At 41.3% G+C, this 72,089-nt stretch overlaps 3 protein-coding genes across 3 annotated transcripts; 1 reads left to right on the top strand and 2 right to left on the bottom strand.

The window, feature by feature from the left end:
* Positions 1–22,949: 22,949 nt before the first annotated feature.
* Positions 22,950–23,894, bottom strand: LOC129151516 (olfactory receptor 9A4-like). The gene has a single exon (XM_054726634.1). The coding sequence runs from the start codon at positions 23,892–23,894 to the stop codon at positions 22,950–22,952; it is 945 nt and encodes a 314-aa protein (XP_054582609.1).
* Positions 23,895–35,789: 11,895 nt separating this feature from the next.
* On the top strand, positions 35,790–36,719 carry LOC103297275 (olfactory receptor 6V1-like). The gene has a single exon (XM_008153966.2). It carries the CDS (start codon positions 35,790–35,792, stop codon positions 36,717–36,719), a length of 930 nt encoding a protein of 309 aa, XP_008152188.2.
* A 10,602-nt stretch (positions 36,720–47,321) lies between these two features.
* On the bottom strand, positions 47,322–48,269 carry LOC103297304 (olfactory receptor 6V1-like). The gene has a single exon (XM_008153993.3). The coding sequence runs from the start codon at positions 48,267–48,269 to the stop codon at positions 47,322–47,324; it is 948 nt and encodes a 315-aa protein (XP_008152215.1).
* Between the last annotated feature and the right edge of the window lie 23,820 nt (positions 48,270–72,089).

Below are 72,089 nucleotides of genomic sequence, written 5' to 3'. Positions count from 1 at the left end.
CTCCTTGTAGAACTCTGATATCAAAGGAGATGTGGCATTGCTCCACATGGTCTTGCTTTCCTGCTCCAAAAGAGAAGGGAGACAGTTTAGGATAAGAAACTAATTCCTCGTGATAATTAGGTGAGTTGCTACTACTACTATGCTCTGCGTATACAGACCCAAATATTGCCTCTTCAAATTTCGTTGTCAAGAATGGGTGAAGGCAGCTTCTTCTGTATTAGGGCGGGGGGGGGGGAGGAGAAACACCTTCCTTATCTTTTTTCTCCACTGGAAGTGCCTTCTCCAGGGGACAGAGGCTACGAAATTGTAAACTGCTTAGATTTGAAACTGAATCTATCATTCCCTAAAGGTGCAGGGATCGTCCTATCTCTTCTTACGTTAATTGTATCAAATAATATAATGACATTCAACGTGAAGTGCAGGACAGGAAACATTGAACCCAACCCTCACCCACACTGGCACTACAGATACCCATCTTGCAACCAGCAGAAAAGACACAGGGGTCCACGAAACCATCTCTGCTTTTCCCCAGATCTTATAACCTCTATATTACAGAGCAGCAAGATATCCATATGGGAACTCTGGAGCTTGGGATAACTTCCCAGAGCTGATTCATTTTCTCTCATTCCATTTTCTTTCCAAAGTCTTGGAAGAAAGGAAATATGGCACTTGGCACTGACAAAAATAGACCTCTACCCCTCACTTCACCCTTCCCATTACTCAGATGCCATCTCCTTAGAGGACTCTTTACTATTCCCCTAACCCCAGATAGGAAGGACTTGATCAAGCTTAGACTCTGGTTTTCTTCACAGCACTTACTCCCTGATATTATTTTATGATCCAATATTTATTTAATTCATATGAAAAAATGCTGGAGCAAAGATCATGCCCTGCTGAGCTTCTATTCATGTAGGGTTTAAAGTCTATACAATACACAAAATAGGTATGTAAAAATTATATATACGGTTTTAGTTTATTAATCCTGTCATCAAAAATAAAGCAAGGAAGAAAAGAGGGTCAGGAAACCTATTTTTATTTATTCACTGTTCATCGATGACATTAGAATTAATTCCATTGGGGCAAAGATATATATATATATATATTCATGAGCCCAATCAGTAATGCTGAAATTTTTTGTTGATGATGAGAATATGGACATATGATATATGACTAAATAGGTTCTGGTCTTGCCCGGGCTAGTAAGTTCACATTCCCTCAATGCCTCTCTTCTTAGTCTCCCTTCCTGCCTCACATTAAGATTTTTCTTTCCTCCCTTCCCTTCCTGATGCAACCTCCCCAATATCACTGTGGCTCTTTTTCTGATGAGCAAACATGCCTCAAGGAAAGAACTGTTGGAAGAGCTCAGCGGCCTGCTTTTCCACAATCTCTGCATAACTAACAGGAGATGAAAAAAGATGACAGAGAAGGATCCTGAGAGATGCCAGGGAACTGTGTCTATCCCTAACATCAGGTCAGAGAGGACCTGAGTCTGCTCTTTGCTGTGCACAGCAGACTTGGAAATGAACTTGTCTGTCCAGCTGCTCTCCTAGCTCACTCCTCAGGTTCTAAGTGTCCCTGTGTTAGACAGCAACCAGACCCAGAACATCCCACCTTACTCTTTCCTCCATAGAGGAGAAACCTGATGACACTCACCTCTATGGAAGGGCTCCACCACCATTTCTAATGCTCTCCGGGGCTCGGCCAAAGATAACTCCTATCTGGCTATTGATGAGCCATGCATAGGCGCCAGAGGAACTTGCTGTTGTCTTCAATCATGATGAAAAAGGAAGCTGGCCTCAGATAAGAGCTTAGGAAAAACCCCCAAAATAATAGTGCTGTGGGAAGCTGAGGGTCTTTCTCTCTCTCCCCCTAATTCCTTCTACTCATTTTCTTCCCAAGGGACACAGTCACTGAGATATGTGTTCTTAATAAGCCCAGGCTCATGGTGTCCCTAAGCAATCAGTCTGGAGGGAGAAGCACAAACTTTTAGTTATGCCCATTTTGACCAATTAAGTTTCAGAACTTTTTAAACTTTTTGTTTCATGGGAAAACATAAAATCTCACCAACCAGAGGCTTCTCAATACCAAGGCTGCCTTCTCCAAGGCCCCAAAGTCTAAGTTTCCAAATGTCTCAAAAAACTCTAATCAGATCCTTTCTTCTGGCCCTCATCCAGTGCTCTCCGGGACACTCTTAGCTGTTCAGAGCCAAAATCAGCCCCCATGTCCCAGTAGGAGACACCACAACTGACCTCTAAAATGCACGTCAATATCCGCAAAAGCCTGCACACTGGTCTCAGTCAAAGCATTGACTTCATAAAAAATCCCCTGCAAAGCCTGATTTCTCCACCACTTACTTTACAGAGGCTCCTGTTCCTAACCCTGTGTGCCCCTTAGAATACTGTGGGGGGTACTACCCCTAAATTCTAATCCCTTTTCTGGTATGTTCTCTTGTTTCGACATATGTGCATGTGCATGCACTCCAGCAAGATTTGTCCAGCCATTGATTTCTATAGAGTGTCCCTGATTACCACCAGCTGGGCACTTCAAAGCAAGGAACGCATGAGGACAGCCCAATGTAGAGCTATTATTTACAACCTGGAACAAGTGAAAAATGGAAATTGGAATTCTGCTTGATTCTGGAGGGAGACAGAAAAGGTACAAACATGTATCTGGATTTTGGATTTCATTTCAAGTATACCTGTTACAGTAAATCTGACATTATCAGTTGGTGCAGAAGAGCATAAGTTAGGAATAATCAAACTTCCTTACAATTTCTCAAATTATCCAAGTCCACCCAGATTGCCACATAATCTTACAGGAATTTCCTAAGCCTTTATTTGCATATTCTTTTTAAGAAATTCTGTGAAAATTAGTTTTACACACTTTTCCCTTTCCCTTGATACATATTGTCCCACTTCTTATTTTGTCTAATATTCCATTATATGGATCTCCTATTCTTTATTGGTTAGCCCTCTCTTGCTCATTTTTTGTTTTTTCCATTTTGATTATGAAAAATTATGCTATAAATATGCTCAGACATTTTTAAGCCCATACACATTTATATTTCTAAAATAAACCCCCAGAGTTAGAATTTCTAGTTCCAAGGGTAAACATATTGTAGTCATTGTTTTTGATTGGCATAATTTTATACTCCAAAGACTTTTGTTGATTTGGAAACCACTAGGACTGTCTGATAGGAGCACTTTTGGTTGCCTGATCTACTACCAGTCAAAGATATGATCAAATTTTTATTTTTATTTGAAATTAAAAAGAACTAAAGATATCTTAAAAGAGTCATAAAGTGAAAACCTGATGAAAGGGGAAATCTTTTGAAAGATTAAAATTACCAAAACAGTCTGGGGAAAAAAAGAACTGAAATCCTATATATCTTAAATAAGTTGTTTCATAATTAATAACCTTGCTACACAGAAAACTGCTAGTTAAGATAGTTTTACTGGTTTATTCTATTAAATATTTAAGAAAGAACTAATACCAATCCTACATAAAAATCTTTTAGAAAATTGAGGAGAAGGGAACACTGCCCAATTCACTTTATAAGGCCAGAATTATCTTGACACAAAAGGCATCATGAGAAAATATATTTATAAACTTATAAACATAGATGCAAAAATTTTTAATAATGTATTAGAAAATAAAATTCACCAATACATAAAGAGAATAACATGCCAAAACAAGTGATTTTATCCCAGAAATGCGAAGTCAATTCAACACTAGCAGATTAACCAGTACAGTACACTATGTTAACAGAATTAAAGAGCAAAACCACATGATCACTTCTATAACAAAAGAAAAAGCACTTGACAAAAATCTATACTCACGCACCCCCCCCCACCCACCCATAAAAAGAAAATCAATACCCATTACCAACAAGAGAGCCCACTGCATGGGAGAACACATTTGCCAATGTTACACCCAATAAGGGTTTAATCTCCAAAATTTATAAGGAACTCATACAACTTAACAAAAGGAACAATCTAATAAAAAAATGGGCAAAGGACCAAAATAGACACTTTTCCAAAGTGGACATACAGAAGGCCAAGAGACATATGAAAATGTGCTCAAAGTCACCAATCATCAGAGAGATGCAAATCAAAATAACAATGAGGTACCATCTCACACCTATCAGAAAGACTGTCATCAACAAGTCAACAAACAACATGTGCTAGCCAGGATGTGGAGAAAAAGGAACCCTTGTGCACTGCTGAAGGGAATGCAGACGGGTATAGCCACTGAAAAATAGTATGGAGTTTCCTCAAAAAATTAAAAATGGAACTCCCATTTGACCCGGTTATCCCACTTCTAGGACTATATTCCAAGAAATTAGAAACACCAATCAGACAGGATATATGCACCCCTATGTTCATAGCAGCACAATTTACAATAGCTAAGATTTAGAAACACCCCAAGTGCCCATCAGCAGATGAGTGAGTTAAAAAATGGTTATATGTCTACACAATGGGATACTATGCTGCTGTAAAAAGGAAATAGCTCTTACCATTCACAACAGCATAAATGGACATGGAAAGCATTATGCTCAGCAAAATAAGCCAGGTGGAGAAAGAAACATCACATGATCACACTCATTTGTGGAATATAATGAACATCATAAACTGATGAACAAAAACAGATCCAGAGACAGAGAAGCATCGATCAGAAGCTCAAACCTCAGAGGGAAGGTAGGGAAGGTTGCAGGTAAAGGGGAGAGATTAAACAAAGGACTTGTATGCTTGCATATAAGCATTACCAATGGACACAGCCACCAAGGGCGGGGGCGGGTGTAAAGAGGGGATAAGGAACATATGTAATACCTTAATCAATAAAGACAGAAAGAAAGAAAAAAGAAGTACAGATTCATAGCTACAAAACAGTCATGGAAATATAAAATACAGCATAGGAAATGTAGTCAATAATATTGCAGTAACTATGTATGGTGTCAGGTGGGTACTGGAAACATTGGAGGAAACACTATGTAAAGTATCTGATTATCTAACCACTACACTGTACACCTGAAACTAGTACAAAATAATCTTGAATGTAAACTGTAATTGAAAAATAAAGTTTTAAAAAAATAGATCCAGAGACATAGAAGCATCAAACAGACCATCAAACCTAATAGGGAAGGCAGGGGAGGGTGAGAGGGGTGAAGGTAAGAGATCAACCAAAGGACTTGTATCCATGCATATAAGCATAACCAATGGACACAGACACTGGGTTGGGGGAGCAGCCAGGGAGAGGTCAATGGGGGGGGGGGGGGGCGGAGGTTAAGGGAGGGAGACATATGTAATACTTTAAACAATAGAGAATTTAAATGTTAAAAAAGACAACAAATCTTCTAATTTACTGGAAATGTCAAGCTTTTTAAAAGTTTACTATGTGGATATAAACAAGGTAGACATTTTGGGCTCATGTGGTGGATACAGGGTGTCTAGTTTTTGAAACATGCTCCCTTAGTGGTCCCATGGTGTCATTATGTGCTCAGTGTCACCACAGGCTAACCCCTTCCTAATGGAGATGCCCCTTTCACTGACTTTCTGAAACACTAGTTTCTTTCTTGCTGAGATGCTTTTCACCCAAAAGAGAGGTTCACATTAGGTCGAAATCTTATCCCCTCCAATTATACACGAGAGCAATGACTCTGGTGTTTGCTGTTGCACCAATTGATTTATTTTCTCTAATTATTCTCTGCTCATCACCTCAAAGAGTTAATATTTGTAGAATAAATGAAAGAATGACAAAGAAATTAAAAATTAATTTATATACATTAGCTTTGTATGTGTTTGCATGTATGTAAATATACAGTATGTGTATTTTTTCACAGTTTACAAACCACTTTGATATATGTTTTCCATTTGTTTTTATTCTAACAGTAATTCAATTTAATAAAGACTCACTGATCACCCACCATGAGCAATGCACTCCTCCTCAGTACTGCCCAATAAAGATTAAAAAACAAATGTTTCCAGGCTGGTGTGGCTCAGTCATTGAGCTTCGATCTATGAACCAGGAGGTCACAGTTGGAATTCCTGTCAGGGTACATGCAGGCTCAATTCCCAGGAGTGGGCATTCAGGGGCCAGCTGATCAATGATTCTCTCTAATCATTGATGTTTCTATTTCTCTCTCCCTCTCTCTTCCTCTCTGAAATGAATAAAACTTATTAAAGAAGAAAAAACATATATAAAAGACATGGATTTTACCTGAGGTTTCTCCATCCATGTGAGAGTGGAGAGTGGAAATAGTATAGTTACTTGTAACATCCTATCTAATAATAGAGTAACATGTAAATTACCATCACTCCGCTACGCCCACGATTGGGCGGCGGGAGGCTGGGGGGCGGGACTCGGGGTGGCCTATCTGGCCATTGAGAGGCACGGATCCGCTGCCACTGAAGGGGGCTACCCTGCTGTTGAGAGGCGCAGGGGGCGGAACTCCCGCCTCCTGTGCCTCTCAAGGGCCAGATCCGCGGCCGCTGAGGGGGCCTGCCGCGGACACCCAGCTGTGCCTCTCAACGGCAGGGTAGCCAGGTGTCCACGGCAGCCCCCCTCAGCGGCCGTTGAGAGGCGCAGGGGGCGGGAGTCCCGCCCCCTGCGCCTCTCAACAGCAGGGTAGCCCCCCTCAGCGGCCGCGGACCATCAAAAGTGGGGGACCATCAAAAGTCAGCTCCGGCACCAGGCCTTTCAGAAGCCTCCGCCAAGCCGGAGGCTTCTGAAAGGCCTGGTGCACCAGCGGACAGGCACCCAGCTCCACCGCGAAAAGCAAAGCGTGTAGGGGACCCTACACGTGCATGATTCAATCATGCACTGGGCCTCTAGTATTGTGATAAGGGGTTTCCTACTTATAAGTGCTGTGAGAGCCCAGAAGGGAAATAATGATTCTTGGGCTGCAGCCCAGCAGTGTTTATGAACCATGAATGAATAAGATTGAGGAGAAATAGATATGAAAAAAGCGTTGGTCAAAGCAGTGGCCAAACTAACAGTAGAATCTGGTTCTCCAATCTGATCACCTTTCCGTGCTTGGACATTCTTCTTCCTCTACACCAACATTCTATTCACTAAACATTGGAACCTCCAGGATCTGATGCCACTACACTCCTGTAGTCCCTTAATCGGTGTGCATCCATCAAGTTCCCTTTCGGTTTATAGACTCATAATGGCAATAGTTCAGGTAACCCCATAACAGTGATTGTATGTTTCATATCCTCACTTGAAAGAAACACATCCTGTTTCTAAAAGCAAGTATAGATTCAGTGTCACTTTTAAAGATTTGCATTTTGTCACAATAGTATCCACAAACATATGAAGGTTGGGGAATAACACGTATACATGAGAGAAATATTTTTATTTGGTCTATATATAATGTTAATTGCATATTTATATTCAAACTTTCTTTACTATAGTACAATTTTTACCAAGAGATAGGAACAATTGATCTTATTGTTAGTTTACTTAAGGTGATTTGATATTAGGTGATTGGACAAAAGGCAACAATCTTCCCCAGAAGTAGCTTACATGGGAACATAATTGCAGGGGCACAGGACGAGATTGTTTGTAACACCCAGCACTAATTTAAATATTGGTAGAATCAGTGGTGGCATTTCATGACTCCCCACCTTCACACCCACTCTCCATTTGTCTGGCATTCCAGCCCCAGAGATCAGTGTTCTAGGAAGCAACCATTAGAAAGATGAGGTTTTGAATGGCTAACACAAGAACCCGATTGTCACACATGTAAATCCTGGTGGGAATCCAAAAAGTAGATTTATTACTTCCAGCTGGGAGGACTAACGAATATGAAACTAAGGGTATGAAGGTTTTGATGGGGGAAGACAAAGGAATCAAATCATTTTTCAAAACAAAGTCAGGCCTGGGTCCAGTAGTAACCTAGCATTACAGAAATTTGATGAAGTATAAAACCCTCAAAGGCCAAGGTAGAAAAGCTCACTGTTACTGGTAGAGGGCCAGCAAAGGAAATTCTGTAATTATAAAAGATGGTTTAAATGCATACTTCTCCTGCCTCCTCTTAACTTACTTAAAAAACATCTGTATAAAACAATAACTATATAATTGCATTGTTAAGTGGATAACACATAGAGCTGAAACATATTTGTCAATAATAGATAGGTAAGAACAAAGCTATTTTGGAGTAAGAAAATCACACCAAACAGAAACTTGAATCTGAGAAATAAATAAGAGAAACAGAAAGAGTAAATAAATTTAATACAAAAAGTGTCATAATTGTGTGTGTGTGTGTGTGTATGTGTGTTCTCCTTTGTATGGTGTAATAATTGTAACTATTATTGCATTTGTAGCTATATAAATGTAATATGTATAATAATAGCGAAAAGTGAGAAAGACTCAGAACTATATAGGAGCAATGTCCATTATAAATCTGAAGTCAACATCAAAATAAAAAGCTTTTTTACAGCAAAAGAAACCATCAACAAAACAACAAGAAAGCCCACTGCATGGGAAAACATATTTGCAAATGCTATCACTGATAAAGGTTTAATCTCCAACATCTACAGGCAGCTTATGCAACTCAATAAGAGGAAGATAAATGATCCAATAAAAAAATGGGCAACAGACCTAAACAGAATATTTTCAAAAGAAGACAGAAGGAAGGCCAAGAGACACATGAAAACATGTTCAAAGTCACTTATTATCCGAGAGATGCAAATCAAAACAACAATGAGGTACCATCTCACACCTGTCAGAATGGCTATCATCAACAAATCAACAAACAACAAGTGTTGGCGAGGATGCGGAGAAAAAGGAACCCTCGTGCACTGCTGGTGGGAATGCAGACTGGTGCAGCCACTGTGGAGAACAGTATGGAGTTTCCTCAAAAAACTGAAAATGGAACTCCCATTTGACCCAGTAATCCCACTCCTGGGAATATATCCGAAGAAACTAGAAAAACCAATCAGAAAGGATATATGCACCCCTATGTTCATAGCAGCACAATTTACAATAGCTAAGATTTGGAAACAGCCTAGGTGCCCGTCAGCAGATGAGTGGATCGGAAAATTGTGGTACATCTACACAATGGAATACTATGCTGCCATAAAAAAGAAGGAATTCTCATCATTTGCAGCAACCTGGATGGAATTGGAGAACATTATGCTAAGTGAAATAAGCCAGTCAATGAAAGAAAAATACCACATGATCTCACTCATTTAGGGATAGTAAAGAACATTATAAAGTGGTGAACAAAAAGATAGATACAGAGATAGTAAAGCATCAAACAGACTTTCAAAGTACAGGGGGAAAGTTTGGGAAAGGTGGGGGAGTTATGAAATCAAACGAAGGACTTGTATGCATGCATATAAGCATAAACAATGGACGCAAAACTCTGGGGGGGAGGGCATGTGTGGGTGTGGGGTGGGGGGGGGTAATAGTAAGATATGTACACATATAATACCTCAATAAAAATATTTAAAAAAAAAAAAAAAAATAAATCTGAAGTCAATTCTAAATGAAGATGTAAGCCCTAGAGCATCCACTAAAAAAATAACATTAAAAAGTGAAAAAAAATCAATGAAGAATATAAAATGTTATACTAGAAAATGTTCACTTCATGAAAAAGTAATATAACTATAATTAATATGTTAAATGATGTAGCAGAAAAGGTAGGTAACATGCATAAATAAAAGAGGAATTTCGGCTGAGAGATTAGCACTATTAAAATGAATCAAATAAAAATATTATACCTAGGTATTTGATTATTTTGGTTGCAATTGCAAAAGGAATTGTTTTCTCTACTTCTTTTTCTGATGTTTTGTTGTTGGTATATAAGAAGGCAATGGATTTTTGCACATTGATTTTGTATCCTTGACTGTATTTGTTTATCATTTCCAGTAGTTTTTTGGTAGTCTTCAGGGTTTCCTATATATAGCAACATGTCATCCCCCAAAAGTAACAGTTTGACTTCTTCCTGCTGGTGGGAATGTAGACTGGCACAACCGCTATAGAAAGAAATCTGGCAATTCCTCAAAAAATTAAAAATAGAGCTACCATAAGACACAACTGAAGGGGAATATAAGACAATGGGGAGGGGGGGGGCGTGGCTAGCAATCTGAATCTGTGCCAGTAACCAGTATTCTTTTTTTTTTTTTTTTTTTAATTTCTTTATTGATTAAGGTATCACATATTTGTCCTCAACCCCCCCCCCCCGTTCCCTTCCCAATCCCCCCCACACACAAGCCCCCCTCCCCCTGTTGTCCGTGATCATTGGTTAGGCTCATATGCAAGCACACAAGTCCTTTGGTTGATCTATCTCCCTTGTCCCCACCCTCCCCTACTTTCCCTCTGAGGTCTGACAGTCTGATGGATGCTGTTCTTGTTCTTCAGTCTATGTTGTTCATCTTTTCCCCTAGATGAGTGAGCTCATGTGATACTAGGAATACACTTATAGGAACTGAAAATGAGACAAGCAATAATGGTTATGCTGAGAGGCAAATGAATCAGTCTGTAGTGAGTTTCTTTCTGGGCCAACAGTTCTTTTGAGTCCCGGTTTCTATGTCCAACAGTTGTTAATGTGTTCATAACAGCAATGATATTTCAGTTCTGGATGGTGGACAAATGGTGGTATTGCAGGTCTGACACTCTCTGGTTTGGTCCTGGGCAATCTGCAGTGACGCATATCTGCTGACTGCTAGTATGGCAAGGCATCGTCAGCGTCTTCCATCTCTGGACTGTTTCTCTTCTGACTTCATGGCTGGAGCACTCCTGTCAATTCCTCTCTATTGCAGGAATCCACATGTCTCGGAGTTGTTTTCTGAAAACATACAAACATATTCTCGACCAAAAGTTAATAAAGGAATATTTTCTATGACTTTGATTTGCGATCCTTTTTCATTTTTTTGCCCAAATGATTTTCCTTTGGCTTGTTTTGACACCATGTATGTTTTACCTGGGTGACTTGCTGTTAGCATTACAAATGAAAGTTAATTTTCTAAAGTAAAAATTTTCTAGATGTAATTTATTTGCAGTATATTTTTCCTTACATGATATTCTTCTACTATCCCCCCTTTTTTGGTTTAAATATTGGGAGGCTTTTGGAAATTTTATGCTGTAATCTTGATAGCTTTTAAATTTTACTTTTTTGCACTAAAATGTGACTGCTTTAGGTTCATTATATGTTATGCAATTTTACCATGAGATGAACTACCAATAAAAATTTTAGTTAACACTTTAGTAACAGCTTTTTTGTCCAGTGCAATTGATTTTTCTAGAGTATTTGCTTATTTTGGTTGGCCAATTTAAATTAGTCTGAAAACTTGACTACTATTTTACTGTCAAATTTAATATTCTAACAACCATCTTGTTTTACCCTGTAATTATTAGTGGAGAGGATTATTTGCCTTCTTGAGTAGGCCCTGAGCATTCCTGGTGCTAGGCTGGATTTAGATATCCTAGACCCCAGTTCCCCGGATCATGGGTGCAAGACATCTCCATCAAGTCTTGTTGCGGTGAGAGGGCATCTGCTGTCGGCCAAGTCTCTGTTACCTGGGTCCCGATTTGAGCTGGGCATGTGAAGCTGAGCAGCCATGGGGGCAGGAGATCTCCTTCAGCAGGGGTGAGGGTTCAGGCCCCTGCAAACTTGGGGGGGTGAAGGTCTGTGCCCCACCTCTGTTGACCCCCAAGTTCTCTCCTGATGGCCCCTGTGCGACTGTGCCTGTCTTAGGTTGTTCCTTCCCTGAGGAATCTTACCCGTCTCTGGCTAACCAGCCATCCTCCGGGGCCAAGCAGGGTGATGTGAGGTTTAGTTCTGTCTCCTTGGTCGCCTATGCCCCCATGGCCTCCGCGCCCAGCACCTGTCTTGGGATCCCCTCGCCTGCTGGCAGGGTCCCAGCACTGATCACATATCTTGTGGAACCCAGGTTTCTTCTCCAGGGAGGCCCAGCTCACCCCACTGGGCGAGAGACACATCCATGGTACCAGCCATCATGAGGTTTCACCCTTGGCATGAACAGAAGCTCAGGCAATAGCTGTGGACAACTGGATTGTGAGAAGCAGGTCCCTCTTGGCTAAAAGGGCAAGAGGGGCCAATTTAGAATGCTCAGGTGCCTTCCCAGGGGGCCCTCTACATAGTGGAAGGGATTAAACCCTTTCATGTCCTTTTAAACTTGCTGCCAGACATTCAAAGAATTAGTTTGTAAGTTTGTTTGGGGTAATTATATAATATGCTGTTGTAATTCTAAAATATCTAGAGATGTGTTACGTTTGTCTCCAAGCACCAAACAGATGATTCCCCCCACCCCATGGGTGTGAGGAATTATTATATGTAATGGGGGTGATCCAAGTCTGGGAAAATTTTTAATGACAGTGTAGAATAATATCATGTAAGGATATTCTTTGTTCCAGTCCATGGCAATACCCTTTCAAACTGGCTGTCTATTTCTTTTTGTATAGACAAGGTCTTGGTTACATTTTCTGCACTTCTACCACGGGCAAGTAGTGATGGTAGTGACACCCTTTCTTTGGTGTCCACACAAGCCAGAAACCTCTCTTTAATTTTACACACAAAGGGGCATTGTTTTGATTTTGTGTCATACAAAAGGGAAGCTGGGTGGAGACCCCTGTGTATTTATACTTTCTTGCCCCCTCCCCCCCCCCCCCCATGGACCTCCTGGATAACCAAGATGTTTGGTATTATTGGTGACTACGTTAGTCAGGGGATCAGCCTATATGAGTGATCTTACCCATGAAGAGTCAGGAGCATAAGTCCAAAATACTTACCCTCTTGTCCCGGGTAAAATTACCTTACATCTGATGATTGCTAGCATGGCTGGAAAGGCGTTCTCGTGCATTCTTGGGTTTCTGGTTACCTCACAATTTCTTCCCTGAGGTTTGACATTCTGATTGATGTTTCTCTGTTTCTGGATCTATTTTCCCCCCATCAGTTTATGTTGTTCATTATATTCCACAAATGAGTGAGATCATGTGATATTTATCTTTCTCTGCCTGGCTTATTTCACTAAGCATTATGTTCTCCATCTCCATCCATATTGTTGTAAATGGCAAGAGATCCTTCTTTTTTACCGCAGCATAGTACTCCATTGTGTAGATGTACCACAGTTTTTTAATCCATTCATCTGCTGATGGGCATTTAGGCTGTTTCCATATCTTAGCTATGGTGAATTGTGCTGCTATGAACATACGGGTGCATATATCCTTTCTAATTGATGTTTCCAGTTTCTTAGGATATATTCCTAGAAGAGGGATCACTGGGTCAAATGGGAGTTCTATTTTTAGTTTTTTAAGGAAACTCCATACTGTTCTCCACAGTGGCTGTACCAGTCTGCATTCCCACCAGCAGTGCACGAGGGTTCCTTTTTCGCCACATCCTCTCCAGCACTTGTCATTTGTTGACTTGTTGATAAAGGCCATTCTGACAGGTGTGAGATGGTACCGCATTGTTGTTTTGATTTGCATCTCTCTGATGATTAGTGATTTAGAGCAGGTTTTCATATGTCTCTTGGCCTTCCTTCTGTCTTCTTTCGAAAAGTTTCTATTTAGATCAGTTGCCCATTTTTTGATTGGGTTGTTTATCTTCTTTTTGTTAAGCTGCATGAGTTCCCTGTAAATGTTGGAGATTAAACCCTTATCGTTGACATCATTGGCAAATATGTTCTCCCATGCAGTGGGTTTTCTTGTTGTTTTATTGATGGTTTCTGTTGCTGTGCAAAAGCTTTTTATTTTGATGTAATCCCATTTGTTTATTTTTTCTTTAGCTTCCATTGCCCTAGGAGCAGTATCAGCGAAGAAGTTCTTTTGGCATATGTCAGAGATTTTTCTGCCTGTAGATTCCTCTAGTATTTTTATGGTTTCCTGTCTTATGTTTAAGTCCTTGATCCATTTTGAGTTTATTTTTGTGTATGGTGTAAGTTGGTGGTCTAGTTTCATTTTTTTGCATGTATCTGTCCAATTTTCCCAACACCATTTATTGAAGAGACTGTCTTGACTCCATTGTATGTTCATGCCTCCTTTATCAAATATTAATTGAGCATAGCGATTTGGATCGATTTCTGGGTTCTCTATTCTATTCCATTGGTCTATATGTCTGTTCTTGTGCCAATACCAGGCAGTTTTGAGAACAGTGGCTTTGTAATATAGCTTGAAATCTGGTATTGAGATCCCTCCTACTTTATTCTTCTTTCTCAGGATTGCTGTAGCTATTCGGGGTCTTTTTTTATTCCAGATGAATTTTTGAAAAGATCGTTCTAGGTCTGTGAAGTATGCCATTGGAATTTTAATGGGAAGTGCATTGAAAGTATAGATTGCTTTGGGAAGTATGGACATTTTGATGATGTTGATTCTACCAATCCATGAACATGGTATGTTCCTCCATCTGTTTATGTCTTCCTCTATCTGTTTTTTCAGTGTTGTATAGTTTTCCATGTATAGGTCTTTTACCTCCTTAGTTAAGTTTATTCCTAGGTATCTTAATTTTTTTGGTGCGATGGTAAATGGGATTGCTTTTTTAGTCTCTCTTTCTGTAAGATCATTATTGGTGTATATAAATGCCATAGATTTCTTAGCGTTTATTTTGTATCCTGCTACTCTGCCAAATTCATTTATTAAGTCTAATAATTTTTTGATGGAGTCTTTAGGGTTTTCTATGTACAGTATCATGTCATCTGCAAATAAGGACAGTTTTACTTCTTCTTTTCCAATTTGGATGCCTTTTATTTCTTCTTCTTGTCTGATTGCAATGGCTAGTATTTCCAACACTATGTTGAATAGGAGTGGTGAGAGTGGGCATCCCTGTCTTGTTCCTGTTCTTAGGGGAAATGGTTTTAGTTTTTGCCCATTGAGTATGATGTTGGCTGTGGGTTTGTCATATATGGCTTTTATTATGTTGAGGTATGATCCTTCTATTCCCATCTTGCTGAGAGTTTTTATCAAGAAAGGGTGTTGGATTTTGTCAAATGCTTTTTCTGCATCAATTGATATGACTATATGGTTTTTATCTCTCAATTTGTTTATGTGATGTATGACGTTTATTGATTTGCGAATATTGTACCATCCTTGCATCCCAGGGATAAATCCTACTTGGTCATGGTGTATGAGCTTTCTGATGTACTGCTGGATTCGATTTGCTAGAATTTTGTTGAGGATTTTGGCATCTATGTTCATGAGGGATATTGGCCTGTAATTCTCTTTCATTGTGTTATCTTTATCTGGTTTTGGTATTAGGGTGATGCTGGCTTCATAGAAGGAGCTTGGGAGTGTCCCTTCTTCTTGAATTTTCTGGAATAGTCTGAGGAGGATAGGTTTTAGCTCTTCCTTGAAAGTTTTGTAAAACTCCCCTGTGAACCCGTCTGGCCCTGGACTTTTGTTTGCTGGAAGTTTTTTGATGACTGCTTCAATTTCTTCCATAGTTATCAACCTATTGAGATTTTTAGTCTCTTCCTGAGTAAGTTTTGGAAGGTTGTGTTTTTCTAGGAATGTGTCCATTTCCTCCAGGTTGTCTAGTTTGTTGGAATAGAGTTGTTCATAGTATTTTTTGACAATCCTTTGAATTTCTTTGGGGTCTGTTGTTATTTCACCTCTTTCATTTCTGATTTTGTTTATTTGGGTCCTCTCTCTTTGCTTCTTGGTGAGCCTGGCTAGAGGTTCATCAATCTTGTTTATCCTTTCAAAGAACCAGCTCTTGGTTTTGTTGATCTTGTGTATTGTTTTTTTGGTCTCTATGTCATTCATTTCTGCTCTGATCTTTATTATTTCCTTTCTTCTGCTCACTGTGGGCTTTTCTTGTTGCTCCCTTTCTAATTCTTTGAGTTGTTGAGTTAGATGATCTATTAGCATTTTTTCTTGTTTTTTGAGATAGGCCTGTAGAGCTATACACTTCCCTCTCAGGACTGCTTTCATTGTGTCCCATAGGATTTGCAATGTTGTGTTTTCATTGTCATTCATTTCCAGGATGTTTTTAATTTCTTCTTTGATCTCATTGATAACCCAATCATTGTTTAGTAGCATGCTATTCAGTTTCCAAGTGTTTGAATTTTTATGAATGTTTTTATTGTAGTTTATTTCTAATATTATGCCATTATGGTCTGAGAAAATGCTTGATATGATTTCAATCTTTTTGAATTTGGGGAGACTTTGCTTGTTACCCAAAATGTGGTCTATTTTTGAGAATGTCCCATGTGCACTTGAGAAGAACGTATATTCCATGGCTTTGGGGTGAAATACTCTGAAGATGTCAATTAAGTCCATCTGATCTAGTGTGTCATTTAGAATTGCTGTTCCTTTGCTAATTTTTTGTCCAGAGGATTTATCCATTGATGTCAGTGGTGTATTAAAGTCCCCTACTATGATTGTATTGATGTCGATCTCTCCCTTGATATCTTCCAGGAGATTTTTTATGTATTTGGGCGCTCCTGCATTAGGTGCATAAATGTTTACCAGAGTTATATCTTCTTGCTGGATTGCTCCCTTTAGTATTATGTAGTGGCCTTCCTTATCTCTTATTATGGCCTTTACTTTGAGGTCTATTTTATCTGATACAAGTATCGCAACCCCAGCTTTTTTCTCATTTCCATTTGCCTGAAAAATGTTTTTCCATCCCTTCACTCTCAGTCTGTGTGAATCTTTTGCTCTAAGGTGGGTCTCTTGTAGACAGCAAATATATGGGTCATGTTTTCTTATCCATTCAGCTACCCTATGTCTTTTGATTGGTGCATTTAATCCATTTACATTTAATGTTATTATTGATAAGTACCTGTTTGTTGACATATTTTTCCTTAGTGTTTATGTTTCTTCTTGCCTTTCTCTATCTTCTTTTTACAGCAGCCCCTTTAGCATTTCTTTCATTGCCGGCTTGGTAGTGATGAACTCTCTTAGCCCTTTTTTGTCTGTGAAGCTTCTGATTCCACCTTCAATTTTGAACGATAGCCTTGCTGGATATAGTATTCTTGGATTCAGTCCCTTGTTTTGCATCACTTTGTATATTTCAGTCCATTCCTTTCTGGCCTGGTGTGTTTCTGTTGAGAAATCAGTTGATATTCTGATAGGAGATCCCTTGTAGGTAACTTTCTGTCTCTCTCTTGCAGCCTTTAAGATTCTTGCTTTGTCGTTGGTGTTCGTCAATTTAATTATGATGTGTCTTGATGTCGGTCTTTTGGGGTTCAACTTGTTTGGGACTCTGAATGCTTCTTGGACTTGGATAGTTTTTTTCTTGTCAATATCAGGGAAATTTTCTGTCATTATTTCTTCCAACAGGTTTTCTAGTCCTTGCTTCTCTTCCTCTCCTTCTTTTATCCCCATTATTCGAATATTGTTTCGTTTTTTGTCGTCCCAAAGCTCCCTTAGGCTCTCCTCTTGCTTTTTAAGTCTCCTTTCCAGTTGCTGCTGAGTTTGTGTGTTTTTTCCTACCTTGTCCTCTAATTCGCTGATGCGGTCCTCAGCCTCTTCTACTCTACTCTTTAAGCCTTCCATTGTGTTCTTTATTGCAGCTATGTCGTTCTTCATCTCCTCTTGGTTTCTTTTCATGTTGGTGACGTTTTCATTCAGCTCCTTATAGTTCTCATTGAGTTGTGTGTATTTGTCATCCATCCGTTTAAACATCCTTATAACGAATACTCTGAATTCTTTTTCTGTTAAGCTGCTAGCCTCAAGTTCATTTAACTCCCTTTCTGGTGATTCTTCCTGTTCCTTCCTTTGAGAATTTCCTTTCTGTCTCCCCATGTTTTCCTGTAATGTTTTGATTGTAGTTCCAATTGCTTTGCTACCCAGGATCTTTTGGTGATGGTGCTACTGGTATAATCTCTCAGTTTTCCTGGGCTTGGTAATCAAATGTAGTTCCCTACTTGAACTATTTGGGTTCTCTTGATGTAGGCCTGCGAGTTTGAGAGGCACAACTGCAGTGTCTAGAGGTCAGCAGTCGTGGAGGGTAGTATTCAAATTTTTCTGTCTTGCACCCTAAATTGAAGTTACACTTGCCCAGTGGGGACTCACAGTGGCTCCAAGGAACCGTCTGTTGGGGTGATGTGGCTCGGGGGGGCCTGCACTCTGGAAAGGCGTGACTGTGTTGCCCAGAGTTCTGTAGTTGTGGGGTGGGCAGACTCAGCTTTTAATGCTGTACCTGTGGTGGATAGGTGCTTACTCCCAGTGGCAGCTCAGAGGAGCACCCTCGGTAAGTTTGCCAGCGAGGCACACTGAAGCACTCTGAGGAGCTCTGGTAGTATAACTGCTTAATAGATACTAAAGGTTTTTCTTTTGGGCGGTACCTATGGCCTCAGGGAGTATTCAAATCCTATAGTGTTAATCAGAGTGGTATCTGGGTGTGGCTATAATGGTTGCCTGGAGACTGGAGGGAGGGGTTATCTCTTAGGAGAAAATGGCAACCGGGGATCCGATGTGACTCAGCCCCAGACACGCTTCCACCTCTGCCCACTCTCCCCAGGTTCCACCACTCCTCCCCTTCTCCTGCACCTCAGCACGGGTAGGTGTCTGTATCTGAAAGGTCCTACGAACTAGGTTCAGTGGAGAAAGACGCAGGCCCCGGCGCGAAGCGGGACCGTGTCTTTGCAATCTCCTCTCTTGCCGGCACTGCGCGGTCGGGCAGTTAGCTCTTCAGGGCTGCCTCTGAGCTCAGATCTCAAATCAGACTCCAAGGTCCAAAATCTACTACCTCCCGCAGACCCGTGGACCCTTTTTCTCAAGTTCAGACACTTTGCCTGTCCTCAGGGACGCGGCTTGGCGCCGTGTAGTTTTCCCCTGACCTTCTGGGTTTAGAGATCCGGCAGATTCTAATGCCCAGAACCTTGTTTTACCTTTTTCCAGGAGATCTCTGCCCTTCCCAGCTGCAAACTGTCTCACCAGCCACTTCTCCTTCACCAATTCGGGCTGGATTCCTCTCGTTTCAGCTGCTCCCTCTATTTCCTCCTGCGGGTGCGGGGCCGCGCAGACTGCTCACTCCCTTCCCGCCGCCATGTTCCCTCCGAAAGTCCCTGATGCACATTCTTGTTAGCTTATAATTAAGTCACTGCCTCTTCCTTAGGCAATAATCTGTTTTCCTAAATACTCCCAGTTTATATGAGCCATAAACCAAGAATGTAACAGCTCAGCAAGAGGGGAGGTCACTGGCACCACCCAGGCCAGACCTTTAGACATAATCTTACTTCCCCATTCTAACTGAAACTAAGGGGATAAAAGAAAAGCTTTCTCCATATTCATCACTCAGACTTTGGAAAACTGACTGCCCTGAGTCACTATACTAGTATATCTGCAAATAAAAGGTTTTTCCTGAATCTTCTGAGTACTTGTTGTGTGTTTTCTGGTCGCCCAGTAAATTCTGCAACACAGCAATCCCACTCCTGTATATATACCCAAAAATCTCAAAATCATTTATACGCAAAAGTATAAGCACCCTTACATTCATTGCAGCATTACTCACAGTGGCCAAGAGTTGGAAACAGCCAAAGTGCCCTATGATAGAGGACTGGATAAATAGGACGTGGTATATATACACAATGGAGTACTACACGGCCATAAGAAAGGAAGAGATAGTGTCATTTACAACAACATGGATGGACCTTGAGAACATTATGCAAAGTGAAATAAGTCAAACAGAAAAGAACTATGTAATTTACCTCATATGTGGGATATAAAATTGAAACTTATGAACACAAACAGCAGTGTGGTGGTTGCCAGAGGGAGGGGAGCTGGGGAAGAAAAGGGTCCTAATATGAGGCGACAGGAGAAGATTTGACATTGGGTGGAGAGCACATGTTCCTATATACAGATTTTGTAAATTAGTAATCCATACATGTAACCTATATGTTCATGTTGACTAATGTCACCTTAATAAAATCAAATTAAATTAAAAATATTATAAATAGGAAAACATTGAATGAGAGATGAAGAATTCTTTCATGGGATCATCAGTAGAACCAACACAGCTGGAGAAAGAGTCAACAAACTTAAAAATTGGCATAGTATATGCACAGTTTATGTTTATTAACTTTGCGACAATCGAGTTATTTGGGCCACAATATTTTATATTCCCTTCAGAAATGAATAAAAGCTCCTGTTGTCCTGCATTCATGTCAACACCCAGTATTCCCAGACTTGTACTTTTTCCAATCTGATGAGTGCTATATGGTTGATGGCTGAGTAGCCTTTGGCAAATTACTTAACTTCTCTGAACCTCTATTTTCTTATCTTCGAAATTAACCACTTACCTCACAGGTTATTTCCAGGATTAAATAAAAATATAGAGAAATGTTAAGAAACTTAGTATACAGTCAATAATTGTCCCCTTCTATCTATATGTTCCTAAAGCATTGAGCAAAGTTTCTTACATGCACTAGGTAGCTATTTAATACATAAAAATCAATCAAATAACATAAAAATTATATTCAGTATCTACTGAAAGAAATGCTGATGTTCATGGAACAAAATAACAGAGAGGTTAAGGTCAAACTTTGGAGTCAAAGGATCTTGAGTCAAATTGTGTTTCTGTTAAGTTTTGACAATTATTATCAATATTAATAAGACATTGGGCTATCTTAATTACGCACAAAAAATAAATATACAAGGTGGTTTACAGAAGGCATAGGAGTTTTAATGACATACCACTCTATTCTTATTCTTTATCTTCTGATAACAAACATCAGTATAAAGGAGAAAATATAACATTTTAATTGTAATGAAATAGAATAATATTTATACCTCATTAAGTATGAATATAGAGAAATCCTTCTTAGAATAAAAAAGAAAAAGTAAATGTCCTGTCAAAGATATGTGTCAGGTACTATCTGGGTAAGCATTTTACTTTTATCAAGTAATTTTTACGGAGAGAGAATTTAAAAACTTTCCTGTTTAGAAGCAGTATTGTCTCCAGTTTTGTACTTGTTATTATTATGACCATATAACAAAGTGAATGTTAACGAAGGCCAATGTTTAAATTACGTAAAAATTGCAATACATTCAATCTGGCATCCCTCAAATTATATAAGACTTGTTTTGCAGTATGCTAATTGCATGTGAATAAGGAGTTCAAATAAAAGCCTACAATTAGTATTTGTTTTTAGATATCTGATTATGACTGTGTTCAGTTGTGAGGAACAGAGAGAAAAAATAAATAAATAGAAAAAGAACCTATGGGCTTCAAGGTGTGTATACAGTAGAGGGGGTATGTGTGAGGATATTATTCCATTTTTGTATAGGAGACCCCTGCAGCTAGAGAAATGAGAGCCCTCGGAGCACAGACCTATCTGTCTCCCAGCACCCACTGTGAAGATGAAGTGGACATTCTGGTTGAGTATAAGCTTGGATTGCAGGGCAGGGGCAGAATGACAGTGTTATTAACTAAATGTCTGTGTTCCCTTAAAAGTTCATATGTTGAAGCTGTGAACTCAGTGCAGCTGTATTTGGAGATGGAAGCTCTAAGAAAGTAATTAAGGTGAAATGAGGTCATAAGGGTGGGGTCCTGATTGGATAAGTTTAGTGTCCCTTTAAGAACAGCTTCCAGAGATGGCTCTCTCTCTCCTAACATCCACACACCAAGGAAAGGCCAAGTGAGAACACAGAGAGAAAGTGGTCACCTACAGGCAAATGGACAGAGCCTGCATGAGAAACTGAATTGGCCAGAACCTTGATCTTGAACTTCTCAGACTTCAAAACTGTGATAAATACATTTCTGTTGTTTAATGCATCCAGTCAATGGGGTTTTGTTGTGGCAGGCATATACAAATAGTAATCTTCCTTCATTCAGAATCAAAGACCAAATAGAAAACCCTGGGCTATGACACAACAGATAGCTATCTGGTGTCCCATTAATAGTCCCCTGGCCCAAAATCCTCTTCTCTCCTACTCTAAACTCAGCTACAGGAATTTTCTACTCTCCGTAGGTTCATCTGAGAAAATATGACCAGGGCATTCAGAGAGGCAGTTTGGAACATTGCATCACTGGAGTTACAGGAGAGGAATGGAAATGTTGACAAAGGAGGAGAGGAGAAATCAGAACACATTGTCAGTAGGAGGTCAGAGCCTTGGCTCATGGTGCAATGGGGGAAAGGAAAAAAAGAAACGTGAAGATTGGAAGACAAAGGGAGAGAGGAAGAAGAAACAGAAGAGTTAGTGGATAAACAAAGGGCCAGAAAGGCAGAGAGAAGAGGCATGTGTGACATGATGAAGAAACAAAGAAACTATACTGTACATGAGGGCAGTGTGACTCTCTCTTTTTGTGCCTATCCCCATACATGCCACAAAGAGGAAAGGTTTGAGCAATAGGAATTTTCCCTGAAGTTTAGCAAAAGGCACTTTCCCTCATTGTTATACCCCAAATATTTCCATCTTCTTTGTAGCACAATGGTTTTCAGAATGAGAAGCATTGGAATCTCCATGTCACTACTCTCCACTGCTTCTGTAAAAGAATGTATGCACACTATATTTACTTTGCAGTAGCAGTGGGGCCAGGATAATAAAAAAAACTCAACCAGAAAAGGAGAGAACCATGGAATATTCAAAATGCATATGTTCATCTTCTCAACAAATTGCATAAAATTATAGGACAAGCAACTAGCACATTTGATGAATAATCAAAGTGAGCACCTCTCACCTCACCTCCCCCATCACTTCCTAACTTCCCTCAGAAATTTATTTTCAGAAATGAATTATAAGAAAATGAATTGGGCTAATCGAACTCTTCACAAAATTACATATTTGCTTTCTCTAGTTCCTCCCATACCACAAGAAGTTCATCAGTAGAAATGAGAAGAAACTGAAGTTATGACATTCTAGTGGGCACAGCATGGGTTTTATTCTTACCTGCCTTATCTGCGTCCATAGCATGATCAGGAGTGGTAGAAACTTTTGACTTTTGTAATAATGGTAATGATGGTAGTATAGTTACGGTTTCCTAACTTAGTAAATAATCTCCAGTAGTTATCATAACCCCACCTAAAACTGACTACGAGTTAATACTTGAAAAGTTGATAGGAGCGTTTCACACTATCTCTAATGGCCTCTTTGACTTTGTCATTCCGGAGAGTGAAGATGAAAGGGTTCAGGAAAGGAGTTACTACAGAAACGAGCAGGTAAACTATCTTATTGTACTGAGCTGCCTGCGTTTGATTGGGTTTCACATAGAGGAACAAGCAGCTGCCATATCCAAGCACAACAATGGTGAAGTGGGAGGCACATGTAGAGAAGGCTTTCCTCCTGCCAGAGGCAGTGGGGATCTTGAGGATGGTGGAGATGATGTAAGTGTAGGAGACAATTACTGGTGCCAGAGAACCAATGATAATGAAAATGGCCATTAAGAAAAGAATAAACTCTGTGAAAAGGCTGTCATCACAGGATAGTTTGAGAAGTTGCCCTCGGTCACAATAAAAATGGTCCAACACATTTGATTTGCAGAAGGTCAGCTGAAACGTGGCATAGACTGGCCAGATTTCAGAAAGGAACCCAAACATCCACGACATAATTACCACCCAGATGCAGGTGTTGTTGTTCATAATGATGCTGTACCTCAAAGGGTTACAGACAGCCACATAACGGTCCACAGCCATCACTCCCATTAATGCAAACTCTGTGGTCCCCACAGCAAGGTTCAAGAAGAGCTGGGCAACACATCCAGCCAGAGATATTGTCTGCATCCCAGGGAGCAGCAACCCCCGAAGCATGACTGGAATGATAGTGGATGTGATCAGGATCTCTGAGGCAGAGAGGTGGCCAAGGAAGAAATACATGGGGGACTGTAGACGTTTATCAACACAGACAATCACAATGATGACCGTGTTTCCCATTAATGTCACTGAGTAGAAGAGGAAGAAGGTAGCAAAGAGGATATGGTGTAGTTCCTTGGAGCCAGGGAAGCCAAGGAGACAAAACTCAGTGGCACTTGAGTGATTGCTCATCATTTAGTCCTTGTTTCTGCTCCTTGTGAAACTCCGATATCAAAAGAAAGGTGGCACTACTCCACATGCTCCTTCTCTCCTGTTCTCAAAAGAGAAGGGAGACAGTTTAGGGTAAGAAATTAGTTTCTCCTCATAATTAGGTGAGTTGCTACTACTGTTATGCTCTGCATAAAGACAAACCCAAATATTGCCTCTTCAAATCTCACTGTCAGGAATGGGTCAAGGCAGCTTCTTCTGTATTAGTGTGGGGGAAAAAACACCTTCCTTATCTTTTTTCCCCACTGGAAGTTCCTTCTCCAGGGGACAGAGACTAAAGGTGCTAGGATTGTCCTATACTTCTTACGTTAATTGTATCAAATGATATAATGGCCTTCCAGGTGATGTGCAGGACAGGGAACATTGAACCCCTGCCCCTATCCACACTGGTACTACAGAGTCCCCATCTTGTGACCAGCAGAAAAGAGACATAATTCCAAGAAAACATCTCTGCTTTTCCCCAGATCTTATAACCTCTGTATTACAGAGCAGCAAGATCTCCAAATGGGAACTCTGGAGCTTGGGATAACTTCCCAGAGCTGATTCATTTTTCTCTCATTCCATTTTCTTTCCAAAGTCTTGGAAGAAAGGAAATATGGCACTTGACACTGACAGAAATAGATCTCTACCCTTACTTCACACTTCCCATTACTCAGATGCCATCTCCTTAATGGGCTCTTTCCTATTCCCCTAACCCTAGATAGGAAGGTCTTAATCAAGCTTAGACTCTAGTTTTCTTCAAAGCACTTACTCCCTGATATTATTTTATGATTCAATGTTTATTTCATTCCTTAATTCATATGAAAAAATGCTGGAAAAAACAAAGATCCTGTCCTGCTGAGGTTCTATTCATGTAGGGTTTCAAGTCTACATGATACACAAAACAAGTATGTAAAAATTATATATAAGGTTTTAGTTTATTAATCATGCCATAAAAATAAAGCAAGGAGGAAAAGAGGATCAGAAAACCCATTTTTATTTATTCACTATTCATCTATAACATTACAATATAATTCCATTAGGGCAAAGACATGAGCCCAATCAGTAATGCTGAAATTTTTTGTTGATGATGAGAATGTGGACATATGATATATGACAAAGTAGGTTCTGGTCCTGTCCAGGGCTCGCAAGTTCATATCCCCTCGATGCCTCTCTTCTTGGTCTCCCTTCCTGCCTCATATTGTAATTATCCCTTCCGGATGCAACCTCCCCAATATCGCTGTGGCTCTTTTTCTGATGAGCAAACATGCTTCAGGAACAGAACTGTCAGAAGAGCTCAGTGGCCTGCTTTTCCACAATCTCTGCAGGAGATGAAGAAAGAAGACAGAGAAGGATCCTGAGAGATGCCAGGGATCTGTGTCTATCCCAAGCATCAGGTCAGAGAGGACCTGAGTCTGCTCTTTGCTGTGCACAGCAGACTTGGAAATGAACTTGTCTGTCCAGCTGTTCTCCTAGCCTACTCCTCAGGCTCTAAGTGTCCCTGTGATAGACAGCAACCAGACCCAGAACATCCCACCTTACACTTTCCTCCATAGAGGAGAAACCTGATGACACTCACCTCTATGGAAGGGCTCCACCACCATTTCTAATGCTCTCCAGGGCTCGGCCAAAGATAACTCCTATCTGGCTACTGATGAGCCATGCACAGGGGCCACAGCAACTTGCTGCTATCTTCACTCATGATGAAATAGGAAACTCTCCTCAGATAGGAGCTTAGGAAAAAGACCCAAAATAACAGTGCTGTGGGAAGCTGAGGGTCTCTCTCTCTCCCCCCGTATTTTCTCCTACTCACTTCCTTCCCAAGGGGACACAGTCACTAAGATACCTATTCTTAACAAGCCCAGGTTCATGGTGTCCCTAAGCAATCAGTCTGGAGGGAGAAGTACAAACTTTTAGTTATGCCCATTTTGACCAATTAAGTTTCAGAACTTTTTAAACTTTTTGTTTCGTGGGAAAACATAAAATCTCACCAACCAGAGGCTTCTCAATACCAAGGCTGCCTTCTCCAAGGCCCCAAAGTCTAAGTTTCCAAATGTCTCAAAAAACTCTAATCAGATCCTCTCTTCTGGCCCTCATCCTGTGCTCTCTGGGACATTCTTAGCTGTTCAGAGCCAAAATCAGCCCCCATGTCCCAGTAGGAGACACCACAACTGACCTCTAAAACTTACACAGATATCCACAAAAGCCTGCACACTGGTCTCAGTCTAAGTCTTGACTTCATAAAAAATCCCCTGCAAAGCCTGATATCTCCTCCACTCATTTTACAGAGGCTCCTGTTCCTAACCCTGTGTGACCTCCAGAACACTGAGGGGGGTGTTATCCCTAAATTCTACTCCCCTCTCTGGTATTGTCTCAGGTTTCCATATATGTGCATCTGCATGCACTCCAGCAAGATTCGTCCAGCCATTGATTTCTATAATGTGTCGCTGATTACCACCAGCTCGGCACTTCAAAGTGGGGAATGCATAAGAACAGCCCAATGTAGGCATCTATATTTACCACTTGGAACAACTGACAAAAATGCAAATTGGAAGTCTGCTTGATTCTGGAGGGAGGCAAAAAAAGCGAGAGTTATAAATCATGTATCTGGATGTTGGTATTTCAAGTATATCTGTTAAATCTTAGAATATCAATTGGTTCAGAAGAGTATAAATTAGGAATAATCTTTCTTACAATTTCTCAAATTACCCAGGTCCAACCAGATTATCACACAATCTTAGAGGAATTTCCTAAGCCTTTATCTGCATATTGTTTTCAAGAAAATGCTGTGAATATCAGTTTTACATACTTTTCTCTCTCACTTAACAATTATAAAGGTGTTCCCATCTGAATACATATTGGCCCATTCTTTTTTGTGTGTAATATTCCATTATTTGGATTTCCCATTCTTTATTAGTTGTTGTTTCCTTTTTTATTATGAAAAATGATGCTATAAATATGCTTATACATTTATCATTCCAAATACATCTATATTTCTGGGATAAATCCCTAGAGCTAGAATTTCTACATCAAAAGGTAGATATATTGTTGTCATTGCTTTGGATTGGCACCATTTTATACTCCAAAGACTTTGGATTCATTCAGAAACCACCAAGACTGTGTGACAGGAGCACTCCTGATTTCCTGATCTACTACCAACCAGGGATATGATCAAATTTTCATTTTTATTTAAAATTAAAAAGAACATATCTTTAAAAAGTAATAAATTGAAAACCCAATGAAATGTGAAATCTTTTGAAAGATTAAAATTACCAAAACTGTCTGGAAAAAAAGAAAGAACTGAAATTCTATCTATGTTAAATAAATCAACTCCTAATTAATAACATTGCCACACAGAAAACTACTGGCTAATATAGTTTTACTGGTATATTTTATCAAATATTTAAGGAAGAATAATAGCAATCCTTCATAAAATCTTCTAGAAAACAGAGGAGAAGGAACACTGCCAATTCACCTTATAAGGCCAGAATTATCTTGATATGAAAGGCATCATGAAAAAATAAACATACATACCCATATTCCTTATGAACATAGATGCAAAATTCTTTGATAAAGTATTAGAAAATCAAATCCACCACTACATAAAGAGAATAATATGCAATAACAAGTGATAATTTCATTCCAGAAATGCAGTCAGTTCTAACACTAACAGATTAATCAGTACAGTTCACCATGTTAACAGAATTAAAGAGAAAAACCATATAATCATTTTAATAAGAAAAGGCACTTGACAAAAATCAACATCCATTGATTAAATAACCTGATCAAACCAGTAACTAAAGTGATCTTCCTCAAACTGATGAATAGCATTGACCAAACATCCTCATGTTAACATAAAACCTAACGAATAAAGTCCCAATCTTTTCCTTAAGATAGGGAACAAGGCAAGGATATCTGTTCTCACCACTTCTAGCCAGGACTATAGTGGAAATCCTAGCTATTGCAAAAAGGAAAGAAAATTAAATTAAAAGCATATAGTCAGGAAATAAAGAAATGAAATTATTCATTTGGAGATACATAATCCTATATGTAGAATATTCTAAGAAGTCCACCAAAAAAGCCTACTAGAACTAAAAAGTGATTATCGCGGTCCCTGGATAAAGGTTCAATATACAAAAGTCTATTGTATTATTATACACCAGCAAGGAACATTTGAAACAAAAAAAATATTTAATTTACAATAACACTCACAAACATGAAAAAATTAAGGGATCTGTTTAACAAACTATGTGTAAGACCTATATAATCTATACATATAAAAGGCTAAGTGTCTGTCCATCCATCCAACTGGTAGCTATGATGTGCACTGACCACCAGGGGACAGATGCTTAATGCAGAAGCTGCCATGATGTGTACTGGCCATTTTAAAATAAACAGCACTATGGACCTAGCGCCAACAAACCAACATTCAGCTTCCCCCAAGTGGGACACAGGCCCCGCCACCACCCTGGAGCGACACTTCACCAAATTGCAGCCAATGTTGCCAAGACCACCTGGTACAAAATGCAGCCCACAGCCCAGCCCAGCCCAAAAACAGTGGCTATGGGCACCGGGTAATGACATCACGTAGCAATGCCCAGCTTCCTCTTCCTAGCGACTAGCCTCCTTGGAGTTTCTTCAGCCCAGGAAGCTGACTTGCTTTATAGCCAGGTGCAAACATTTTACAGTTCAATCAAATGTCTGTGAAGCATTTTCCCGTGCATCATCTCATTTGATCCTCACAGAAGCCCTGGAGTAGGTAGATAGGAGACTTGGTAGAATCCTATTTCTTTTCATTAGCACGATGTGAATAGCGGTATTAAAATATTATTTCTTCTAATTAATTTACTTTCAATGTGCACAAATCCGTGCACTGGAACACTAGTTAAAACTATAAAACATTGCTGAGAGAATATAAAGACCTATAGATGAAGCACATTCTATTTTCGTGAATCAGAAGACACAATTTTGTTAGAATGTCAGTTCTCTCTCAACTATCCTACCTAATAAAAAGGTAATATGCAAATAACCATCATTCCACTACGCCCATGATTGGGCAGCGGGAGGCTGGGGGGCGGGACTCGGGGTGGCATATCCGGCCATTGAGAGGCACGGGGGGCACGACTCTCGCCCCCCCCGCAACTCTCAACGGCCGTATTGGCGGCCACTGAGGGGGGCTGCCTCTGACACCCTGGACACCCGGCTCCCCTGCCATCGGAGGCGGGGGGCCGATTGTCCGCTCCAGCTCCAGGCCAAAAGCCTCTGTCGGAGGCTTTTGGCCTGGTGCACTCGCGTGCACTCGGATTCCCTGCCGTGCTCCCCTTCATCAGCGCCTCAAGCCCCAGCAGCAGCGGCAGCAGCTGGGGATGAGCTGGTGATCCCAACAGCCTGGCAGCTCAGTGGTGGCGGCGGAGGCAGCATTGGGCCTGGGGACTGGCGAACAGGCAGAAGATGGCCCTGATCACAGGAGGCTAGGCCTAGGGACCCTACCTGCACGATTTAATCATGCGCTGGGCCTCTAGTAGATTCAATAAAAAGCCCAGGAAGCTTTTTGTTAACATTGAAAAGCGAACTCTAAGATTTCTGTGCAAATGTGAAAATGTAAAATAGCCCAAATCCGTGGTCAGCAAACTGCGGCGTGCGAGCCACATGCGGCTCTTTGGCCCTTGAGTGTGGCTCTTCCACAAAATACCACGGCCTGGGCAAGTCTATTTTGAAGAAGTGGCATTAGAAGAAGTTTAAGTTTAAAAAATTTGGCTCTCAAAAGAGATTTCAATCGTTGTACTGTTGATATTTGGCTCTGTTGACTAATGAGTTTGCCGACCACTGGCCCAAATAATTTTCAAAAAGAAGAACAAAGCTGGGGAACTCACAATACCTTACTTAGAAACTTACTATAGTAATTTTTGTAAATGTCTAAGCACTATGTTGTACATCTGAACCTAATATAATTATGTCAATTGTAACTTAAAAATTAATAAAATAAATCAGGAAAAATTGGACTTACTATAATGATACAGTAATAAAGACTATATTTTTGACATATCATGTAGCTCTATGGATCTCTAGACCAGTAAAATAGAAAATTTAAACAGAGACCAAAACATATATCTAAAATTGATTTTAGAGAAACCAAGATGGCAGCATAGGTAAACACCTAATCTGCAGCCTCGCACAACAATTTCAAAAATACAACTAAAAGTCAAAACGGACATCATCCAGAACCACAAGAAAGCTAGCTGACTGAAACGCCCACAACTAGAAGGAAAGAGAAAACCACAAGGAAAATCAGAGGAGCCGTAAAAGCCTGAGGTACGGAGACACGGGCGGAGACACGGGCGCGTGCGTGCGGGCAGGACGGAGCCGGAGAAGACAGGGCCACTGCTTTAGAGGCTTTTGCTAACCTTCACAGACAAACTCAGTTTCCCTGCTAGGTGCTCTCCAAACACCGTGTAGTAGATGCTGTGTGCATTGCCAAGACCCCCTTCAGGATCCAGGTTTTCTTTCCCCCGACTCACAGCTGAAGTTATCCCCAGAAATTGCTCTCAGACAAAGAGAAATTCCACTCTCCACCCAGAGACTGTAGCCCTTCCCCTGAGGCAGCCCATACCCAGTGGCCTGTAGATGCAAATGTCCAGCCCCCGTGTTTTCATTAGGGACACGAGTCAGGACAACCTGTCAGGGCCATCGTAGCTCCAGAGTTCCAGAAGCCCCTGGCACAACCCAACCTCCACCTCTGCCCAGAATCTTCTCCTCACTCCTCCAAGGAATTGTCCCAAGGATCACTCTCAGACCCAAGATAACCTCATCGTTCCTTTCTCCAGACTACCCACTGCTTGTAATTAGGTGTATGTGTGTATTTGTGCATGTCTGTGCTTATATGTGCATTGTATACACATTTTCATTTCATGTGGTGACATCAGTTTTCATCAAATATGCTCCATCAGGGAAGAGACCATGTCCAATGCTATATTTTCAGCATAGCTTCTGAAAAAATCACTGTTGTTCAAAAATATATATTCTTGTTAAATTTCCTGTTCTTTAATTTTAATAAGGTTGACATCTTCATATTTTTAAAATTTCTTTATATTTCTTTTCAGAGAACTTATTGGTTTGCAAGAGACTTGTCCCTCAAAACAGCATACATACGTTAACAGCTGATAGCTCAATTTTGAAAATGAAATGTATTTTAATAAATCAATGCCTTTATAATTATTCAAATTGTCTTCTACATTTTGGGGGAACACCCTACATATAAATCAAGCAAGACTTTACTTCATGTTTTTTATTTTTATATCTTTCTATACATAAATATTTCTTTCTTACATAAATTTTACAGTCTTAGCATCTTGGGACCTGCATTTTCCTGAGAAGAGCCTATGTTCATATTCCAACATCATTGCAAAAGAAAAAAATTCTACTTGTTACTTTTTACACTTAAGTCCATTTGAACCATATAAAATTTATTTTTTGAAAGCATATGTTGTAAATCTAGGGTTATGCTATTTCAGATATTTTGTGAATGCAAAAAAATATCTCTGGAATAAAGGCAAAGGAGAGATGAAGGAAGGGAGAATGAGACAGAGATTGAGAGAAAGAGGAGCAGGAGGCAGAAAAAGAGAGAAGAACCAGCTTAGAGAAATGTCAGGGTAAAAATGCCTTTACTCCCTTGGCTGGAGCAGGGAGAGTGCCATATCTGGGGGTGGGAGAACAAGAGATTAGAAAGACTAGTGATATTAACAAGGGCCAGAGAATGTCAGAGATGGAAAGAAAATGTCCTCCACAACTTATTTACATATAATGAGCCAGACACCCAGACAGCATGGCTGGCAAAGGTCGCACAGTAATTTACTAGGGCTCCTTGACTCCTAACACAGTGTTCTGATCAGAAAAACAGAAAGAGCTGCTTTCAGCAGGGAAACATGCACAGGCTAGAGAGTTGGCTGGAGGGACCTGTGAGGATCCTACCAACTCAGATTCTAAGACTCAAAAATATATACTTTTAAAGATCACTCTGTCATGAAGTTCTCATAATCAAAGACAAAAGTTTGGAGCTGAATAAAGTGCATTCTGGCACAAAGTATGTGCTCAATAACTACCTATCAATGAATGTGGATTGTTCTTATCAATACCAATAATTCAGTGCTCCTCTGTGAGCTTAAGTGAGTGGCTCATGACAATCCCAGTGTCTAGGGTGGTTGAGTGGGTGCCAAGGGGAGTCAGCCCCGTGGTGGGTTAGCAGGGGGAACTTCACAGCTGAGGACCCTGAAGCATCAGGTTCTCATCCAACCTGTAGTATTAGGATAGGTGAGCCAAGAGGCCAGCGGGCAGGCAGAATAATGGTGCCCCAAAGCTGTCAATGCCTGGCCCCTAAGAATTTGTAATATTACTTGGAAATAAAGACTTTGCAGATCTGATCAAGGACCTTGAAATGGGGAGATTATTCTTAATGATCCAGGTGGCTGCATTGAGATCCATAGAAGTGAAAACCTTTCCCAGCTAAGGTGAGTGTCAGAGGAAGATTCCATGATCAGAGAAGAGTCAGAGACATGCAGTGTTGCTGGCTTTGGAGATGGTAGAAGGGAACCATGATCCAAAGAACATGGGCAACCTCTAGCCCCTGGACAAAGCAAGGAACCCGCTGAATGGAGCACAGCCCTGGTGACACCATGATTTTAGCCCACTCAGGCCTGGGTCAAACTCCGGCCTGTAGGGTGTGTAAGATAATAAATGGGTAGTGTTTAAACCACCACAATTGAGATCCACAGAAGCAATAGCATTTTGTAGCATTTACTTTGCTACAGAAGCAATAGAACATGAATGCAGTCATGAAAGCCCACACCCAGCCACACACTTGTCTCAATTCTCAAGATGTCCTGCCTCCAACTCTGCTTTGAAAAGCCCTCCTTCTGCCAGCTTGAGCTCCCTAGTAGTAATATGCTGCTTTCAACCATTATCCCCCTTTTCTTCCTGAATGACCTAAAATCTGCTTTGTGATCAATGGCTCCATCACAAAAACCCAGCTAAAGTTTCAAGACCTACAGAGAGATTGCCTGGCCAACCCTGACCAACCCTTGTGGGTTTTGAACCCAGAACCCATTTGCACTGTCTTCACTGGAAACATTTTACTTGATATCACTTTGTCATTATTTATGTCTGTGGGTGTGGGTGGGGCTATGTGGGCGGCATCCATAAAGACTGAGCTCTGAGAAAAAGAACTATGACTCAGAGCTGACTGGGGAGCCCAGTCCTTTGCCATCTTGCCTTCACCTTCATCCCCAAGGTGTGCATCTTATCAAAGGAGTCAGGGACAAACCCTTATGTTTGGCCATTTCCCAAGATGTGTCTCTCAGGGGGCCCTACCTCTGAAAGGAAGATGTCTCCTCCTAAGTTAACTGTTTCAATTCCCTGACTTCTAGAGCTGACACTAGAGAATTCAGACAGAAAGCTGCTATGGCCCAGGGTCTATATTCCCTGCTTCCCAGATTTCAAAATCTTGGATCTGGGAGGGAGACAAAAATCTATGAGTGGAAACTCTGGATCTAACCCTGGCCATGCACCTCGGCTGCCATAATCTTAGTCCAGCTCGGAAATTCCTTTGTGTCTTTCTCATCTCATTTTACTTCGGAAATTCTAAGAGGAAGGAAAGGGCCAGGATACAGGCACTGCCATGGGACCAATCCTAAGCCATCAGCTGCTTAAGTGTATCTAGGTCTCTATCCTTTACTTCATTCAGATATTTTTCTCAAATGTTACTTCCTCAGAACAAACTTCTCATTAATCTAAGCAGTAACACCAGTGTCTCATAATCCCCTGAGGACCCCTTGGTTTCCCATCATGCCCATGGAGATCACTCTGCTGGAGTCTAAGTTCCCATCCAGCATAAGGTCAGCTCTAAACCTCATCAAGAAACCAAGGGCCTGGAGACAGTGAATAGAACCAAGAACTGTCATGCTTGGGAGAGAAGGGACAGAAACAGCATCTTTACTCTCTGGTCTCCAAAAGGATTCTTTTCTCACATTCTAGCCCCTGGACTTGGTGACACAGGGTAAGCCTTTATTTAAGATGTCAGCATAAGGATTGGAGATGTCACCCACCCAGAAGTGCCAACTGTTCCAGCTGTGCAGAAGCCTCAGTACATCCCTGACAGCTGCAACACCCTGCCAACAGCAATGGAGCACATATTTCATGTTGTTCACGTCACAGAGTGGACCCATTAGGCAAGAATCTTCATACATGATTTCTTAATGCGAGTGGCTCTAGAAGGAGACACTGCTTAGCGACTAAGGTAAGTGACTTAGAGTTGCATATGGGACAAGCTCTGTAGCACAGACATAAGGGTGGGCTTGAATTTCATCAGGGCTGGGTATATATTTTAGACCTAGTGTTAAGGTTTGTCAGTGAGATGGGTACAAAACTTATGGAGGGACAAATTCTCTTCTTTAAATTGGAATGCCATTGCTGGTGCTCAGGACACAGCCTCAGGTGCAGCCTCAGGTGCAGCCTTTATGGGCCAGAGAGAAGGCTACAGTATACCTATACACAGTACTGATTTTTTTTTTTTTTGGACAATTGGCAGTTTTAAAAAGTATACTTTCAGTGACCTAAAATTCCAATGAACATCATAAAGCCGTGGAAATATTTACACACACACACACTTCACATACATGTTGGCCCCAAAGAAGGTGAAGAGATGACGGACCACGGCAATATGAGTTCACTGGCAGCTGTAACAAGAACAATGAGAACAATGACAAGAGCTGCTTGTTGAGCCCCTAGCATGTGCTGTCACTGTACCGAGTAGTTTACTCATTTAATCTTTGCAGCAGCCCTGGAAGCTAGTACTATTATTAGCTTCATTTTATAGCTGAGTAAATAAAGGTCCAGACAGGGAAGTAACAGAGGGGAGCAGACTGATATTCTCAACAAGCAAGTGTGACACAAGAATTCAAGCAAAGTCCAAGGCCATGCCTCCACCAACCACCATGCCAGAGTGAGGGGAGTCAGGGAGGCACAGGGAAGACTGCAGCAGCAAAGCAGCACCACTGGGCAGAATGCTGATGACCTTCCAGTTGCTGGCAGAGCAGTTGCCTGGTCCTGAGGCTTATCTCTGTGACCCCCTGTGTCCTTTCTGCTCTCTATCTTTGCAAATAATACTAGAAGATCTCCCTAAAGAAATTTATTGACTCAAAACTGTGACTTTCCATTAATTGCATGATCCTAGTTGGAGCAATTTGCATGAGTGACAGTCCTCAACAGAGAGACAGCCCAGAAAGACTTGAAGGGACCTTTTTAAAAGGGGTTGGTGCACAGCTTCTGGGTCATGACACAGACCCCTACAGTACACACACTCTAAACACACTAATTCTCTTTCTTTCCTTGTTCCTTCTTCCCTGTTTTTTTCTTTTTCTGGTTTTTCCCTCTCACATATTTGCTCTTTCTATTTTTTCTCATTTGCCTTCTTCCTAAATGTCCATGACTGTTGCTGTGTTGTCTTCCTTTATTAATCTGCTCCTCTGTGTTTTTCTTTCACCTTATCTATGCTTTCCTATACTTTTACTTCTATGACTCCCTAAATCCCCTGATTCTCATACTCCCATGTTATCTTTATCTTTCTCTCTCTGCCCTTCTGTTTATCACTGACCACCTACTTGCCTATTTCACCCTGTTCTCTTTATCTTTGTTTCGGAGTCAATGATTCTCTCTCTCTCTCTCTCTCTCTCTCTCTCTCTCTCTCTCTCTCTCTCATCTATCTATCTATCTATCATCTATTTATCTATCTATCTATCTATCTATCTATCTATCTATCTATCTATCTATTGCTATGTCTGCTTCTCCATCTGTTCCTTGTTTCCTTTCCATGCAGGACCCAGCCCCTGGATCATGGCAAATCTGAGCCACCCTTCTGAATTTGTCCTCTTGAGCTTCTCGTGTTTCGGTGACCTGCAGGTTCTGCTGTATGGGCCCTTCCTCGTGCTTTATCTTCTTGCCTTCATGGGAAACACCATCATCATAGTCTCTGTCATAGCTGACACCCACCTATGGACTCCCATGTACTTCTTCCTGGGCAATTTTTCCCTGCTGGAGATCTTGGTGACCACAACTACAGTGCCCAGGATGCTCTCAGACCTGCTGGTCCCCCACAAGGTCATTTCCTTCAGGAACTGCCTGGTCCAGTTCTACTTCTACTTTTCCCTGGGATCCACCTCCTTCCTCATCCTGTCAGACATGGCCCTTGACCGCTTTGTGGCCATCTGCCACCCACTACGCTATGGCACTTTGATGAGCTGGCCTGTGTGTGTCCGGCTGGCAGGGGCTGCCTGGGCAGCTCCTTTCCTCGCCATGGTGCCCACTGTCTTCTCCCGGGCTCATCTCAATTATTGCCATGGCAATATCATTAACCACTTTTTCTGCGACAATGTACCTCTGCTGCAGCTATCCTGCTCAGACACCAGCCTGCTGGAATTCTGGGACTTCGTGATGGCGTTGGCCTTTGTCCTCAGCTCCTTCCTGGTGACCCTCCTCTCCTATGGCTACATTGTGAGCACTGTGCTGCGGGTCCCCTCTGCCAGTGGCCGTCAGAGGGCTTTCTCTACATGTGGGTCCCACCTCACCCTGGTCTTCATTGGCTACAGCAGCACCATCTTCCTATATGTCAGGCCTGACAAGGGACATTCTGTGGAAGTCAATAAGACTGTAGCCTTGGTGACATCAGTCCTCACTCCCTTTCTGAACCCCTTTATCCTCACCCTCCGCAATGAGACATTCAAGGCTGTGCTATGCAGGCAGATGCAGAGGCTGAAAGGACTATAATGAGCCTGAGGGACCCAGCCAGCAGCTCTGTGAAGAGGCAGAGGACCAGCTGGGTGGGAAGAACTCTGTCAGGTTTCCTTAGATTTTTTCCCTCTGTGCCTCTGAATGACAACCATAGTGAGTCCGCAGTGCTGCCCTGTCTTTACCAAAGCTCTCATAGACCACCATGGGGGTGCTCCCTATACCCACTAGCAGCTGCAATAACTCTGAAAGTAGCCCAGAGTCTGGGGAGCCAGGAGTGGGGCTTTCAATACAAGAAAGTACATGGCTTTCTATTCAAGGCAAAGTAGCCAGGTCATGTTCTCTGATCAAGAGATATCCAGGCCAGTGTGTGTGTGTGTGTGTGTGTGTGTGTGTGTGTGTGCGCACGCGTTATATTCCTGAAAGCCTATTCTCTTTGGAATTAAACATTAGATTCATCACTTTCCTCCCCCAGCTGAAAATCTTTAGATTTTCCAGTAACTTGGTCCTCAGAATCACTGCATTCTCTTAGCTTTCATCTATCCTGGATTTTTCTAAAATAGCCCCAATTTAAAATATTCTGCCAAATTCTTTCTGCAAATACACTTAAATTTACCAAACTACATTTTGCAGTAAACTATGATGACTTCACTTATCAAGAAAGTACTACTAGTGCCACTTACTTTAAGACAACAAATCTACAAATTTATTGCAAATGTCAAGCTTTTTAAAAGTCTCTTATGTGGAAATAAACAAGGCAGGGAACTTGGGCTCATTTGGTGGATACAGAGTGCCTAGCTTTGGAAATGTGACTTCCTTAGTGACCCCCTGGTTCTCATTATGTGCTCTGGTGTCACCCCAGGCAAACCCCTTCCTAATCGAGGTGCCCTTTTCTCTGACTTTCTGAAAAGTTCATTTATTTCTTGCTAAGATGCTCCTCATCCAAAAGAGAGGTTCACCTTAGGTTGAAAACCTTGTCCCCTCCAATTACATATCAGAGCAGTGACTCTTGTGTTTGCTGTTGCACCAATGGATTTATTTTCTCTAATTATTCACTGCTCACCAGCTCAAAGAATAAATATTTGTAGAATAAATGAAAAAATATGAAAAAATTAAAAATAATTCTTCTGATAATACATAACTTAGCTTTGTGTGTGTGCATGTATATAAATATACAGTATGTGTATTTTTTCACACTTTACAAACCACTTCAACATATGTTTTCCATTCATTTTTATCCTCAGAGATCACTCACCATGAGCAATGCACTCCTCTTCAGCACTGGCCATTAAAGATAAAAGACATGTTGCCCAGCTGGTGTGGCTCAGTGGTTGAACATCGAACTATGAACCAGGAGATCACAGTTCAACTCCCAGTCAGGGCAAATGCCAGGATTGTGGTCTTGATCCCCAGTAGGGGGCATGAAGGAGGCAGCCGATAAATGATTTTCTCTCATCATTGATGTTTCTATCTCTCTCTCCCTCTCCCTTTCTCTCTGTAATCAATAAAAAAATTTTTTAATGTTGACCAAAAAAAAGATAAAAGACATGTGGATTTTAACCTTAAGTTTCTCCATCCATGTGAGAGTGGAAATAGTACAGTTACTTGTAACACATCGTGATAAGGGGTTTTCCTACTAAGTGCCATGAGAGCCCAGAAGGGAAATACTGATTATTGGGCTGCAGCCCAGCAGTGTTTCTAAACCACTAATGGATAAGTTATAGGGGAAATAGAGATGAAAAAAAAGTTGGTCAAATCAGTGGCCAAACTAACAGTAGAATCTGGTTCTTCAATTTTATCACCTTTCCATGCTTGAACATTCTTCTTTATCTGAATCAAAATTAGATTCTCTAAACATTGGAATCTCCAGGATCTGATGCCACTAGACTCCTCTAGCCCCTTAATTAGTGTATATCCATCAAGTTCCCATTCAGTTTATAGACTCACTAGTGGCCTGGTGCACAAAAATCATGCACATTAAAAGGGAATTAATTAGAGGAAATATTTTAATATTGCTATTTGCCCTTTCTCTATAATAGAAGTGTCAGAGATGAAAGAAAATTACTAAAATGTATATGAAAATCTTCCTCTTGTCAGAGTCTGGGGCACACCACGGGACTCAGAGTCAAGTCCCTGCTCACCCTCATGCACCTCAAAATTGCGTGAGACCCAGACCCGGCTGGCCCCACCCCATTGGGCGAGATCCAGACCCAGCCGGCCCCACCCCTGTCAAGCCCCGCTGGGTGGGGGGCACAGCCTCAGGTCCCCCAGCCCAGTGCCGGGGGGGGGTGCAGCCTGAGGTCCCCTGGCCCAGCACTGGGGTAGGGGGCACAGCCTGAGGTCCCCCAGCCCAACGCTGGGGTGGGGGGCATGGCCTGAGGTCCCCCGTCAAGTCCCGCCAGGCAGGGGGCACAGCCTCAGGTCCCCCGCCCCAGCCCGGCACCGCTCAGCCTCAGATCCCTACTGATCACTCAATTACGGCTCCTTACAGGAACCCTGCCTCTGCTGTGGGTGCAGCCATCTTTTGTTACAGGAACCCTGCCTCCGCTGTGGGTGCAGCCATCTTGTGATGGCAAGATGGAGTGAGGGTCAATTTGCATATCACCTCTGTATTATATAGGATATTGGCAATAGTTCAAGTAACCACATAACAGTAATTGCATCCTATCTAATAAAAGAATAATATGCAAATTAACCATCACTCCACAACAAAAATGGCAGTGCCCATAGCCACGAGATGGTGGTGCCCAGTCCTCTCAGCCCCACCGGAGTCCCCCAGTCTCAGGGAGGGATGCCGCTGAGAGCCGGCAGAGTAAGCGGCCTGGCGGAATTCTGCCCAGAGGCCCTCCTTTATAAGAAACAAAAACAAATTCACTCCCCATTGCATTATCCCCTCCCAGGGGTGGCAGTCTGGGCTGGGGTCTTGGGCTGGGGTCTCAGCCTGGGAGGGGCGCGCACCCCCACAGCGTGATCCCCTCCCAGTGGCGGCAGCCTGGGTTCTCAACCACTGAGTCACACTAGCCAGGCAGATATGGAGGAATCTTAAATCTTTCTTTTTAAAAAATATATATTTTATTGATTTTTTTATAGAGAGGAAGGGAAAGGAATAGAGAGCTAGAAACATCTATGAGAGAGAAACATTGATCAGCTGCCTCCTGCACACTCCCCACTGGGTATGTGCCCCCAATCAAGGTACATGTCCTTGACCGGAATGGAACCTGAGACCCTTGAGTCTGCAGGCCGATGCTTCATCCACTGAGCCAAATCAGTTAGGGCTGTCCAATATGTTAAAGAAAAAACCCTATCTAATAAAGAGGGAATATGCAAGGGAGGGCATTTGGGGGTGACCAGGTTGTCAGGGGAGGGCAGTTGGGGATGATCAGGCCAGCAGGGGAGCAGTTAGGCATCAATCAGGCTGGCAGGGGAGTGGTTAGGGGGTGATCAGGCTGGCAGGCAGAAGTGGTTAGGGGCAATCAGACAGGCAGGCGAGCAGTTGGGAGCCAGCAGTCCCAGATTGTGAAAGAGATGTCCAAGGGGTCCCAGATTGGAGAGGGTGCAGGTTGGGCTGAGGGACACCTCCCCCCCTCCCCCCCCCAGTGCACGAACTTCGTGCACTGGGCCTCTAGTGTTTTATATCCTGACTTGAAAGAAACAAATACTATTTCTAAAACAACTACAGATTCAGTGTCACTTTTAAAGATTTGCATTTTGTCACAATAGTATCCACAAACATATGAAGGTTGGCAAATAACATGTATACATGAGAGAAATATTTTTATTTGGTCTATAAACAACGTTAATTGCATGATAGATTCACACTTTCTTTTTTATCAGGAGATAGGAACAATTGATCTTATTAGTTTACATAAGGTGATTTGATATTAGGTGATTGGACAAAAGGCAACAGTTTTCCCCAGAAGTAGCTTACATGAGAATATAATTGCTGGAGCCCAGGATGAGATTGTTTGTAACACCCAGCACTAATTTAAATATAGGTAGAATCAGTGGTGGGATTTCATGACTCCCCACCTTCCCACCCACCCTCCACTTGTCTGGCATTCCAACCCCAGAGATGCAGTGCTCTAGTAAGCAATCATTAAAAGGGCAGGGTTTTGAATGGCTAACACAAGAATCTATTGTCACACATGTAAATCCTGGTGGGAATCAAAAAAGTAGATTTATTACTTACAGGTAGGAGGACAAACAAATAGGGTATGAAAGTTTTGATGGGGGAAGATAAAAGAATCAAATCATTTTTTAAATATATTTTTATTGATTTCAGAGAGGAAGGGAGAGAGAGAGCTAGAAACATCAATGATGAGAGAGAATCATTGATCAGCTGCCTCCTGCATGGCCCCTACTGGGGATCAAGACTGCAACCTGGGCATGTGCCCTTTGACCAGAATTGAACCCAGTACCTTTCAGTCCACAGGCCAATGCTCTATTCACTGAGCCAAACTGGCGAGGGCTCAATTCATTTTTTAAAACAAAGTCAGGTCTGGGTCCTGTAGTGACCCTGCATGCAGAAGTTTGATGAAGTGTAACACCCCTCAAAGGCTAAGGTAGAAAATTTCACTGTTGATGATAGAGGACCATATTCACATCAATTTAGTTCACCACTTCTCCTTTTTTTGTCATTTGTTTTTTTAGTTTTTATTGAATTTATTGGGGCAACATTGATTAAAATTATATAGGAAAAAGGTGAAGGGATTAAACAAAACAAAGTTTAGCAATTCTTTAAGCTTTAAATTTCCCAATATAAATATAATCCTTGCAATAAAACTTAACAAATATTGAAGAAAGGTGGTTGTGATCCAGTGGTCTGTTGGTAAATGTTTACCTACCAGCTATCCAATTGTACTATTGGCTGACTTCCAGCATTTGCCAATGTCGATGGCTTCAATACTCCAATCATGTCAAACTACCAACATGATACCCTTGAACTTGGAGTTGGGAAGACATGCTCAGCAGCACACTATTATACAGTATTTACACTATCTATATATATAAAAAGCCAGCAACTGTGACAACCAGAATGAACAACAACCAGTTGCTATGACGCCCACTGTGGCCAGCGAACAAGCCTAATCAGGAGGTGGGGCCGGCCAGCCAAGCTCCTGCGGCCCCTCCCCCGAGCCTGCCCACCCTGATCAAACTCTTCCACCCCAATCAAGGGCGGGGCAGGCCAGCCAAATGCCCTCCAATTCCCCCTAGCCCTTCCCCCAAGCCAGCCCTGCCCCTGATCGGCCAACTCCACCCCTGATCAGCCCACCCCACCACAATAGGCCTGTAGCTCCTTCCCCTGGTTGGCCCTGCCCCGATCACCCTCCCACCCCAATAGGGGACAGGGCCAGCTAGCCAACCACCCATGGCCCCTCCCCCAGGCCACTAGTTCCCAATCGGCCCCTCAACCCCAATTGGGGACGGGGCCTGCTGGCCAATCACCCACAGCCCCTCCCCCCAGCTGGCCCAGCCCTGATTGGGCCCCAATCAGGGCAGGCCAGCTAGCCAACCTCCCGCCATCTCCTCCTCTTGACAGGCCCAGTCCCAGTCTGCCCCAATTGGGGCCAGGTTGGCCGGACCCCACCCATGCACAAATTCGTGCACTGGGCCTCTAGTCTTTATATATAAAAAGCCTGCGACCGTAATGGCCATAACGACCGTAACAACCAGTTGCTATGACGCCCACTGTGGCCAGCAAACCAGCCCGATCAGGGGGTAGGGCCATCCAGCGAACCTCTCAGCCCCTCCCCGCTGCCAGCCTGCCCCTGATCAGACTCTCCCACCCTGATCAAGAGTGGGGCCAGCTGGCCAAATGCCCCCTACCTTCCCTCCACCAGCCCTGCTTCTAATCAGCCCGTCCTACCACAATAGGCCTGCAGCTCCTCCCTCCAGCTGGCCTGCCCCTGATCACACTCCCCACCCCAATAGGGGGTAGGGCTGGCTGGCCAACCTCCCACCATTTCCTCCTCCCAACAGGCCCAGCCCCTATCTGTCCCGATTGGGAGCAGGGCGGCCGGACCCCACCCATGCACAAATTCGTGCACTGGGCCTCTAGTATTTATATAAGTGACACAAACAACACCATTGCATAGATAAAGGTAAAATATAGTAAAATAATTAGACATTTCAAGTTTTTACAATCTTTGTTTTTAGTAGACTCTCTTGAATTGTAAGTTTATTTTGTTGATTTTAATAATGGCTATGTTTAATTCCTAAAAATTAATAATCTGTTGTCAAGAGGGTTCAATAACATGATGATAGCATCTGCCTATGGGTTTTACCCCAGATCCTATCACCCATTCAAGGCAGCATCATTCATTGTCCTTCCCCTGAGTTAGATGTGTACCATGTCCTATGTAAGCAAACCTCATGGAATTGTCCTTTAAGAGAATTATTTCTAAGCTCTTTCTGAACTTATTTAGGTCATTTTCAAAACTGAAAGCAATAAAACTCCAGCACTGAAGGTAAATAAAGTACCTTTTGTGAATACAATATAATCACCCTAGCATAAAAATATTTTCATATGAGTGCCCAAGTACCCCGCACAAGGTTTGTTGGAATCAGATATGTCCTGAGATTTCAGTGAATGAAGCACCTTTCAGAGGACACTTACAAATCCCAAGAGTTGGATCTGCTTAGTGAAGACATCCATGACCACTCTCCAGAAAGTCCATTCATTAATTCCATTTCCCACCTTTTCATGCCCACACAGTGTATCATTTTTTATGTCTATACTATTTTACAAATTCAGTCTTCTCTCTCTCTGGAATTCACTTTTCCTCTTCTCAGCCTGTGAAGTTGCTCATCATATTTCAAAGCTCAACTCAAATGACACCATGTTTCAGAAGACCTTCAATTTAACCAAGAAGAATAAGGCACTTCCTCCCTGTGTTCCCAGAGTGCTTTGCATATAATGGTAACCAACACATAGTTTTGTCTTCCCACACTAAAAGCAAAGCTCCTCCAGTTAGGCACCATGACTTCCAAATCTTTGTATGTTCTGTGCCTAGAACACAGTAGATGTTCAATAAATGCCAGAAATCTTAGAGATTTGTAGATGAATTTGGAATATAAACACTTTGACCTACAACACAGAATGCCACCTTAATTGACAGTAATAGAAGTGTAGTAAACAAAGCACTAAAAGAAGGTATTCCACTGTACTCTGTCTTAGTCGTCTGACCTAGTACCAGTTCTAAGACCTACATAACAACAGGGACTAGAGGAAGCACTGTGGATGGTGAGAGGTCTAGAAATTGTTTAATGGCCACATCACACCTGTAAATCTGAACATTTTGTAAGGGGATATGTAGCTTTCTTCATTTATTTTCTAGTCTGACTGTGTAACTCAAAATTACAGAACTTAGACAGTGGGTGAATGTTACAGTGAGTCACACTGAGGCTGGACATAAGGGTTTCATCTTAAAAGTTAGAACTGTGCAGCAAAGAAATGGCCTGCCTCACAGTTGTGAGGGCTCCGTCTCTAGACTTGGTTCAGGCAGGGTCTCTGTGCCAACCTGAGATGTGTATTGTAGTGGGGATGCCTGATCTGAGGAGATGCACCTGTATGACCCACATACAGCCTTGCAATTCCATGAGTCAATGACTTAGCCTCATGGAATTGCAAGGTTCCTGGGGAGACTTAGTTACAGCCCCTTTGACTTAGAACTAGAATTCCAAGTTTCCTTCCAGTGAGGTGAAAAATATGTTAAAATAATTTTCTGGCCTATGTCTACCCAGGAGTCCCATTTGACACTGAGGGTCCTTGTCACATCAAGACGAATGTGTGGAACCAAAACATCTCTAGGTCATGTCCACACAAAATTCTAACAGCAACTCAGAGGCTGAGCCAATGGCCAAATACTCTCAAGCAGTGTAAAGTCAGAGTAAGACGAAAATCATGAGGCCTAAATCCTGGTCCCTGTTTCCAGAATTAAGACCTGGGATAGAAGTCATTAAGGAAGGGTGGCTGAATATTTTGTAAGGGGATACGTAGTTTTCTTCATTTGTTGGCAAATACATCCTCAGATTCCCTTTTCCAGTGCCCTTGGTGTCATTGACACTGAGACAAGGACTTTCTTACACAATTTCCTGACTGCAAGTTCCACCAGCACATTATCTGAATCAGTGGTCCTCAAATATTGATGCAGGTGAATCACCCAGGGGCCCTTATAAAATGTAGACTCTATTTCAGTAGGTCTGGGGTGGGCCTGAGCTCTCAGGAAATGCCAGTGCTATTCCAAGGATCACACTTTGAAAGCAAGGGACCACAGGCAAGTTTGTTGAGAATGTGTACCTGTGTGATTCTGTTGTGATGAGTTGATTACTGTGGACACCCAAGGCAAGATATACCTTCCCCAAGCTGACCAGTCAGATATTCCACTTAGAGAGAACACTATGAAAAACAGGCAATAGGCTGCTCTAGGCAGTTGATTATTTTTAATTTTTTAAGAAGGGAATGTGTGCAGAGATGAGAGTAGCAGGAGGGAGTCTCTCAGGGGGAAAATCTGAGTGGATTTGTGTGCTGATTATTTTAGGGGGAGAAGGGAAAGAAAGTGTTTCATATAAGAAAGAGATAATTGCTTTCCATTTAGTTCTTCAGTTTTTTCACAAAGTTTGGAAGGAGGGTAAGTAATTAGTCCCTTGGGAGGTGGAGGAGAGAAAGTTCTCAGGATGAAAAACTGTTTTCCCTGCTGGCCTTTACTACAGAATCAAAAGTATCTGCCCAGCCCTAACCGGTTTGGCTCAGTGGATAGAGCATCGGCCTACAGACTCAAGGGTCCCAGGTTCGATTCTGGTCAAAGGCATGTACCTTGGTTGCGGGCACATCCCCAGTAGTGGGTGTGCAGGAGGGAGCTGATTGATGTTTATCTCTCATCGATGTTTCTAAATCTCTCTCCCTCTCCCTTCCTCTCTGTAAAAAAATCAATAAAATATGTTGAGAAAAAAAAAGGATCTGCCCACTTTTGGAGAGGCCCACAAATAGGAACTTGTCCAGTGGCAGGTTTTTTTGTTTTTGTGTTTGTTTTTTAAAAAAAAAAGTATTTTTAATTGGAAATTAAGCTACCTGATAATAACAGGAGACTCAGGCCTCTAGGTTGTATATCCTGGGCTATTCTTCCCTTCCCATCACCTCCTTTATTCAAAGCTGTGCTCTGTGGTGGGCCCATACTGTGACCTGTAGTTACCACATTGCATATTAGGACTACCACCTCGCCTCTCAATATCCTGGGAACAGAACTAGCTTCAGAAGTAAGCGGAAGCTGGCATCTACTCTGTCCTGTTTTGCTGATCCCAGCCCAGTCAAGGTTCAATGTGGTATAAGAAATCATACACCAGACTTGTTCCTGCTCCCATCATCTTCCCATGACTTCCCAACCACACCCAGATTTTCAAGGAATATCTTCCCTCATCCTTCCTCCACCCCATTACACACACCACCAATCACACTCATTTCCTCCTTCTCATCTGGCTTCTATGGTCTCTGCTTTACTACCCAGGGCCCCTGGTAATCTACTGGCCATTCTGCTATCAGGAAACCTAACTTCAGAGGGCCTCCCCTGGGACATGGACCAAAAGACCTATGGGAGAAGAAACTAGATCATTGCCAGTCTGGGGCAATGATCCAGCTTCCCTTCTCTCTCAAGTACATGAGAAGGATAAAGGCTAGGCCTTGGGACTTCAACTTTCTGTGTAAGAGGCCTTGGAAAGTGACCCTCAGAAAGTCACTTCTGTTTAAAGGCAAGAAGTTTTGAGGGGCCTGGATGGGGAAGTGGGCAGGCAGCCTGGGAGTGAGTGATGCTTCAACCCCAGGTGCAATCCTAGAAAAGGTGATACCAATGGAGGCACACAGTTTCTTCTCTTTGGGGGAGACCATCCCTCTCTACTTTTCTTAGAGAAACTCCCACTTTCAGAAACCCATTCTAAAGTCTGAAGTCAGTTCCTGAGAAAGAAACACACACAACCGAAAAAAAGTTGCACACAAAGACATGTAAAGGAATGTAAATAAACTATAGAGCTGGACTGGGGAAGAGAGATTTGTTTTGTTTTTTAATATATTTTATTGATTTTTTACAGAGAGGAAGGGAGAGGAATAGAGAGATAGAAACATCAATGAGAGAAACATCGATCAGCTGCCTCCTGCATACCCCCTACTGGGGATGTGCCCACAACCAAGGTACATGCTCTTGACCAGAATCAAACCTGGGACCCTTCAGTCCGCAGGCTGATGCTCTATCCACTGAGCCAAACCAGCCAGGGCAGAAGAGAGATTTCTAATAGCACATTTTATAATAATAGCTACATTTACTAAGCTCTTACTACGACCAAACCCCAGAGTAGGAGCTTTATTTAGATTATCTCTTTTAGTTGATATTATTGCAGTGTTTTCACTCCACAGCTCCCTCAAATTCATCCATTCCTTAACCATCTCAGGCTCACAGACACTTGTCTTTGAGACATTCAAATTATGTGAGTTCATTAGCTCTCTGTAGTGAGTGAGCAGAGACTTCTGGGAGGGGGAGGGAGCAGGAGAGAGTAAGAAAAAGGAGGTCAAGGAGCTCTAGTCCAAGCACTTAGAAGTCCATTTACAGTGGAAGGTCCTTATGCCTATGACTTAACAGGTGCCTTCTGGTCTTCTTATCTGTGGGTTGCTGGGTCTCTGAAGAGGATCCTTTTGGTCATATCTTCAATGACCTCCTTGACCTTCTTATTTCGGAAAGTGAAGATGAAGGGATTGAGGAAAGGAGTCACCACTGCAGTCATCAGGGCCACCACCTTGTTGAGATGTGTGGAGTGGCCCTTGCCTGGCCTCACATAGATAAAGATGGCACTACCATAGCCCAGAACCACCACAGTGAGGTGGGAGGCACAGGTGGAGAAGGCCTTCTGGCGCCCAGAGGACGAGGGGATGTGCAGTACTGCAGCTACAATGAGGACATAGGAGACTAAAATAAGCAGCATGGTGGCCAGCACAAAGAGCAAGGACAGAAAGAAATCCATGAACTCGATGTGGCGAGTGTCAGAGCAGGACAGCTTGAGAAGTGGGGCAGAGTCACAGAAGTAGTGGTCGATGACATTAGGGCCGCAGAACCAGAGCTGTGTTTTCTGCAGGGTGGGGGAGACGATGGAGAGGAACCCAACCACCCAACAGACCACCACCAGCTTCACACAAACTGAACCGTTCATGATGGTTGGGTAGTGCAGAGGGCGGCAGATGGCCACATAGCGATCAAAGGCCATGACTGTGAGGATCAGGAAGTTGGTGGAGCCCAAGGAGAAGTAAAAGAAAGACTGGGTCAGGCATTCAGCAAAGGACATAGTCTTATGAGTGGACAGCAAGTCTGCCAGCATCCTAGGAACCACAGTGGAAGTGACCAGCACCTCCACGAAGGAGAAGTTGCAGAGGAAGAAGTACATCGGTGAGTGGAGGCGGGAGTCAAGGCATGTGAGGGTGATAATGGTCAGGTTCCCCAGTAATGTCAGCACATATATCAATAGGATGAAAGCAAACAAGAGGATCTGGGATTCATGGAGATGAGAAAATCCCAGGAGTACAAATTCCCTGACGACGCTGAAGTTACTCATTGCACTTGACACCAGTTCTCTATACCATCTGTGAAAAGCCAGGAAATATTAGTGAAAAATTGCCATCAGCCTCTCTCTTGACCTTGCTCCCTGATGGCTGCCCCAGCTCCCCAAGAATGCTAGCCTATAAGCATGGTTAATCTCAGTGTCCAGAAGACATTCCCAAAGGGCAGAAGTTCCCAAAGGGCAAGGACAATAATGGTGTCTAATTTCTTATACCTGTTTCTGATAAGCAGGTCTAGGAGTTAGCACCTCCACATTATCACCATTCCTAAACTTCCCTCTGTTATATTCCATCATTCATTATTTCATGCAACACACTTGTTAAGTTCCAACTCCATGTAGGACATTTGGTGGTTCTGGTAAACTCTTCCTAACTTCCATATTTAATAATATTTTAATCATAATAATACCTGTTATTAACTGAATTTTTTCCATGTGCCAGAACTGTGCTAAGTACCTTACACATTACTTCTTTTCTGTGCTCAATCCTCATCCTCTTTGATTTCTCTGTGACATTTCAGGCTATGAATAATCCATTTTTGAAACTGTTTCCATCCCTTACTATAAGGACAGTCCACTCTAAGTTCTCTTATAATTCTGACTTGTCCCTGTTTGGTTCTTTGTCTTTCTAAGTATGGTCCCCATATTTTTCTTCTCATTCTTCTTTTATCTCTATATTCTTTTCTTCTGAAATCTCATCATCTTCCTTAACCAGAGCAAGCTTGAAAATGTAAATTAATCTGAAATATGCATGCTTGTTCTCAGCCCATGTCTCTAACTGCTTGGTGACCTCTACACATACTCAACATGTGTAAAAATACACCCATAATCCTCCCTTACCCCAAGTCAATATCACTTTTATGGCTCCCCAAACTCCAAGCCATCCAGGTTTGAAACCTGGAAGATACTCTGATTTTCCCATCTCTTTTCTAAATTACTTGAATTACCATTCTTAGAAATATTTTTTTATCCAGTCCCCCTTTCTTTTTCTATAGCCCAAGTTCAAGGATTTGTTTCCTTTAATCATTGCAATAGCATTCTTATTGGCTATCCTATTAGTCAATTTTACCATATCCAACCTACACATATACTGCTGTTATATTTACAGTATTTTTGTAAAGTATTATGTCCATAGGCTGTTTTTTAATAGACTGAGGCAATGTGATTTTATGTATACATTTTTCTTAAAATCAACTAATTAAACTAGCTAGCCTTTTTTTTTCATGCAGAAAAAGACTAGAAGTATACATTTAAAAAGATTAACAATGGCTATCCCAGGTGTGGATTATAAGTATATAAATGTACATCTATAGCTACAGTTATCTATCTTGTTTGTTTGCCAAATTCTTTTCATTTGAATATATATTATTTTAGTGATCAAAAAATATTTTTTTAAACAACAACCACATCTACTCCTTCCCATGTCTGCTAAATCAAGCACAAAGTTCCCCTGGCAACCTCAGCTTCCTCAGCTCTGCCCACCTACCTCTCTAGCCTTTCCCTCACCTCCTTCTTGCCACATACTCTGTGCTACCCCCAACTTGGACCACTTACTATTCTCCAAATGTTAATTCCACCCTGCTTTTATGCCTTTTTCCTAACTGTTCTCTATGCTTGGAATACCCTGTCCTGCCATTTTTGCCTAGTGAATTCTTACCCACCCTTCGGGGACTGTCTCAAATGTGTATTTTATGAAGCTTCATCCTTTATTCAGATGTACATTGAGGAAGTTAGCATGTCTACCTTGCATTATAATTATTCTTGTGCCAGCCTTTTCCCAAACGCTAGATTCCTTGTTTGTCAGTGGCAGGGCTCTCTTTTCATCCTTACAGCCCCCACAATACTGAGCAATGTGTCTAACAGCGTTAAGACTGAATAAATTTTAGTGAAACAAATCAATGAGTACATTTATTGGGTTTTCATTCCTAGTCCTGCAAAGAAAAGTTTTGCCAAATAGAAACTCATGTTTTCTTTCATGATTATTTGTACGTGTGCCCTGTGGGTTTTCCCAGAAAACAATGGGGCACTCATGGCCTGACAATTTCTTTTCAGAAAGGTAAGATGAGACCAGGGGTGTTTCAGAATCTAATCCCAGAAGGGTCAGGACAGAACCCTATAATCAAATAGAATACTATTTCTGCAGCAACATACATGAATATTCACACTAAATTAAATAAAGGCTATAAAATAAGCTCAGATCAGGTTTAGCTGCCTAGTTAATCTGACACAAAATCAGAAAAGAAAACTAAGTTGTAAAGGAGCTTTGATTACAGAACTGTGGATAAGGGGCAATGAGTGGGTCAACCTCACTCACTAAGTGCCCACCATGCACTGATTCCTATACCCCAACAGGCTGTGATAGTCGGCATCTATATATCACAGGTGGTATGAGGCATGGGATGTTTAAAGGTCTCAGCCCTGCGTCCTATAGGTAATAACTATACAGCTGGGGTTTGAATCCAGGTTTTCTAAATACAACACGTGTCTGTTTACAGCAATCAAATGCCAAATGTGTGGCGTCTTCCATGTTTTCAAACACTGTGCCATATCAATCTCTGGACACCAAACTCAAAGCCGACTGCACAGGACTGCAAATAAAGAAAGGATTTAGTAAGTGGTAAGTTAATGAATATATGAAGGAGGAAAGTCCCATGATTAGCTATAGTCCATCAGCAAGGAGCATGTCCCTTTCCTGGCAGAAAGAATCTAACCTGGGCCACGAATGTTCCTGCAGGACCAGTTAGAGTCCCAGCCCCCAGTGCCCCATCTCTCCCAAGGAATCTAAGATATCAGGCCCGAAAGGCTGCTGCTTCTGCACTCCCTGCCTGTGATCTCAGCCTCCTACTGACATGCATCACATTCTGCAGGTGTTATAAATCCTTGGGCAAGAATGGGGAATTCATCCCATGAGCATCTTTTGTTTTATTCAGCATCACTGCCACCCAGAGAGCAGCTTTCTTACCCTACAGGTTTCCACGACATCACATCCAGAGGTTCTGCGATCTACATCATTTGGAGTCCTGGAATCAGACAGGAAAGTGCTAATTCAGGGATGACCTTGAAGTCAGGAGTACTCTGTTCAGTGCAGCAGGCTTTGCTCCACCCCATGCTAGACAAGCTAACATCCTTTCCAAGCCGGCCCCCAGCACAACCCCCACTCTCACACCCTCAACTCAGCCCAGCTTAGCTTCCTCCTGCCAATCTCTCCAGTCTGCTGTACTTTTCACCCTCAGACTTTTCTCTTTTTGATGAAGATCTTGTCTTCCCTATCATGCTCCCTCTTTGTCCATAAAGCATGCCTATCCCTTCATGTTGCTTTAAGACCCTGAGCCACTGCTCCCCGGACGGACTCCAACTCAGCGATCTGGAGCCCACAGCTCAGGACAGACTATCTGGAGCAGGTTTTAGGACCTGCTTTACTTGTTGAATAAATTTACACCCAAAGATTTTATTTTACAAAACTGATGGGTGAATACATGCAAAATTAACATCAATAAATTTAACTTCCATGCAGAAAATACTTCCTTCTGTATCAGGGTCTTCTACAGATGAGATTTCCTCAGTGCAGCCTCTGTGGTAGCCTCTGGTATAGAACATGAAGCAAACTCAACTTCTCCAATCACAGACGATGCCGTGCCCCATGAAACAGGCCCAGCGCAGCCTTACCTATCACAAGGCAGACTGGCTAGGGCTCTGGCTGGCCATTTAGTGCATGCTTTGGACTGGGTCACACATTATATGCACCTGACAGTCTAGGCTCCTTTGTGTGTCCTCAGCTTCCCTCCCTTACTCCTGGTAAAGGTCCTTACTGGTAAGAGATCCTGCCCATCTCTATCCAAATCCTTCATGCTGCACATCTGGCAGGTCAGATCTCTGTTAAAATGTCAAGTAGCAGATGTAATAATCTTTTTTCTCTGTGTTAATAATCCTTGAGAGACTTAGAACCCAGTTGAAAGCTCCCTGCTTGTTATGCATCTCTTTCTCTCTACATCAACCCTCTCAAGTCTCCTGGCTGAATTTTTCCTATGCTTTTCGACTTTCGAAACAAATTTCCCACCCTGGAAAATTACTTCTTTTTTTAATAATTGAGAATGCAGAGAGGGTAGCAGTCCCATCACCATGGTTGCTTGTAGTAGTGATTTTGATCATCAGTTTCCTGGGACATGCCGAGCTTCTCAAGTAAAGGAAAGGGTGGGGTAGGAAATGGGACAAAGGGGTTGGTAGAAAAAAACACCTGAATATCCTCTTACAGTTCACAGGCCTTTGCAGGGAGCAGGTGAAAGGCAAAGCACATAGGTAAACAACACATTAGGGTGAGCAAACCAGCTGGCAGCAAAATAAGAGACAAAGAATGATACTAAGGACCTCAGCTACGTGGCCAAGGGTCTATGAAGGCTCAAGGAGAGGTCAGAAAGATATCAGGAAGGAACAAGGGCCTAGCGTTCCCTGAGCTCAGGCCTCTGATGAAGGACCAGAACAGGTGGGGCTGGACAGAAGATCCCTAGCTTGTCCACAAAGAGAAGGCAAGATGAGACCAATGCAGGGAGTAGAGTCCTGTTATGATGAAATCTATCATTACACTCCAAATAGTATTAGCACAGTAAGCAAGAGAACACAGGCAACTGAATCATTCATTCATTCATTTGTTCATTCATTCATTCATTCAGAAAAATATGATTGATTGTGCCAGATACTCTCAAGGAACAAAGTGGTGAACAAACTAGTCCCAGGCCATACAGCCAAACTGGAAAAACAGACAGAAAATAAATTTAAAATGGCACTGTGTGACAAGTGCTATGAAGGCAATGAAAGGGGCATGGCAGAGACTAAGGGGACTCACCAGTACCAGGTCCCGTTCTTCTGCCCAGGTCCAGATGCAGGACTTAGTAGTGGTGGTGGCCGGCACACAGTGGACAACAGGACAAGTGCAATGCGTTGAATGGAGCAAGGAGGTCACTTTCAAACTCCCTGCAGGCACAGTGCCCAAACCTGGGACCTCTGGGGTAGTCTGCAGTAACCAAAGACAGCACAGCACCGGGATGGAGACACTCCGCTTTCCTCCTGCTGTAAAGCACTCCTGGTGGAGACCTGAGACCAAGGTGCACGGGAGAGGTAAAGCCTCCAGCTCTCCTCTGTACTGTCAGTGTCTCCAACAAGGTTGAACAGGAGCATGATAGTGGTTTCCAAGGGGCAGCAGCCTCCACTGAGGACTTGGGCACATCCCAGGTCTGTCTCCAGTTTGGGAAATGTGAGCTCCAGGGGACAGGCAGGTGACTGTGAGTCCCCAGGGGGCTCCTGAGGAACTGTAACTGCTCTCTCTCACTCCTTTCTGTCTCTTGTGGGCACGGAGCTCAGTGCAGCCCTGACAGCGCTGGGCTCTGGGCTCTGAGATGAGCAGGAAAGGGAGTGGGGGCAAGGAGTTAGACATCAGTTTCTTTAGACACAGACAATTCAGGAACAAAGATAGGAACTAAGAATTCTTCTGATCTCTGGTTACCCAGGAGGGCAAAACTGGGTCCAACAGTCTTGTTTTCTTATAAACTAGGAATGAGAAATGCCTAAGTAGTAAAAACATCTCTTTTAGATAAAAAGAAAGGACCAGAACCTGAGTGTCAAGATACTGGGTGGGGTTCATTCTCCTGCCTAAGTGTGATCTTCAGAGCATATTCTCTCAGGGCCTCTGTTTAGGAACTTGAATCCTAAATGCACATTCCTGTGTTGCTAGTGAGGGGAGAGAAAGCCACTGATAAAGGAATCATGGCCATGGTAACCAGAGAAAAATATTAACTGACACCAAAACAAGGAACTGAGTACCTGTTTACAAGTATAAAGTGGTAATTATACAAACACACTCGCATTATTTGTGATTTTATGAATTGCATAAGCTTATGGAGAAGACCAGCTTCCCTGACTTCTTCACCAACCCAAGGATGTACATCACCTCCAGTGCCTAAAAACTCATGGAATTATATAGTCCTCCTCCTCCATTGCCACTTGCTCGTTTTCATAGTAATGACACTTTCACCATGGGTTTCCCACGGACACTGTCTCGCTTGATCCTCTCAAAAACTATAAAGAGGCTGTTATTGGTATTTTCATCCCCTCCCTCCCCCCCCCCTCGCCCATGGAACAGAAGAAGCCTTACTGTAAGGCCCACATCTGCTTAGTGGTACCTGGGTTTGAACACCAAAGAACAGAGAATAGGTGATGTTTGATTTGGGTACTCTAGATTCATAGCATATGTTCTTGCACACACTCTACACTGACATACCTAATTCACCTTTCACATTGTCAAGTTCATTTGGCTTCTGATCTATGAACATTTCAAGTATCACATATAGATTCCTTGCCGCTTAACAGTTCACTTTTTGTCTATGCAGTTATTTTCATGAAAAATATTACAAAGTAAAAACAGAAAAACTAAAAAATAATGATGCCTGTGATAAAAAAAAAAAAGCATGTCCCATAAATGTAATCATTAGTAATAGTAAGGGTGGGGCATTTTTAGTCTTAATCCAAAGCTCACTGGACTTAAGCTGGTTGATTGCATGTTCAAATATAGAAGAAGAGGACAAAATTAAACAACATTTTTATTTTATTCTGGAATGAATGATCTATCAGCTAGAAATAGTCTGAGAGTAGAGAGTGTCTTTTAAACAAAGATTATAGAATACCCTCAGCCCACCCCAAGAATTAAGATAACCACTGAGAAGTCATTTAGAGATGTCCTACTCCATTTCATCATCAAAACAGGGGAAGTTTTTAATCCTGATACTTAGCTTCTACTACACTTACCATTTTCTCTTTCTCCAACTTTTCTCAATTTCATCCCGTATTGATATAATTCTTCTCTTATTCTAGGACTTTTTTAACTTTCCTGATAGAATCAAAGGGGAGCAACCTGCTTTCCCACTATTAGGGTTTTCATACATCTAAAAGATACAGTATGGTTCACCTCGATATCATATCCTGTGCACATACAGTGAGATGGCTTTGAGTTGCACATAATAATAATGAATTTGTTGATTTTTAACTAGAAATCATATGTTGGAGTTCAGGCTTCCTACCCTCTTTGCCTTTTCTTCTTTATTCTTCATCCATCCTCTTTTCAAAACTCTTCTGCTTCCCATTGGGTTCCCTTCTCTTGGTCCCCTAAGCATCCTTTTTGCTCTTTTAACTCCCCATCACCTGATATGGACTAGATCTTCCCATTCAAAGATATCATTTACAGAGTATGGTCCCCGTGTATATGTGAGGCAATACCCCAAGCTTAGTAAACTTCTATTTGCATAATAAATTTACATAAGAATTTTTGAGGTAAAAAAAGAAAAGCACAATACATCTGTCTCAAGGGTTGATTCCATGATAGAGTCCCATGAACATATGTCTAAGCTCTGGAAGAAAAAAATCTGAAGGCAGAATTCAAAGGAAATATGAGTCATGTTTCTGTGAGATAAGCATGACTGGGGCCCTGGATCTTTTACCCACAATGATTGGTTTGAGCCCAAGGCTGGACCATACATCAGACGTCCTTCCTCCACAGTCCTCCAGGTAACAAAGGTACATAGCGCAGCAGCAGCAGCTCAAACCTGACTCATGTTCATTATTAATCCTCAAATCAAATTCACAAACCTCACTCTGGCAGAAGCTCCATTATAACTGCTTCTTGATCACCCCTAGTCAAAGTACATCCCTCATCCATGCTCCCATTCAGCATACCAACAGAAAGTCTATTCCTAATCAAGCAATCAGTTTACCCCTTCATCATGCTAGGTTCTCTCTCCTTGGAACTACTGCTTAGTAATTTCCTCCCCCTAGAAATGCTGCATCACCTTACATCCTACATGTATAAGAACTTGCCATTCTCCTTCCATTATCATAAATATTCCAACTGCTAATGCCATTTCATTTTGATCTTACATTTAGGACTCTGGGACTTAGATTATACAAGAGCCAGACCCACTTCCACATCTTATACTAGTAGAGGTTGGGAGGAAAGAAGACAATGAAATTAGCAGGAAAATATAAATCCATGAGAAGTAATAAAGGAGCTAGTATACTGCTGCTCTTAGATATTCAGAAAATTAAATTACTCTGTAATGAGAATCAAATGCTCATTAAGAATTTTCTTCATCCCAAGCACCCCACAGAACCTCCTGAAGAGGCAGCCTCTGCGGCTCCTCACTCGGCTCTTACTTATCAGTCCCTTTCTAGAGTAATGAAGCCTCAATATCACCATACATTACACACCCTGTCAGTGAGATTGCTGTGCAGGAGCTAGGCTTTCCCAAAAGGGTGCTAAACACTTATTACAGCAAAATTATGTATGTCTGACTGTAGCTTCCTGGCAAGTGATTTTATATTATTTAAGACATACACTTGAAATAAATGGAAAGTTCAAGAATTTAAGGTAATAGCAGCTTTGGTTCAGGAAATTCGGGTCCAGACAATTAAAGTCCAATTTATAGGATAAGAAGACTGCAATTGTGAACAAAATTCACAAATGTCTTATAAGCATAAAAGGCCTGGTGATCTCCACCCCTCCCTAACACATTCATCTCTCCTCATATAGGAGCTCAAGTTGAGAATTAGCTGATAAACATCTTTCCAGGTACTTTCTTTTCCCCTCCCACCTCCCTACCTTCCCTTTCACCTCTTAGAGTTCTCAGGCATTCTTTGTCACACTCACATTTATGTCTTCTTTTGCCCCAAACTTCCAAGCTCAGGTAGCACTCATCTCTACTTCCTTTCTATTGTCCTGAAACCACCCATGCCAAGACCACCATGTATAAGAACAGTGGTAGTTAATGTGTATAACAAGGAAAAAAGAAAAATAATTACTTTTAGTTATAATTTGTGCTTTTTCTCATTACCAGATAATAGAACTAACAATAACCTGGTGGCCCATCTACCCAAAGAAAATGATAGTTATCATTTTGGAACCTCATGGGTTTTTAATCAAATGGGAGATGACCAAAAAATCAGAGGAATCAGCCCCTTGGCTACGTGCAGAAGATCCTCATAGAAGACCAAGAAATTTCCCATCTCTGTCTTCATTCTCTACTTCTTGATCAACTTTTCCAAAGCATCAACTTTCAACATGGAACACTTTTTTTCTAAGCTAAATTTATTGTTCTTCAGTTTTGTTTAATTACAAGTATTAAAAGATAAAAGACTATGTTTTCAGTTCAGTTTTAGGTTTATGTAGCCCTAAGACATTTTGGGAAACTTCACCCCATTCTTCTCTAGGGAGGTGTGGTATAAATTTAACACTTTGCACTCGCTTGCTTTTTTCTCGATTCCTTTATTCTACTCGGGATTTAATTTTTTAAATACCCCAGATTTTACAAAGCGCAGCAGTAGAATAAAAAACTGGAGTTTCTTTTCATACAAACTTATTTATTTGGATTTTTTTATATTTCAAATTATTGATACATTCAAAGGGTAATTTTAATCTCTAGCTACCGATGCTAACCGTGTCGAGTCACACTCGACATCCAAGTGCAAAAGGTTAAACACACACATAATGTTTTCCTCTCATGAAATTTGTTTGTTATTTCTCATTCTTTCACAATTTATCTCATACTCCCTTGCCATTTCCCCTAGCCAGAGCAAGAACCATGTAAGCTTGAATTAGGAAAGCTATTTGGGAGGTGTTACAATAAAGAAGTAAAGTTGAATCTCTGCCTCAGGTACCACAGATTATAAACTACATTTCCCATCAACTTTCTCATCTTTTCTGCTGCTGTCCCCAAATAAAGTTATGCATCTACAGGGCTATGTTATATGTTCCTATGTATATGACACTATCAAAATGTGATATTGTACTATCTTTTCAAGTTGTTATTAGGTTAAAGGTACATGATATCTTTCTGTACTGTTTCCTACAAAGTCATATAAATCTACTATTCTCTCAAAAAATTAAAAGAATAAATGAGATAAAAGCACCTGCACACAAAACATCATTATGTGTTTTGCAAAAAAACATACAGAAAATAGACACTGAGCAGGTTTGAGTGATTGCTTACTGGTAGGAAAAGTGAGGCGAATGGGAGTGAGGAATGAGGACAAAGGATATATTTTATAAATAAGAGAAAAGGTTTTACATTTAAAACTACTTTCAATTCAGTGGGTTCAGTTTGGCTTATTACTGGCTTTTCTGGACAATAATGTATTGTAGCACAGGACCCACTACCCCCTCTGGAAGGCATTCAGTCAAAATCAAGGATTGCAGCCAAAATAACTCCCACTACAATAAGAAGCCTATATGCTGTCCATGGAGTTCGAGATAGAGTCATAGGTATCACACAATTGGCTCAGGCAGGTACACAAAATACAGTTCCATTTTGACTGCAAGTGGCAAGTATTTACACAACAACTGATGCAATTCAAGTCATTGTGCATATCAATAACTGTGTCACTATAGTAACAATTACATTTTCATTTCAAAATCTCGTATTTGGGGCAGTTATGCTAACTGGCTCATTTTAATTGTTGTATAGGCATAGCAACATTAAATAATAAAACAGGTTTTGTTTAATAAACTAACAAATATTTTTATTTCTTAGATCCCTTTTACATTTTCTATAAGAGCATTATGCTTGAAGACAGAAGATGAGAAGTTTCTGCTAAGGACTTTTAGTAGATATTTAAAATAAATTACCTGGGGAAATTACTTATTACCTGGGGCAAGCTTAAGATCCAATTCTGGAAAGATTTATATTTGTCAACCCTCTTCTGAGAAAACAGAAAGTTCAACAAACTTAAGCCCAATTGATCTTTAAGATACGGTGAAAATATAAATTAGACATAACTTCTATCCTCAAGGGGCTTAAAACTGAATAGAGGAGATAAAGAGAAAATTATAATTTAACATATAAAGGAATCAATAGAGATAGGAGTAAAATCCTGTGTCAGTAAAGAGTCAGCAAAGAGTGGGCTGTAGCTTGTTCTGGGGGACCAAATAGGAGTGACATTCAAACTGTTCTTAAAACAGGATTAAGTGTTTGAGTGACAGAGAGGAAAGGGAAAGGCATTCCAGACAGGGAGACAGGTATATGCCAGGCTTGAAGATATGAGAGGAAACAGCATCTTTCTCACTTATGATTCTAAATCAGAGTTCTTGTTACCAGTATGTGGGAAGCCACCGCTTGCCAATACTATCATGAGAGAGCACCAAGGAAAGCAGAAGGCCAATGTACCTTGAACGTTAGCAGGGCTGACGCTAAGCACTGATTGTTTGTGTTGAGATAGTGGTGGCTTGAAGCAATTTCCTGACCTGATAGCTTCCAACTAAATGTTTACCTAGCCTTACTGATCTTTACTGATCTTTACTGACCTTAGAGATGGTCTGTCTGCTACCCGTTTGCCGTGCTTTACTGTGAGGGCAAGGTATGTATCTAAAACTGAATGAGAAATGGAACTGAATAAAAAGCGGATAAGCCCAGGTCTCAGTGCGTCTCTTCAAGAAAGAGGCTCCACCTGGCCCCTAATGCCTTCTAAATTCATGTTTCTTGTATAGCATTTTTATTTGTGTGTCGGCCTCTCCTTCAGATCCTGAAACCCACCGTGGAGGTCATGGCATAGTTAGGATTCTTCAGCAATGCAATGTAGGGAGAGACTCAGCAAGGTGAAAAATCATGGCATCTCTGAGGACTGACCATCCTCCTCTGCCCCTGTACCCCATGAGACTCCTGCTTCTCCAACTGTTCTTTCATCTTTTTCCCTCTCCTGACCAATTTTCTCTGAGTCTCTTCTACCTGATAAATCTGTAGGTTTATCTACTTACCATAGACTCATAATGACCACCAAGCCCAAACTTACTCTGAACCTTTGCCTTTGTGTCTCCCTTCCAATTCCTGAGAGAGAACATCTCATTGGCCCAATTCAGTTTTCAGACATGCCCACTGAATGTCATAAAAATGTAATATGGTGAGTGTAAATCCAGCATCTCATATGGACAAAGAAGACATCATCGCCTTTTCTGTTTCTCTTTCAATATCTAGGTATCTCTTGAATATTCTGGGTTTATGTTTCTAGACTGAAGGGTTCTATGATTTTTGGTGTTTTGCAACCCTGGCTACATATTACAACCACTTCTAAGATGTATTTAGGCCACCCCTAGAAATTCTGATGTAATTAACAGGTCTGGGGTGAGGCTCCCCAGGTGATTTTACTGTGCACACACATCAAGACTATGGAGACTCGCTCTTAGCAAATTGCTGTGGTGGAGGTGATTGGCTTCCAGCTAGTAACTAATGCAATTCTTCCAACTTTGGTCATCAGCATTAACCATATACCAAGATCCTCACTGACAGCACTCAGAAGATCCTCCATACCTTAGGCATATACTGCCAAAAATAGATAGTATTGCCTCCAAGGAAGAAAGTAGCTTATTCCCTCATACTTATATCCCTCCCTGCAGAAACCCAGACATTCCAGATTATAGAATGAGCTCATGGAGAAAGCAGGATGGTGAATGATAGGCTAAACCCTCATAGAATTTTTGGATTGTATTAACTGGTGGTGACATTAGATGTATGGCTTATGCAGTGATCCCAGTGCAACTGACCTTGACAGACACATCCTTCATCCCTACCACCTCACCTCCATTCATATTTCTCCCTCTTTGGTTCAGAGCTATTTCCCTCATGCTCAGTGAGGAGCATGTTCTTTCCTTATTCTGTACCATCGCCTAACATGATCATGAGATTAGAGAGACAGGTAGTCATCTCTCATCTGGATCATCATCCTCCAAGTATTTTTCTTGGGGTGCTCATTCAGGAGTTTAGAGAAACCGTTCCTTCTTTTTTAATAGCTATTTCATGGCTAGCAGTCACAAGGTTAATTTTCTGTCCCAAAGATTCATGTCTCAAGATCATCCAAAAACAACATTGGGACTAGCCCAATGTCCTAAGTGATTTAGCTCAAGGATTTTTTTGGCATCAGCCAGCAGCCGGATGTTTATTCTGGGCTTGGACTACAAGGGACAGCATATGGAAATGCGGCAAAGCACAATACACACAGTTCCGGGGATGCAGATGGTCAGCACCCATGTATTAGAACCCACAGATCCATGTACAGAAAGAAACTGACTATTTTAGAAACACCAAAAACAGACACATGAGCAGGCACATCAGACTGTGGTCACAGGCACTCGGTTAACACGTGAGATCATAAGCACTTATACTTGAACATTTTCCTCACTCCCTGCCCCATGACTCATTATCAATAGTCGCACAAATTCATATCAGAGGGGAATATGGTGAGCAGCAAAAGCTATCTACTTCTCCTTTCTCTCTTCCTTAGTTTTCATCCTTTATATCCAGGGATGTGGTGCCTTTGCCTATGGAGGAGGAAGTGTACTTCCTTCAGTAGATGAACTAGCCAGTCTCACTGCTCTTCTCTACCTAATGGAAGAGGAGAGCTCCCCTCCTAGCATAGGAGAAGCCTGAAGGTGAACCCACACAGTGAAGGCCAGAAGCGGATTCAAACATTTTGATGATGAGAACTTTTTTTCTCAAATTCTCATCAGTACTACTACAGAATCATTGGCCAACTCAAGCAGCTGAGAACCCTAATTCAGTACTCCTCTCCACTCCTTTTTCTCCTCATTTCGCTCTACTTGCCAGAGGTCATCTCATTCACACTCTGCTTCCAAGGATGGGTGGTTGCTGCAGTGACATAGACATGCTGTCCTATCCTGTCCTTTCACCCCTCTCCAAGGTATCTTAGAGATCAAGGAAGTTTACCTGACTGGATAACACTCATATGCTTATGCCTGCAGGCTACAGCCCAGCCATGCCCAGCATTATTCTAAAATTGAACTTGGACAATATTCTTAAATAACCTTTCTTTTCTACTGGTGAATTGTGTAGTTTGGGACAGGCTGCCTGCAGCTAGGACCCCTCGCCCCCATGTCTCCATTTTCCACCTTCTACTACTGGCTGCCTACTGTTTATTCTGAGGTCCAAGCTGGAGGGAAAGAGAATCATGGCTCAGAACTCAACATGCTTCTTCAAAGGTGGCCCAACCAGTGCTGAGAGTAAGGAGATGTGGCTTCCATGAGTCAGGTCCTAAGGTTGTCAAAATTAGAGTTCCTTTTGTTCTCCCAGATCTCCAGGTCATATTCAGCTATTCCATGATGAATCTTTAGTTCTACTCTGTGCCAGAAACTGGAGATAGAAAAAAATATAGCATAAACCTGGGCCTTAATGAACTCAAAGTATAACACAAAGCTCTGAGCTCATATTCTGATCATCGAGTTATTTTTTTATTATGAGTATTCATTTTCCTTTACTTAATTATATGAACCTTATCAGCTACTTTGCTTTCTATTTATTAATCCTGAAAATTGTTCTTATATTTAATTATCCCATCAACTTAACATTCAATATTGGCTAGAATAGCCAGTTCAGAGGGAAGCAGGAAGATACCGAACTCCAGGATGAAGTACTCCAAAAAAAAAGTTTCCTTGGGTTATATGACATGTAAAGATGTGATAAGAATTAAAAATAGGTATATAGAAGTTCACACAAATGGAAAAGATATTGCTTTTATTTTGCAAAATACAACATCTAATCTAAAAATGGAAAAAAATCCGTAACTTCACAATGAATAAAATTTCCATAATAATAATTATATAGTCACTTAACAATGATTTCATTAAAATGGTAATAATTTGGGGGAGGATGAGAGGGAGAAGTAGGGTCTAATATAGTTAAATTCATATCTATCATAATAGAAAGTGAATAGAATGTATCTAAAATTGATAAGCCAATCAACAGCAGTATAAGCTTATCATTAAGAGGTGTGGAAATAAGTAACAGAAAAGTTGAAGGTGGCATTCTCTGTGAAAGAGGACTGAAAAAGGGTGGTGGCCTATGGTTTTTCAGTATTAGTCTTTTAGCATTATTTGATTTTTTAAAAATATATTTTATTGATTTTTTACAGAGAGGAAGGGAGAGGGACAGAGAGCCAGAAACATCGATGAGAGAGAAACATCGACCAGCTGCCTCCTGTACACCCCCCACCAGGGATGTGCCCGCAACCAATGTACATGCCCCTGACCGGAATCGAACCTGGGACCTTTCAGCCCACAGACCGACGCTCTATCCACTGAACTAAACCGGTTTCGGCTATTTGATTTTTTTTTAAACATATGTTATGTTTCACTTTGATTTTTAAAAAACACATCTTTTTAAAATTATATTACCTCTCAAAAGACTATTCTAATTGTGCTTGACTCTGACATACTGCCAAAGTACAGGGTGTCTAAAAGCATCAGTAACTGAGCTTAAGCACCGTAGTCAATCATTAGTTCCTGGTCACAGAATCCAAAGTCAAGGAAAGGACAGATAACTACGTTTTGTTCCTGCATGTGATAGAGCCTAAAATAATAGTCCACAATAGAACAAAAACCAAATCCCATCTATTCCTCACTAAATATATTTGTGAGGAACCCAGTTTTGGCAAATTTCAAAGAGGAAACTGTCCAGAGTTTAAATGATAGATTGTTGCACTCTTAAGTGACTGGTATGAGCCCAAATTAGCCTTTTACAATTTGACTCCAATTAATTTTTTTAACATTGATTTCCTGATATTTTATTCAGAATCATTTGCTATAGCCACACTGGTCTTCTCACCACATTTGAAGTAAGTTATCTTTTTCTCTGTCCTGACCACTTTTTGTCATGTCTTTAAGTATATCAACACCTGGCTCCTTTCTGAATGCTACCCATCTTTCAGTATTCAAGAGATCAACTTCTTACTGCATACCTGTGATACGCAAAACCAGGTGTTACAGAAGTTAATGCTCCACGAGCTTTCTGTTTCATTAGAACCTGAACACAAGTAGGCAGATAACTACAATGCCAGGTAAAGTGCAGTAGGTTCCCTAAGAAAGGCACATTCAAAGTACCAAGCATTTAAAACGTGTATTATGACATCAATTTAGAAGGACTAGAATATATTTCATACAGAGGGAGTATGTGCACCACACCTCAAGGGATACCGATGACATATAAGTGGAAATGTGAACTGTGCAAAGGCATTGAGAAGGACTGGGAGGATGCACAAAGTTCTATTAGTGGAGCATCTTTAGGGATCAATGAAAAGCCCACTGAGGCTAAGAGGTATAGGGTCTATATAGGAGAGCAGTAGGTGCACCTGTAAATGCAAGTTAGTGACAGGGTAGAAGGCCTTGAATGCCAGATTGAGGAATTTTTATACCTAGGTAGGTAAGAGTTGTGTAAATTTTTTAACAATAAAGTGACCCAATCAGAATATCCCTTTACAAAGATTAATTTAGCAGTGGTTTTTAAGATTATTTGAACTGGAAGAAATAGAACATAGAGACAGCAGTTGGGAGCTATTCTGGTTTTCTCACAGTAAGACGTTCTGAGGGTGTGAACAAATGTGGCCAAGAAAGAAAGAAAGAAGGGTGCATGGGGATGGAGTGGAGGAAGACCTCCAAGTGACCTGATGGCTGACTGATCCACCTTTCTATCTATCTTGCTCCATACAAGGAAGAGGCTCAACTTTTCACACCTGACGGACCAGAGAAATGGTAGTAGCAATAGGAGGGAGAGATGATTTGAGTAGAATAGGTTTGGAGTACACTACATTAAAGTGTTAATGGCATATCCAGATGGAAGTGAATGACAAGCAATTGGAATCAGGATCAGGAGCTCAGGAATGAAGTCTAGACACTGAAATAGCTCAGCACCAAAATTATATTTGAAGCATGGGGGAGCATAAATAAAGATGTCCATAAATAATAAATTTTTAAGTCTTTGTTTATGGGGCTAGGGAAAAAGAAAAAAAGAGGGGCACCTTATGATAAAGTAATCCCTCTCTTTTTGCTATGCATTGTGTTGTTGTTGTTTGTTTCTTGTTCTATTCATTTATTTCACAGAGAGAAGGAAAGTAAAAAAGTGGATCAATTTTGCCATCTTAAGTGGCAAAGGAAAAAAGTCCAAAGGAAAAAAGCAATTTTGGAGTGGATTATTTTAGTACTTCCCTGGCAGCATCCCATTCACAACCAACCAAGGCACCTGGAAATTGTCATGAGAACTAGAAGCTGAGACAGAAGGGGAATAAGGTTTGCCCTGCTTTGCCTGGAACCAGGGTTTCCCAAGACACAAGAATTCAGTATAAACTGAGGAAGTTCTGGGCAAACCAGGATGAGCTGGTCATCCCCAAAAAGTTGGAATGAAGAACATGGGTAGAAATGCCATATCTCTCATGTCAATTATTTTTTAAACTAATTTTCCCCCCCAAAAAAATAAAATTAAAATTAATTAATTAATTTTCCCCAATGTGTCCAGGGCTCAGAGGCAGACATTTATAGGGAAAGTGTGGGTAAGCTCTGTGTATAGAGCTCAGATGGACTAAGCTCCTGATTCCCTGGGGGCGGGGGGTGTTTATGCCAGCAACCATTCACCAATAGAACTGGAGCCCCAAAAACCTAACTTGGCAAGTGTCTGGAGTTCAATCTGCCTTGAAGATGCCACAAGGCAAAAAATAGGGTTGAAGTGAGAGGGTGAGGCTGGGGATGGGGGGTGCTTGGATCAGTGCAGTGCCAGACTGGCAAATGGAAATTCAACAATGATTGTTTTGCATGATTGAGGTGGTTGAAATAGCATGCAAGTGAAGAAAGGTGGATTAAATGGACTCTGAAACAAGGACATGATTTAGTCTATGAAACCATAAAGAACAGCCTGTCTCCTGTCCTGGGACATATTCGGGGCACATGCCATTGTGCAGATCCTGTTGACTTTTCCTGTAGAAGTAGAATGTCTAAAAGGGCATCTGAACAGTTAAGAAGATGGGTTGGGAACCCTGCCAACTGGCCTGAAGGGACTCACAAATCACCCCTTCTTCCTGTCCCTTCAGAAATCCCTGAGGGTATCGCTTGCTCATCCACCTGGGCTTAACTGAGATGCCAGGTTAGACATTAGTTCTGAACTCTAGAAGCAGAGGTTGGCCACAAAGACTGCACTGTTATATCAAATTATGAAAGGCAGCTCAATATAATAAGAGTAGAATGGCTTTTGCAATTAGAAAGAGCTAGACATCAATTTAGTCTGGCCACTGATTACCTGTGTCATCTTGGGTGAATTAACTTAGAACACTGGTTTAATCATATGTATCTCATAGGGGGTTTTGTCAAACAAAGACATAACCATATGAAAATGCCAAGCCCCATGTCAATATGTAAGGAAGGGAATCTCCCATCTTCTCCCAGAGTGGCCCAATTCTTTGCATGTGTGTGTGACTCTGTGTGCTACTGTGGGTATGTGGCTGTGGAGGAAAGGTATGTGTGACTGTGTGTCGGGGGGGGGGGGGGGGAGGGCGCTGCGCACATGTTCAGAGGACCCTCTGGTTTAGAATCTTATCCAGGACCAGAAGCCCTCTCTTCTTCCTCATCCTTCCTCAGTAGCTTTATTTTAACTGGGTGCTGAAGCTCTAATCCCAAAGTTAGACTGGCTCGACTCTACATCTCCCCAGAGACTGCATGCTGGTGGCTTCCATTCATTGTGAAAAGGGGGCTGGAGCTTGTTTCTCTAATTTTAGAGACAGTAAGCTCTCCTACCTCTGAGATCTGCTGCTCCAAAGACCTCTGCCATTTTGGATAACTGGGTTAAAAATTAACCCGCCCCCAATTCCAGATATTCAGTTCCCTTGGCAAAAATAAGCCAAAGTCCCTCCTTCGTCAGCCCCTCCCAGCTCTGCCCTCAATCTTCTCCTCTGTCCCCTATGTTTACCTTGTCTCATATATAGTGAGCTCCTTGGCAACCAAAAAAAGTCTTCAAGACTCTTTCCAAATCTTAGCTATAGTGAATTGTGCTGCTATGAACATAGGGGTGCATATGTCCTTTCTGACTGGTGTTTCTAGTTTCTAGGGATATATTCCTAGAAGTGGAATCACTGGTCAAATGGGAGTTCCATTTTCAGTTTTTTGAGTAAACTCCATACAGTTTTTTTAGTTCTCCACAGTGGCTGCACCAGTCTGCATTCCCACCAGCAGTGCACTAGGGTTCCTTTTTCTCCGCAACCTTGCCAGCATTTGTCATTTGTTGATTTGTTGATGATAGCCATTCTGAAAGGTGTGAGATGGTACCATATTGTCGTTTTGATTTGTATCTCTCGGATGATTAGTGACTTTGAGCATGTTTTCATATGTCTCTTGGCCTTCCTTCTGTCTTCTTTTGAAAAGTATCTATTTAGGTCTGTTGCCCATTTTTTGATTGGGTTGTTTATCTTCCTTTTGTTGAGTTGTATGAGTTCTCTGTAAATGTTGGAGATTAAACCCTTATCGGAGATAACATTGGCAAATATGTTCTCCCATGCAGTGGGCTTTCTTGTTGTTTTACTGATGGGTTTTTTTTGCTGTGAAAAAGCTTTTTATTTTGATGTAGTCCCATTTGTTTATTTTCTCTTTAGTTTCCATTGCCCTAGGAGCAGTATCAGTGAAGAAATTGCTTTGGCATATGTCTGAGATTTTGCTGCCTGTGGATTCCTCTAGTATTTTTATGGTTTCCTGTCTTACATTTAAGTCCTTTATCCATTTTTAGTTTATTTTTGTGTATGGTGTAAGTTGGTGGTCTAGTTTCATTTTTTTTGCATGTATCTGTCCAATTTTCCCAACACCATTTATTGAAGAGATTGTCTTGACACCATTGTATGTTCATGCCTCCTTTGTCGAATATTAATTGAGCATAGTGGCTTGGGTCGATTTCTGGGTTCTCTATTCTATTCCATTGATCTATATGTCTGTTCTTGTGCCAGTACCAGGCTGTTTTGAGAACAGTGGCTTTGTAATACAGCTTGATATCTGGTATTGAGATCCCACCTACTTTGTTCTTTCTCAGGATTGCTGCAGCTATTCGGGGTCTTTTTTTTATTCCAGATGAATTTTTGGAGAGTTCGTTCTAGGTCTGTGAAATATTGCATTGGTATTTTAATGGGGAGTACATTTAATCTATAGATTGCTTTGGGTAGTATGGACATTTTGATTATGTAGATGCTACCAATCCATGAGCATGGTATGTTCTTCCATCTGTTTATGTCTTCCTCTATCTCTTTTTTCAGTGTCCTGTAGTTTTCCGCGTATAGGTCTTTTACCTCCTTAGTTAAGTTTATTCCTAGGTATCTTAATTTTTTTGGTGCGATGGTAAATGGGATTGCTTTGCTAAGTGCCCATCAGCAGATGAGTGGATTAAAAACTGTGGTACATCTACAAAATGGAATACTACACTGTGTTAAAAAGAAGGAGTTCTTACCATTTGCAATAGCATGGATGGAACTGGAGAGCATTATGCTAAGTGAAATAAGCCAGTCAGAGAAAGATACATATCACATGATCTCACTCATTTATGGAATATAATGAACAACATAAAATGAACAAAAACAGATCAGGAGACAGAGAAACGTCTATCAGACCGTCAAACCTTAGAGGGAAAATAGGGGAGGGTGGGGGAGGGATGTAAAAGATCAACCAAAGTACTTGTATGCATGCATATAAGCCTAGCCAATGGACACAGACAACAGGGGAGTGGCGGGGGGGAGGGTTAATGGGGGAATAAGGACACATATGTAATACCTTAATCAATAAAGAAAATTTTTAAAAAGTCTCCAAGAGAATAACCTCATCATAGAGAACCAGCAGGTTTCTGGAATGAGAAGATTGAAGAAATCCCTTATAAATGTAAGCTTACAGCAGAAATCTGTTAAAGGGAAGGAATTCTCGGGACTCCCAAAAAGGGGAGTCTAACTAGAGAACCTCAATTCTCCATCCTCTTCTCTGGCCTCTACGTTTCTTGGTAAGGGGGAAATGGTTAGAGACATGATACAGAAAAGCTTGTCTCACAGGTTTCTAGAGAGTTAAACCTTTGTTTCTAGGTTGCTGACCTAAGATGCCAGGAAAGAGCCAGGTTCTAGAAGGGAAGAGAGATTGAAGGTGGGCATGAGATAAGGCACCTATCAAAAGTGGAGAGCCAGTACCTTGAACAAGTTTAATGGAGAGATCCATTCTACTGGGCAGGGCTGGCTAGGATGGTGGGAAAGTTAAGGGATTCCTGGTTCTTCCATCTCTCTCTCTCTCTCTCTCTCTCTCTCTCTCTCTCTCTCTCTCTCTCTTTCTCTCTCTCTCTCTCTTCTCTTGCCTCAGTTTCTTCTCACTGCTGTCCTCCTTTAGAGCAACTAAATGCAAGAAAGACTGCTCATTGGGAGGCTGTAACTCTCCTGTTACTGCCAGGACCCAAATGTCAAATAATGCTCCATTGTCTGAAATGCTGTACCCACTACATCCTGGCACAAATGTGTCCACACACTCACATACACCTTTCAAAGCCACCTCAGACAGGTAGGTCAACCTGTGACGTCACTTAAGTTACAGCTTAACTTTTGAGAGCAATTTTTCTTATCTTACAAATCTTTGCAAAACCAGGAATGCAGCTCCAGAAGCAGTGCAAAGCTCAGATGTCTTTCTCATCCCCATTCCTAAGACTGAAGAAAAAAATGGGAGACAAGTGTGTTGTGGTTGTTTTTTATTTGTTTGTAGTTTTTTATTGATTTCAGAGAGGAAGGGAGAGGGAAAGAGAGATAGAAACATCAATGATGAGAGAGAATCATTGATCGGCTGCTTCCTGCATACTCCCTACAGGGGATTGAGTCATGATCTCCTGGTTCATGGGTTGATGCTCAACCACTGAGCAATACCAGCCAGGCAACGAGGGTGTTTCTGAAAGCACAGACTAGACTGCTTCTCTGGGCCCAAGGCTCCCTTGCCAAGGACAAACACAAATCTTAATTGTTTTATCCACAAATATTAATAAGGAAAAGCTTTAGCCATCTATACAAGTAACCTTAGGTTAGTCCATCTGCCAGAAACAGTTTGGATCTGACTATTCTTTTACATTCTTACCCATCTTATGGCAGTCATTTTAAAATGCAAGTTAGGAGGCTTTTGCTTGTGTCTATCTGTATGTTTATATATGCTGTGTGGTATTTTCTGCCTCTAATGATATTGCTAATTTACTTTTTAAAGCACTCTTAAATTGGTTTAAAAACAAGAACTTATATGATAATTTTCAAAAATATAATAGGAACTAATACAAATGCTTTTCAGAATCATGTGATCTGTGAAAATATTTGATATTAAAGCTGGTTTTCATTTTGTTTGGTTAAATAACCATGTCTGTGGAGTCAACAGCATTAAATAATACTTTTATTCTAACTGCATTTATTAATCAAATAAATTCATCTTATCTCTGTTACAAAAATTTTTAGCATAACTTAGTATGATGAAATCATTAAGTAATCTAAAATTGTTACGAGCAAGTAAATTAAATAAATATAAGAAGATAAAAAGTTTCTTTTTAGTTAATCTCTCTAGCAATAATTAAGTTGCATGTGTACTTAAAAATGGTTTCCCGAATATCTTTGGTAACTTGAAACTTTAAAGTTTTGCTACTTAAATTAAATAATGGATATTCATTGAATGTCTAGATCATTTCCAAATAAGGTAAAATAGTTAAACCTTAACTACTAAATATAAGTTTATATCTTGCTTCTTATAGAGAAAATAAAGATATTTGTGTCTATTTGTGATCATGTACTGTGCCACATTAAAAAATTGTGCTGTCAGTAAATATATATTTCTAGAATTATGTAATGTCTTCATAAACTTGTCGACTAGAGTTTGGAGTAACAGATAGTTCATAATTTCTTACTTCTTAGTTTTCACTAGAAATTAAAGTTTCTAAAGTTTAAGAATTCAAATATATATAAGTAAAACTACAAAAATTAATTATAATAGGGAAAACAACTATATATATAAGAAAAGTAGGATATACTTGGCTTTTTAAAACAGGTATGAAATACAAAGATGTGCTTTTGTTAAAGGAAATGAAGTAATTTTGTCCTAATTATTTCTAAGTGAGTAAGAGAACAAGATTGTGTGCTAAAAGGAATACAGAAAGTTGTAGAAAGTTTGGGAAAAGGGAATCTTGAGAAAGGAGATTTTATATGTGGTCAAGCTAAATAAGACTAAAATAAATTTAATCAAGTAAGTGAATTTATTTTATTTTTCCCACCACTATTTATGCCCCCTGCAAGCTCAAGGAAAACTTCTGTCCCCTGCCCCTTAACTATCTAGAGGAATTTGAATTTGGGGCCTTGCTATAATAAGAGACTTTCAGACCCAGCTATAGGTCAGGGCAAACTCTTATTTATTAAACCTCTGTTCTTCTTATCATCCTGCAACAACCTTTTGAAACATCCCAAGGTGCATTACTTCATCTCTAGCTCGGAATATCATCTAAACACATTCTCCCTCTCTGTCTTTAAACCTCTCATGTATATGGGATCTCTGATTTTCTCATGTATGTATTAAATTTGGTTGCTTTATTAATCTATCTCATGTCTATTTGATTAAAAGACCAGATGAAAGAACCTTGAGGGTAGAGGAACGTATCTCCCTCCCCTATATCATCTTCTCAGCAGTGGGCCAGAGATACCTATCACCCTAATCTCAGCTCTTTTGGGGTGGAAGAAGGGGGTTGCTGATCCATAAGCATGGATATGAAGGAGCAGTGGGCCTAAAGGGATCTGAGCTATGGGGTGTATAGAATTTTCAGCAAACAGTATCAAAAAATGCCAAAAAGCTGCTGTGTCACATTGAATTTTTAAGATTTGCCCATTCTTTCTCTCAAACTGAGAAAATTACTTCCAAGCTTTCAAGAAATTTAAATTCTGGAGTTTATTCACTCATATATTCTATTCTTTCAACAAGTATTTATTGATTGCCTACTA

Source organism: Eptesicus fuscus, chromosome 14 (genome assembly GCF_027574615.1).
Source record: "Eptesicus fuscus isolate TK198812 chromosome 14, DD_ASM_mEF_20220401, whole genome shotgun sequence".
NCBI lineage: Eukaryota > Metazoa > Chordata > Mammalia > Chiroptera > Vespertilionidae > Eptesicus > Eptesicus fuscus.
This window is presented reverse-complemented; position numbering and strand designations above follow the sequence as displayed.

Bases quoted from the DNA above. Each gene is read 5' to 3' on its own strand.
- LOC129151516 (XM_054726634.1), bottom strand. From the start codon at position 23,894: ATGATGAGCAATCACTCAAGTGCCACTGAGTTTTGTCTCCTTGGCTTC.
- LOC103297275 (XM_008153966.2), top strand. From the start codon at position 35,790: ATGGCAAATCTGAGCCACCCTTCTGAATTTGTCCTCTTGAGCTTCTCG.
- LOC103297304 (XM_008153993.3), bottom strand. From the start codon at position 48,269: ATGAGTAACTTCAGCGTCGTCAGGGAATTTGTACTCCTGGGATTTTCT.